The sequence below is a fragment of the Archocentrus centrarchus genome, chromosome 15 (genome assembly GCF_007364275.1).
Source record: "Archocentrus centrarchus isolate MPI-CPG fArcCen1 chromosome 15, fArcCen1, whole genome shotgun sequence".
Taxonomy (NCBI): Eukaryota; Metazoa; Chordata; class Actinopteri; order Cichliformes; family Cichlidae; genus Archocentrus; species Archocentrus centrarchus.
The window spans coordinates 18583470-18655558 of NC_044360.1; the positions used below are offsets into that span (position 1 = coordinate 18583470).

The window sequence follows — 72089 nt, forward strand, 5'->3', positions numbered from 1 at the left end:
AGAATATCTGCTATATGAGGCAATAATTTTTTTTTTTTTTTTTTTACCTGCACTGATTTGTGATATCAAATATGTTTGTTTTTTTTGCTTTTTTAAAAAAGTCCCACAGTTTTAAACTTTTGTCAAAATTTTGCGATTTTGTCTAAAACTTAAATATGAATAGTGTGTGGGTTTATAGAAATGAGGCCCTCATAAATGAAAAATCCTATCAAAAAGCCTTAAAGTCACAGTCAGTAAAAGCATCACTTTATTGGTATACTTTTCAGATATTTACAACATGCACACATAATGGTGTAAAAAAAAAAAAAAAAAAAAGAAAAAGAAAAAGCTCTGTGTACAACCTGACATTATCTCCCTCTTCTGTGTCACCAGGGTGTCGCCTCATCAATTATTGAACCAGTACTTCATGGTAATACATAATTTCTTATCAATTATTCATGATAATGTGTGTGTAGTTTACTTAATTGTGTTATTGACTATCAAAAGTAATTTCCTGAAAATCCTCAAGGACGCAAATTGAATCAGTCCAACTACTGGTTGTGTGCTCTGCGGTTAAGTATTCTCAGTCCGATCAGTCGATCCTATAGTCAAGAGTCATTCTAGTGAGGGGAGATATTTAAGAATAATGAATCAACAGATATATTCCGTGTGATAAACTATGATGTGAAGAGCCCTGAGGTGATGATAGATGATGCTTTTTAAAATGTAAATCCAACATTAACAAATAGCATATATTATATTTAATGGGGTTTATTTAAAAAAAAAAAAAAGGCTCACAGAGAGGAAGAGAGCGCGTAAGCGTTCCTAAAAGTAAATAAATAATAAGAGTCACGAATACTCTCCTCTCCCGGCTTTAAGGGAAGATGATAAATAATGTATCAGAACAGATGGCTGGAGCGAGAGGCAACAGGAGAGGTACATGAGCGAGTACATCTTTAATTGTTTTAAAGAACATGTCACAACAGGAGCGGTGTGTTCCCTGTCTCCTGCCACTACAGATGTGCTAACCGAGTGGAAGGGACAACTGCCGCTCTCTCACTGAGTCTGCTTCAGCCTGCCTGTGGGTCACACGTGAGCATACAGTAGTCTGGCACATGTACACATTTACAGTTAGAATGGCTGATTAATATTAAAGTGCACTTTCACTTTAAACTCAAAAGAACGAGAGGTGATTGTTTGACCTGAAACCATAAACATTATTTTGCCCCAAATCCTGCAAAAATCCTCGCTGTCCTGCCATCACTTGTACACTTACAGTTTACATGCATTAATGTTTACAATGTAACCACCAGCCCTCCTAATGAAAATGAGAGGGACAACATCGGGATTATTTAAATTCACATTATCAAATATGTCTTTGCTGCACACATATTGTATTTATGTTAGTCCATCAAAAGAGTCCAAGAGTGCATGAAGACAGATAATAGATCCAAAACCACAGTTGTGCTTTTATGAGGGGAACAAGGCCCCAGTTACTGAGCATTTCTCACAATCGTAACTTACTGTCAAATAAATATTTAAATGTTTGCATCCATACAGTGCGATATCAGAAAAGTCTGTCCCAGGCTGTTTCTGGAGTCAGTCGTTTGTGCTTAGTTTCTCATATGACCAGAGTAGAGTAGTTAGAGCAGGCACAGTCACACAGATTTAGAGCATCAGTACATCCAAGTTTGTGTCCAGCACCTCACTTTTTCTCCAGTGGTTCCTTGGGGCAGTGAGGGTGCTTGTCAGGACTGCTTCCCAGGACTGGGACCTTAGAGGCCAAGGTGGGACTGGAGCTATCTCCCCCTCTTCCGACGGTGCCCGACACCTCAATGGGAGGACCCACCGAGGGTCTTACCACCCCGGCTGCGCTCACGCCAACTCCAGACAGGACTCCAACGCTGGCACCGGGACCGGTTGCTGCACCAAGCAGGTTGGCAGACTGCAGTACAGCCTCGGAGTGCTCACGGGCCTTCATGCGCAGGGCGGCCACGCTGGCTGTGCGGTTGCCCTGACAACCATAGGGTGGTAGGAAGGACAAGCCCATGGGGTCCGAAACACAGCAGGAGCATAAGCCATTACCTGAAATATTAGAATTAGTGGGGTTTGTGATAAGATTACAAAAAATCTTCATCTTTATTACCATCTCTATTTGCCAGTTAATAAGGATTAGATTTACCTTTCAGAGTGGCGACCTGTGAGAGAGCCTGGGCGTAGGTGGCAGAATTAAGGAGGGTGCCTGGTAGGCAAGATGGAAAGAACGGACCACCAGGACCCACTGTCCTGTTGATACTGGAGAGAGAAGGAATACTTAACATAAATATCTAGGAATAACTTTAAACAGACAGTTTATTCTCTTAATATATATCTAGACATATCTACAGCTATTTCCTAAATGCACAAACGAACTAGAATTGTTTGTTAATGACATGGTGCTTTCCACAGATGTCATTGATGGCTATCAAAGTTTTGAAATTTTTTTTCAGTTATTTCTAGTTGACTCCACCAGCAAACTGGCCAACAATCCTTCCCAAATTTCCCCTTTAAAAGGACAATTTTTCACTACAATAATTGTGAAAACAGTCGTCTGTCTGTCTCTTCTCACCTTGGCTGCATCTCCAGTGGTTCTTTCTGTTTTCTGCCCTGATCCACTGGGGACTGAGAGTTGATGCTGCGAGATGGAGGAGTGCCCTCACTCATCTGCTCTTTCCCTCCTTCAGGGTCTGAGCTTCCTCGTTCTGTCTTCCTCCACTTTGCTCTGCGGTTCTGAAACCAAACCTGCATTTAAAATAAAAAAAGGCAAGAAAAGCAGACAAAAGTTGAATTAAATCATAAATTAAAACCGGAATACTGGAATCAATCTAATGACACACTGGCAGATTTAATCATTCCAGTTCAATTCCTTGGATTTAGGTTTATAATTTATCTTGCATATTCGTGGGAGAAATGGAAAGTACAGTAAACATTATTCTTTTTTTCTTATTAACATAAAAGTTAAATGTTCTTTCTTTCCTTTGTTCTGTGACCCCTCTTAACAAGAGGCAAGTGAATCTGTCACAGCAGTGCTCTGATTTCCCACAGTCCCTGACTTATCCCCAAAACCTTCACCATCCATACAGCTGAGAGCACATATAGCCAAGTTCTGGTATCTTAATCGAATGAAGGTCAGTGCCTATAACAACATTTAATTGAGCAATTTTTCATTATCATATTTTAATGACTTCCCACTGACAGTTGTGCTGCCCAAGAGAGAGGCGGCAATGATGAAGTCGTTTATTTCCCTATTTAGTGATTGTTTGACAACATCAGATTCGATTAGGACTTGGTTCTAGCAGGCATTAATCATGATGTGTGAATGGAGGTTAGAGTCGGTGTGCATGTGCTCTGCATCCCTCCTATTGTACCCGGGGTATAAATGATGTCAACAGCCAAACAAAACACATGCATTCATTCGGCATAAAGAAAGGACAACATTTTGGTGGCAGGACAACAATACAGCCGATGGACTTATCTCACCCCTGCACCTTCCAGCTAGAAGTCGCGCCCCCCCACACACACCCATCTCTGAATGGGCTATAATTGCTCCATTAATCTCAATTTGCGGCGTGCTCTTAATGCGGGGGAGGCCCATTGACACTTTACAAAAAGGGGGGGGCAACAACACTACAACAGAAAGGAAATTTATTTTCTAATAATAATGTAAGTTTAATATCCCTGCATACTGCGGTGGATTCATGTTCAGATTTAATAATAGGAATGTGGTAATCGGATTAGGAGGGGAATAATTTGTTTACAATCCCTAATTTACAGCGCTGGATTCCATTATCAACCCAGCCATTGGGTTTAAGCGATAGTAAGATGACCCTGGGGAACAAAAGGCAAACTATTATATTTCCCACAATTAGATCTGCGCGCACAACAAAACCCAAAAGCAAATCTGGAATGCAGGAAATTACATACAGGACACATAACTTAATTACATCTGGCCAAGTTTATAACCGCGCATATGTGCAGGGCAGGAGCGGAATATAAATTGCCACATTTAAGGTGCATGCTTGTGTATTTGTGCTTTTATGTGTGTGTGTGTGTGTGTGTGTGTGTGTGTGTGTGTGTGTGTGTGTGTGTGTGTGTGTGTGTGTGTGTGTGTGTGTGTGTGTGAGAGAGATAGATTCAGCGAGAGAGAGAAAGAGAGTTTTGGAGGCTACGGACTTTTGCCCTCTTTTCAAACACACATGATTTTTCTGGCTGCGTTACGAGAGCAAGATCTGCACGGATGATGTATTCCTACCTCAGAGACGCGGACAAATTAGGGAAGAACATTATCGCTGGTTAATTATGAATGACCGATTAATCAAGCTAATCTAATATTCACCATTATGTTGATGTTATTAAAGTGCATAGCCAGAATGACAGAGTGCCTTAATTTACCCTCTCTTGCATGGTCAAACGTGCCCAGGACACATCACACTACTGCAGCCTACCTGCACCCTGGCCTCGGTCAGGTTGATCTTCATCGCGAGCTCCTCCCGCGTGAACACGTCCGGGTAGTGGGTCTGGGCGAAAACAGCCTCCAAAGCTTCCAGCTGTATTGGCACAAAACAGCGGGTACACTTTTAATTAAGAAGATGATTTGCTATCAGTTGATTTGATTGTAAGCAGACTTCTTTCTTTCTTTCTTTCTTTCTTTCTTTCTTTCTTTCTTTCTTTCTTTCTTTCTTTCTTTCTTTCTTTCTTTCTTTCTTTCTTTCTTCAGGTGTTTGGAATACAAATGGATAATTTAAAAATGTAAATAATCACAAATAATAATCCACAGATCTTTCCTCGTCTCGTATTTTCATATGAAGTTATGGCGTTGTTGTCTTTATGGTTTGTAATAAATTATTGATAAAGGCCTTATTTTTTTAATTATTTTAAAAAATTTTTGTCTGCGGTAGTTATCAGGAAAGACCAACTCTCTGCCAAAATGCTTCATTTCGAAAACTTTCCCAATTTTGCCCTCATTTCCCACTTCTGATTATAGGTCGAGCGCCCAACACCTGCTTTGCTTTGAGAGAAGTTTTAGTCAGGCCCATTTCTTTTGCACCAATATATATATATAAATATATATATATATATATATATATATATATATATATATTTATTTATTTATTTGCCCTGGAAAATTATTACCTGTTGCAAAGTAAATGTTGTTCTGTTTCTGCGCTGTTTCCTTCGGAGAAATCCATCATCAAAATCAGTCGGAGCATGGTTGCCAAATCCGCCTGAATTCACTGGAAAAAAGAAAAGAAAAAATGAAAAAAGATTGGAAATAATTCAATTATTTTGGGAAAAGTGGGTGTAATATGGGGTGAATAACGCCATGCTGTATTTCGGTCAGTTCAGTAAATTATAAAAGAAAGTCTATTTGTGTGCTAAAAATGCTGAAAAAAATAGAACTAATGGACAAAACAGATGCATTTTGTGCTTCCATTAATTGCATGAAACATTGATGTTAGGTGTCTAAGGGGAACCATGACGGACTAAAAGCCATGACACCCAACATCTGTGCCCGGGACAAAACGCCCCTTCTGCCCCGGGGCCAAACCACCAGCTCTTCTCACCCAAAGAGAGCAGAGGGAAAATCAGCCTTAACCCTTTACATTCATCTTTGAATTTGTTGGGGGAAATATAGCCGCTGCTTTTGAGTTATACATAAAGCAACCAACACTTTCAAGTTAAAAATGTAAAAGATAAATCACTTAAACTTTTTTTTTTTTAGTTATTTAGTTTTTAGTTATCACAACATTAAAAAATTACTTGTGTTTTTTTAATTAACAATTGATGACAACAAAATGTGTTGTTAAAATATTATAATATAATAATTTAGTGAAAGTAAAGATCGGGCCTATTCTCAGGTCTCCAATAGCACACACACTACGCGCAGAAGCAGCCTGCGCTGGCTAAACATTACAAAACTTTACAGGGAACAACTCTGAGAGTAACGTTAGAAATCATTTGTAGCTGGAAAATAGTAAGAGAAAACTTACGCGTGTTGGAGCGACAGCATTCTCCGTCCAGCTGAGGCGGACAGTGAAAGTAGAACATCTTTGCACGTTTAAGAGCTCCGAAACGGAACCTGGAAGAGAGACAAAAGTTTCAGCTTAAAGCTTCAGATCTGGAGTGATGCAGATCTGCGATGGGAACAAAAATAACACTTTAAATCGTCAGCAGAAGATGTGGAACCGCGCGGGACTTAGAAAGACTCAAAGTTGATGTGAGAGAGCATCCTACCTGCGGTGAGGATGCTGATGAGAGTGAGTTAGCGCTCCGGAGAGAAGTGGCTGCTGCACTTCCACTGACTCTCTGACTCTCTGTCTGGGAGTGTCCAGATCGCTCCCCCCACCCCTCCACCACCACTACTCTCTCTCTCTCTCTCTATCGCTGTCTCTCTCTTCTGCATATACACACACACACTACTTACTTCTCTCCCTCTCTCTCTCTGTCCGTCTCTCTATTTCTCTCTGGGAGTGTCCAGATGTCTCTATAACTGTATAACTGTCAACGGAGTGTTAAGGCTTTCAGCTAGTGTCGTAGAATCTCACGCCTAATTGGTCCTAATCGGATTATCACGGCTTTGTCTTTCTCACCCCCCAACCCCTGGTGTGTGTGTGTGTGTGTGTGTGTGTGTGTGAGTGTGTGTAAGAGAAAGACAGAAAGAGGGAGAGAAGAGACATGCCCGGGGTGGCAAACGGCAGCTCTGCTCTGGTGCCAAAAAAATTCATCACAAGTGATTGTTATTCCAGAGTCAAGCATATTCCCTAACCATAAACATGCACACATACCCACTGCACTTTTTATTTGGTTCTTTCATATATTAAAAAAAGGAGGATGACTGCTTTTGGGTTTTAGATTGACTGTCGGGTGGTTTAATTGCTCGTCAGGGTGTGTTAGGGGGTCCACTTTACAAGGGGTTGCGCATGTAGAACACTCACAAGGCCAAATTTTTGATTTTGTTCACAGCAAGGGGTCCAGCGATTTATTTCGCTTCCTCAGATAAATGATCTGCTGCGGGACCCTTTCAATTAGTTTTAAAGCGCATCTGGGACGGCAGAGCGCAGACGCCATGCGTCTCTGAGGTGGAGGCAAAATGAGGCTTCGAGAAGCAGCTGAAATTTAGAAGAGGAGTGCGGGATTGGACTAAACCACATAAAGTGCAGAAAATCCCTTCTAATGGTGCGTAATTGGTTCTGTAATATCATTACAGGCGGATAATGGCCAGTTACAGGGCCCCGCGCTATTAAGGGTTTCCCTGGCGTGCAGCGTTTATGTTATTAAAGGGGGAATATAATGATATTTTAGTTATTAAATGCGCGTAATTAATTTATGCACCACTGAAAATAAAGTTGTTATTATGACCTCGGTGAGGTGCGTGGAGAAAATTGAAATCAAATAACGGCTGATAACTTTATCCCAATATTTGGTCTAGACAACTCTTGACAAGAGTGCAGGCCCAAAGTGTGTGTGTGTGTGTGTGTGTGTGTGAATGTGCGTGTGCTTCCTGTCAGCGCCTTTCCTCTCCATCCTCTGATGATTGCTTAAAAGACTAAATGAAATTACTCATCTCATTTCCGTCGGTAGAGACAATTTCACAAATAAACTTTAACTAGTTCGGGTTTTGCAGATTTTGCATACCACGTTTAGGCCTGCTTAATTTATAGTAATCGACTATTTCAGGACCCCGGTCAGCACCACGGTTAAATAAAACAGGTCAGCTTTCCATCAAATTTTGATTCATCGTGTTATTTTAAAATCCCCACATTTATCAGTATTCTTGGTCCAAAACTGTCCCACATCTTTATAATTTGCATTGATTTCCTTATACAAATAGTTAAAAATATATTAATATTAATAAGTCTTCATTTTCTTCTCTGTATTTTTAAAATAACACAACCAGAGAAGCAGCCAGCAGATTTATTACATACAGTACATGCAAGTCAGTGCATTGCATTTATTTATTTTTTTTTATAAAACACAGCTGCTCATCCATGAATAATAAAGAGGTAATATGAATGTGTTGATCCAATCCCCAAAATCTTCTACAGTGTACAAGAAAATTATAAAATCTACCAAAACCTTTAGTGAGGTCTTATGTATAAAATGGCACCCTAGTCCATTATTACATTTGCTAAAATCTGACACCACATAGGTTGTTGAAATACAAAGTTTGAAAAGAAACATATCTGAATATGGCATTACACGTTTCAAAATAATTGAATTCAAGTATCACCAGGTACAAGTGACAGTAAACGGAAATAGAACAAGCACCAAAATTCAGTCACAGAAATTACCTTCAACACTCGGTTAACTGATAATTATGACTTCATTAGCTAACCCAACAACTCCACTGTACTGCAAAATGTCTTTCCTATGATATGTTCCTCCCATAACATCTAAACTGAACATAAGATAACAAAAAGGAACAAAATGAAAGTTGACAACAACTGTAAGTTTGATCTCGACAGACTTGAAGCTCACAAGTATTTAAATATTCTCCACTCAGCGAAAGCATTCTTTGAGTCTCCAGATGCCCTCCTGACCAGAGGTCCTATGAAAGTCACAGATGCTTCTGAGTAGCTCTCTGAAGACAGGTGCCTGTTCCTGGGTCAGTCTTGGTTTGAAATACTCGAGCAGTTCCTGGGTGGTGGCCTGCCCATCCACACTGGCCTGGAATGCTACAAAGTTGCGCAGATCCACCAACAGCTCATCGTGCTCAGTGGATGGAGCAGCAGGAAGACTCGCTGGAACTCCTGAGCCACCCTCCTCCTCCTCCTCTTCGGTTTCTCCTCCCCTGGAGGGCATGCTGAGATGATTACGGGCCCTCATCCGGGCCAGGAGAGAGGAGGATGACAGCGGGGCAGAATTTGAGTCACTTTCTGCACCCTCCCCACTGAAATGAGCTCCTGAACCTGGTTTCTTTGACACAGACGTCTTTACAATAGCAGCATCCTAAACAAAAGAAATCAATGAACGCACCCAAAATGGCATCGCAAATGAAAAACAACAGAATATCTTTTAATGAGAACCTAGCTGTTACCTTGCATTTGACTGAAGTGGGGGCAGCCTGAACAGAAGGCGTAGCTAAGAGAGAATTCTTCTTTTGTCCAAAGCGTTTCCTGAGAGAGCAAACAAGAGAATAACTTAGATATATTTGTTTTAAATGACAATAGTGAGGCTCTAATAAAACCCTGTGTCAGTGTTTGATTACATACTTAGTGGGGGGAGGAGTAGTTCTGTTGAAGGGCTGTCTGCATTGCTGCCGGGAAATTTTAAGAGCTTTAAGGGCATCTTTAGCCACCCTGTTGGCTTCTGCTTCTACAAGAACATAGTCAGGATTGGAGGATTCCATGATGGTGTCATGCTGCATTACACTGTGAATACCTGAGAAACGCCGTGGAGGAAAAGTGACAGAACAGAAAAAGGAAGCTTACTGTTTTGCAAGTCTTATATACATTAAAAAGTCTGATATTGCAGATGGAGCTGGTGCACAAAAAAAACCTACCAGATTTCTTGAAGAGCTTTGCCAAGACATAATCGTCTGATTTTTTCTGGTCCTCTGCTGCATTGTTTTCACTCTCGGCTTTCTTATACGTGCTTTTCTTTACCAAATGAGAGATGCGGTGGCCTTCAAATCGAGCATCCCGGGAGTGTCTGCGTTTCTTATGTTTGCGTTTGTCCGAGTCAGCTGAGTCACAGTGCTTCCTCTTTTCCCTGTGTTTCTGTGGACTGGTCAGGGCAGAGTGTTTGTCTTTGTGCTGGTGAAAACTGGGTGAGTTTGAGGTATTCATTGCTGGTTTGGCTGCATCGCAGTCTCCTTTATTATTTTGTCCCACAGGCACTACATCTACACCGTCTTGGTTGGTGCTTTGGCTGTCTATCGGGATGATTTTTTTACCCTGAGAGTTTTTACTGCATGGAGAGGTGTGTCCATCCCTTAACGCAGGAGTGTGCGTGCTGTCTGTACCTGTATTGCTGAAGTTTGCTGAGGAGTGTTTATGTGCATGGCTGCTGTGATTTACTTTGTGTGATGGCTTTGGCCTTTCAGGCTTCTTGGGTGCTTTGACATCAGAGCCTGTACCTGTTTGAGGGTGAAAATGAACCTTGTCAAAATCCTTCAAACTTAATTTTGGAAGAGATTCTGGTAATCGAATGACTGACAACAAAAGGTTTCTCTGGGAAAAACAAAAAAGAAGAAGTAAATTCTACAGACCTGCAAAAATAGCACTGGTCTCTGTTCCCTGACCTCCATCTAGATCAGTTAGAGTAAAGAGCTCATAGATGTCATTTGACTTGAAGAACCGTCTTTGTTTGGGATCCTTCAGCACTCGATTGGTGAGGAACTGTTTGAAGATCTGCCTGAATTACAACAGATATAATACAGAATTACATACTCGAATGAAAGCTGCCATTTTAACTCAGCAGGCAGTCCTGATCTGCTGTCACCGCAGAGTAGTTTGGCTGATGGATGAGAGCATTAGTTAACCTCACCACTGTAGGTATCAAAACAGAATGCCTGCAGTTTTTCCAACTTGCTTTCTGAAAGCACTTTACAGACAAAAAACAAACAGAGCAACAGTTTAGAAGTCCTCAATTGGCCATTTAATAATGCAGGAATGCTTTTCAATTACCTAGAACCGGGACAGTGCAAGTAGTAATATAGCAGTGATGTAAGCAATTAGTCACGTCATTACCAATACTCATGAACGCGTGAAATCAACAGAAAGAAAACTAAAACAAAAGACTGGGTGAGAGAAAGGACAATAGCCAACAGAGGATTTAAAAATTTATTTATTTATTTTTGCAATTGAATATTATGCTTATAAAGTGCTTAGATAAGAAAGCTGCTGTCTGACCTGTGGTAGATTTTCTCTTCAATGGTCCCAGCAGTCAGCAGTCTGTAGATTGTTACTTGCTGCTTTTGACCGATCCTCCAAGCGCGTTCCCGAGCCTGCGAACAGCGTAACACATTCACAACAAAATGATTAAGAAATGAGGAAAAGCAATGTTACAGTGCAGCAGGTAAACTGGGGAGCAAAAAATTGGAAACGCATGAAAAGCTGGCATCCAACAGGAAAAAAGTAGGCAATTTAATGTGACAAATAACACCTCTAAGGAACATTAAGACTCACATGAGAAATAATAGACAATGCCAATGTTTTTAATTATTTTACGTGTGGCTGTCTTACCTGTGTGTCAGTACTGGGGTTCCAGTCTGGATCATAAATGATGACTCTATTGGCTCCAGTCAGATTGACTCCCAGACCTCCGACTTTAGTGGTCAACAAGAAGATAAAAATGGATTTGTCCTGTTTATAAAAAAAAAAAAAAAGAAAAAAGAGGAGAGAGGGAAAAGGAGAAAATACTGTTGATTAATGAACCAATGCGTAATTTTATACTCCCTTTGATAATCACTTTGGGGTATAATCCGATAAAAAATTTCAGTGGTAAACTGTTAAAATGAATGGAAGTCAGATAACAATCTCCTGCTCTCAAATTAAACCCTATTTAAAGAGAATAAAGCAGCTTTATCTAAACGCAGTGGATGTTGAACAGATTTAGCATTAGATATAAAACATTAAAATTTTAAAAGACTATTAGTTTTAAGGACTGCTTCAATGCTAAGTGATATTTCGACACAGAAAAATTGAGTATATCCACTTTCAACAACAGATTTTCTTCAATTAGTGTCTCCACCTCAGGGTGAGAAGGATTCCACTGAAGCATTTGGTCCCTCAGGACAGGATTTTCATTGGAAACACATACATTAGAGATGACTAAACCTTACCTCATTGTAGCGAGCGATGAGTGGCTGTCGGGAGGATATTGTCGTCGTGCCGTCCATTTTCAGGTACGAGTAGTTATTCTCCCTTACAAACACCTCCAAGATGTCCATCATCTGGATGGAGGGGGGTGATAAAGACAGCAGAAAGAGGAGGTAAAGACGGGGAAAGAAGGGCTGAGGTTTGGATTATCGCTAAAAGGATTAGAGCAGATTAATATTACATGGACAGAGATACCGACAGGGAGGGTCTCGGGTTCCCTCTGAGGTATAATCTCATTGGTATTGACTGCAACAGCTGGGGCCTCCATCACATATACACACTCTCGCACTTGCTCACTTTCTCCCTCTGTCTCTCACTCCCACAGACACACAAAATTTTACAGGCTTTACAGGCAGCTGCCAGCACGTACAAATATATGACATCACAATTTAAGATGTAAAGGAGGGAAGAAATGTTTTGCCTGGATCCTCTGCATTAATGCAAACCATTGTTACTCGTTCTTTAATACTGGCGGTGATTTCAGCAAAGTGATCCAAAATTCAGAGCCACGTGTTCCTAACCTGTCTAGACTGAGTGAAGAGCAGAACTCTGTGTCCCTGTTTGAACCAGAGACGTAGCAGTGACTCCACAACAATCAGCTTGCCCGAGCGTTTCCAGTAGCCAAAATGTTCCTCTTCAGTTAGCTGGTCCTCGGGGATTCCTCTCAGTATCCGTGGTCCGCCTGAGAAAAGGTCTGGGTGGTTACAGATCTTACGGAGCGCTATCAAACCTGAGAACACCTAAATGATACAAAAAGGGAAAGGAGATTACTACATGAGCACAACATTGTTGACAGAACTGACGTAGCGCTTGGATAGATTTTCTGAATTTTACAGTGTTGCACCTTTGAAAAAAAATAAAAAAACATTTACTTTAGTCTACAGGAATGAGTTACATAATTTATTTACAAACAGTAAAGCCAGTTTTCCTGATGAAGGCCCAGTGGTCACTGCATTAGTAATGGTGGTTAATGGACTGAGAGTGACCACTGAATACGTCTGTAAGAGCGCATGTGTGTGTATATGCACAATCTGTGGTCACTTCTGGCTCTTCAAACATGTCCATTTGGTCAGTGGTGATAAATGGTAGTCTCTCTCTCAAGGGTCTCACTAATGTGAGAAACAACTCTATATCTTTCTTAAAGCAAACCTCTTAAACAGTACTAAAATCAAGCTATTAGGGGTTTAACATAATTTACATGGCAAAATAATTCCAATTCCACAGATTCCACTTACAGGTGGTGATCTTTAATTGTATGAGAGTTCATAAAAATCCACACAATGAGTGAGGTAAATGGAAATTCATCTGTTAGGTGGTTAAATAATGAATGTCTTGTTCCAGGAAGTCTCCTACTTTAGCTTTTCTTATCCTCGTAAAGTGTGTGTCAACCAAACAATAAAGCAAAAAAGAAAAACTATGAAGGCTTACGTGCATGTCCCCATTTAGTATTTGGTAGACCTCTTTGGAATCTAAGAAGCTTTGATACACTTGACGCTGCTCTTCTGTCAATCTACAGAAGAGAACCTACACACAGACACAAACGCATAACAGAGGGCAGTGTAAGAGTTTATAATGAGCAGTGAACATCCACTTTAAAGCCCCTTGATGAAGTGAAATGTGTGAGAAGAGAAATTAGAAGAAAGCAATGGGTTTTTCTGAAGCCCCTGCTGTCCTGAGGGACTGACTTAATGAGCAGAAGTGGACTGAGAAGTCCACCAGCGTCAGCCGCAAGGACAGACCAGAGACCAGCCACCTTAATGAATACCTGCTTCTTTTACTTTACTGGGACTTTATTAGCTGGTTTCACCTGACAAGGGCCATGCACATTCATCAAATACTCCTTAGACATGGCACATAAGAATCACATCCAATCAGATAAACATCTCCCCTGATAAGAGATGCAGGCGTTAGAGGCTGTTCAATACTTAGAGCAGGGTCAAGTGTCTTAGAGTATGATGAATACCTGTTCATTTTTGTCAGGTAAGGAGAGGTTAGCCTTGACGTCTGCCTTCATTCTTCTGAGCAGGTAAGGATTTATGGTGTCCCTCAGCACACATGCGCATTTAAATGCCGTCTGGACCTAAAAATTCACAACAGTTAAACCTTTAAGGATAAACAAACTGATTTAAAACAAAAGCAACCTTCAGGCCAGCGTGTCAAACAAACACATACACACTCAACTCCTGTCGGTGCTCATGTTTCCTGAGGCACGGTTGTTGTTTAGCCACTCATCTGCTATCTCTCATCACCTCATGTTGCTGTCCCTCTAAGCGTTACAAGCCATTCAACATTGATCTGAGTGCTGCTGGTCTCGAGGGATACAGCCCTCTTTTATCAGTACTGCTGGCCAGCTCCAATGGAAACAGAGGGGGAGTATGAGACACACTTGGTCCACACTAGAAGCCCCACTGCAAATGGCCTGCTAAACCGAATGTAGGGTCAGTGCTAAAAGCCAGTTGGCCTTTTAAACATTAACTCACTTGGGATCTGGGAGGGGGATCAAAGACACCTTTGGCAAAGCTGGAGGGGACAATAACATGGTGGGATCTTGAGCTCAGTGGAGGTCAAAGTAGGGGGAAAACAAAAATACAGGAGGGCAGCAGATGATCCAGTGATCTCAGCACAAGCTGCTGAGTGGATTCACATGGGGCTGCAAATACATGCCTCAGTAATAGGCCCATATACACATGCTCATAAAGCCCCACCCCAAACAATTATGCTTTTTTTTTTCTTTTACATACATCTAGCTGTACATACATGCATCTTATGTATCATTTGAGGGCCTGTTTTGTTGCTCTGAGAATTTCAAGAAAAAGATAAGGCAGCAGAGCTTTGCCCTCTCTGACCATTTAATAACATTAATAATTAGTAAAGGTTTTTATTATCGACAGCGGAAGAAGCATCAATAGCCATCTTAAATAATTAAATCTATTCAGTCAGTGAGTTATTAACGATTGGACACTAATGACAAAGGGCTACAATTTAGCTCCCTGGCTTTCTACTTTAGCCTCTCCCTCTCGCACACACTGGGGAGGCACTGAAGTTTCCTTGCATGGACCTACATTATCCTGCACTGGCCTTAATGGCTTCTATCTAGCTTTCCAAAACTATGCATACATGAATGGATCTTAGTTTCAAATTAGTGTAGCCCTTTATTGCTCCACCCTTATGCTACATTTACAGAAATACTAGAGTTGCTGGATTAACTGGCTACTTTCTGGAATAACATTATCAGCCGCAGTTCAAGGAAGAAAAGGATCAAGAAATAGAACTGAAATAAATCCTGATTTCACAATTGTGTGTGTGTGTGTGTGTGTTCATGTACCTGTACAGGTGATGCATTACTGTATCCTCCCATGGTAATTGGTACGGAGAACTGCTCCATAAACACGGGTAATGTCCCCAGTTTGCCAGGAAACACGAAGTCAAACAGAGACCACAGCTCCTTCAAATTGTTCTGCATAGGTGAGCCTGACAGGATGAACCTGTGAGGAGTGCGAAACTGGAGGAGAGGGAAAGACAACTAATTACTACTCATGAACTTTGTATATATTCATGCACATGTATATGTGCTTACTATACCTGCTTGCAGGCAACAGTAACTCCAGCATTTGGATTCCTGATCTTATGGCCCTCGTCCAGTATAACGTAGTGCCAGTCGTAGAGCTGCAGGGTGTCCTGCATATTCCTAACAGCTGAATATGATGTGATTAGGATGCCATGACATGCTGCTATTTCTGGAATGAGTTTTTCCTGAAACACAAAACCCCCCCCCAAAAAACCACAATCTTATAAAATAAATAAATAAATCAGTGCCATTCCTAACCATGTCCGGCATTCTATACTTCAAAGAATGTGCTAAGTAGGGCAACATTATCAGTATGGCTTTAAAAAGAGAGGGGAAGAGTGAGGGTGTAAGGTCAGGTGATAATACTGTAAACAGACCTCTAGTGCCCCCCAGAGGAAAAAGTCCCTGTATAAAACTTTTAGCTAAATTATGAATAACAACACACACAGAAACACTTACCTTGTTGCTGGTAAACGACCCAGTTTCATGTAGGATTGCCACTCGGAAAGGAGGCCACCAGGTATGAAACTCCTTCACCCACTGGTGCATGACTGTAGCTGGGCACACAATGACTGTTGGACCCAGACCAGCATACCTACAACAAAACACAAGGGAGACCTGTTTAATCTCAAAGATGGGTAAACATTGAAACTCTTCATTAAACTTTGAATAACCTCAGCAGATTTCATTAGCAAATTACAGCTATAGTTTTTACACAGAACAATAGAAAATAAAAGCTTTTCCCCTCATAAGTAAAATATTGTACATGTGTTCAGATTGCAATGACAATATGTGATGCATTCAAGGATAAAGAAACAACAGTACAGAGCAGAACTATAAAGTCTTGTACTTGTACCAAATAAATCAAAGAAAGTGCTCAGGCATATCCTCAGCTACTCTGTGAAAAATTACAAGAACTTTGTCAAACACACACTCAGACACACACAAAAGATGCACTAATGGGCTGGTATGAACCTCTGCCTGGTGGAAGCTATTGATACTGGGCCATAATTGAGTTTGCAAGCAATCAATTTGTGGGCGTCTATAGTAGACAGAGTATTGACCATCAGGGAAGCTCCACCCAATAAATGCATGAGTGTTGTTCGAGGAAGTAAAACTCGATTATCAGCAGCACTCCTTCATGTTTTCAGTGGTTGATACATTGTCACACCCCCCACCTCATGAGCCTGAAATTCATTTTTAGGGCTCATGCAAACACTCACTCTAACACAATCTCACTTTCAAGCACATCCCCCTGTCTCACACACACAGTGTTAGTGATTTCTCTGATGTCCACAGTAAAAAAAAAAAGAAAAAAAAAGTGAAGAGTCTGATAATTGAAACATGTTTAATAATTCAGATGAACACTCTCAAGCAGAAATCCCCCTAATCAAATATTCATACCATACAGACACACAGTCTCTGGACACAGTTTGTTTGTGTGTGTGTGTGTGTGTGTGTGTGTGTGTGTGTGTGTGTGTGTGTGTGTGTGTGTGTGTGTGTGTGTGTGTGTGTGCGCACACCTGTAGTTGGACCCTCTAGTTCTCAGTTTGCTGTAGCTCAGCCCAGCCAGAAAGCTGATGACCTGGATGGTTTTACCCAATCCCATCTCATCCCCCAGGATGCCGCCCGCCTGCTGACAGTGGAGTTCCCACATCCACCGCACACCCGTCTGCTGGTACCTGAAAAGGTCATTGGCACATGGGTGTGACAGCAACCATGGACAATCCAAATAAACACACATAGGGTTGCCTAGCCGTCACATGGTGGCTACATTTGTCCACAGTGATCCTTGTCACTGACCATTCACATTGCTCAATTGTCATTAAATTACTTAATCCCATGAGCTGAAGGGACGATGAATGATGTGAAGATTAATGCCTGCACTTGAAAGCTCAGTCAAGTTTATCACAGTGAGTATTGTCATTAAATCCATGCTAAAAGTGCATAGTAGGTGTGACAAACACGCCAACCAACAAATGTATAAGGACATAACAAGGAGTTAAAATCATAGTGAGAGTCTGACTTAGCAAACTTATATTTAACAATCAAGTAAAACTCAAACTGATGCCTGTTTATTAGTCCTGGTTCTCACTTTCTCAACTGCTAAAAATAGTTCAAAAATAGCTCTGTCTACATGTGTGAATATTTGAGATAATTCTCAAAATCAACGTTTCAGACTGGACTTACTTGTAAAGTTTTTTCCAGAGGAAACCAGGAACTTTGAAGCCTTCGTCAAATTCAGCATCGCTGTCATCTGTTAGCTCCTCGCCCCTTTCTCTCTTCTCCTCCCTTTCTCGAAGACGGTGACGCTTCCATCTCCTGGTGAGAAAATTAATATACACTGATGAAGTGTTGGAATGCCTGTGTGGTGAAATTCAGTTTATTTATTTTAGTCAGAAGATCTATCAAAATGGTTAAGATCAGTACTGAGAACAAAGACCTGCTTCATCTTTTAAAGAGCGTAATTTACTACCTGAATAACAGTGATGAATTCAGTCTGTTTAAACTTTCATTGTTACAGATGCAAAATGAAAACAATTTAGTAATCCAAACTGAATCAGACATTTCAGGTGAATACAATGCAGCCCTAAACAGGATAAGCAGAGACTGTTTAGGTGTTCTATTTGCACCTCTTGCACTCCCTGTTTTATTTGAGGACTTGTCTACACAGGTGTATGGCTAGCAAATGTTTTGTGTTAAGGGTATTTCCCTTGAGCAGTGGAACATCTACAGCAAAAAGGGAAATGTAAAAGGAAAACAGTTTTAATAGTGCAGGAGAGAGGGCAGTTAGAGGCACAGTCGTCACGCAGCAAATGAAGATTGATACAGACAATTAGTAGTGCGAGTTCCCCAGAAAGGTGTGAGGTACAGAGGATAAGAATCCATCTTCATTTGGGCCTGGTCCTGTCACCCTGCCACAAAACTGGTCCTTAAGCTAGGCCTGGGAGACCACACTCTCTAATTAAGTCAAGACTAAGCATTGGTTCAGTTAATTACACTTTTCTGCCCCCACTCCATCTCCCACCCAACTACAAATACCGCCCACTCTAATAATATCATTCCACATATAAGCTAGTCTCACCATCCATGCCGGGTCTATGCTGTCGTATTGACATTCAGTCACTATAGTGTAGAAAAAGGACACATGCCAACACAATTTATTTGGCAGCTATAAATATGAAATCTCATTAGGGCTGCTCTTCCATTAATTTGAGCATTAGAGTGAGTGAGTGTATAAAACCATGTGCAGGAGGATAATTAGGCCAGTGTGAGAGCAGAGAGAGAAGAGGAGCAGGGAGTGAATTTGCTTAGTCAAGAAACAGCTGCCAATCTCATCTGGGATTAACTCTCTTTCTGCACTATGGAGCCAGCAGAAAAAGACAACTGCTTCCTCCTTAAGTAAAAGGAATAACAATAGCCCACTGCACTGCCATTACAAATGTGATGCAAAGTTAAAGGAACAATCTGGTGGTTTTTGAGCACGTCATTTGCAGGCGTGAATTTTTGCTTTAGAAGAAGAATAGCTGATAAAAACTTTACACACCTTTGCACCCAACAAAAGATCCAAATACGAGTTTAGAGCAACATTATTAGTGCATGATCATACCTTATTCTTTGCCTATAGTACTCCACATCGCCATCGTCTTTGCATTTTTTTAGTTTTCCCTTGTCAGAATCGTCTTCATCTGAACTGTCCGGGCAGTATTCTTCCTCACTGTCACTTTTCTTTCCTTTTTTCCTCCCTTTTCCTTCAGTTTTTCTCTTGTATGGTTTCAACTCATACTCTTCATCATCATCATCATCCCCAAAGCCCTCCACCATGGCTTCTCTCTCCTCTTGGTCAGGATCTATTCCTTCATCACTGGGGAGGTACTCTGACCCCTCGCTGTCTGTCTCCTCTCCTTCAGTGTGGTGTTTCCTCCTTGGCTTTTGGATCTGTGGCTCAGCCTTTGGCCGAGCCTTAGGATGGGCCTTTAAAGCAGTTATCTGAAGCTTTCGCATGCGTTTACTCAGTTTTTTATCCTTGGAAGAAGAAACAGTTCTTTTGGTCTTCTCCTTGGTCTCTCCATTAGAGCCAAACATAGAGCTTTTCCTCTTCTTAAGGAGAGGGGCTCTCTTCCTCTCAGTAGCCAACTTGGCTTGGTCTGCCAGGTACTGGTCAAATGCAGAGTTCTCAGCAAGCATCAGTTTTCGAGGCTCCTTCTTTACCTCCTTCTGCTGGATTCGGGTTCCAAAAGGAGTCATGTGACCTTTCCGGATAAGCTCTTCCCATTCGGTCTCCTGAGCTGGCATGAGCATGCTGCCCAACGTGGATGGCCCGGCTTCTAATGTAACACACACAAATGCAGAGTTAGAGAAAATGCTGAACAATTTTTGATAAGTACAGAATAGAGTTTTCTCAACTGCCAGGAACAAAACGCATGCCTGCAGGAAGGAAGATCAGTTTGTGTTTTATGAATAAGGAGATACTCAAACTACTGTGACTTCAAAGGTAGCAAATTTTAAATATGCTGCCCTAACAGCCATAACTGTAATGTCAAGGTGTTCATATTCAACGCTCACAAAGCACACAAACATAATAAATTGACTGGAATTCGATATTTATTTGACATAAAAGAACTGCAACTAACTGTTATTTTCATAGATTAATTTGCTGGTCAAGTAATCATTTAGTCTGTAAAATATTAGGGAAAAAAGGAAGAAATGCCTATTCCAACTTCCTAGGGTGCAAGATGATATATGTCGAGCTGCTTACAGTGCTTATCATGATTAGTCATGGAGTATACTGAGAGCATAATCTATATTACAGCTGAAGAAAACTGTTATGGGTTCTTTTTTTTTCCACAGTACATGGAAATATTTCTTAATAGCTGTTTAAAATTGGAATTTGTATTGCATACGTAATATTTTTACACTCGATAACTGTTTTTCAGTTCTGACACACAAAGGCCGGAGCAAACAGGCCTGACAGGCTTTGGCAAAACAGTGAACCATGCTGTGTAACAACAGGAGAGTTGTCTGTCACATTTATATTAAAGGTGTGTAAGAAATGAAATCCACTGAAGGCGTAACATGAATGGATATCCTGATGTTCCAAATAGCCATTAACGCAGGGTGATTTTTTTTCCAACCCACCTAATATGGACTTAATTTAGTGAATGCTACAAATTAGCCACCTTGGTCACCATAAAACTTCAGAGTTACTTCCACCCACTCATCAGTGGTTAATGTTTTCAGTCAGTACATTGAAAAGGGATCGAACATTAGAAAAAAAAAAAAAAAATAACATGTTACCTTCCTCTCCATCATCTTCTGCCAAAAACTCAACTTCCACCCTCTGAGTGTCCTCTCCTCCCAGAATGGCTTGAAGTCGCTTCTGTTTGGCTCTGACTTTCTTCAGCTGTTTCTCCTGTATTACAAGTTTTTACCATCATCGTCACAATCGCTATTATTATTATGTTATTATACCATTATCACATTAATCAAACATTTTAATTTGAAAGCTTGGCACATCCAGTACTTTACCTTATTTTCTTTCTGTCTTTTGACAGATTCAATCTTCCTACTGATGTCTTTACTGGAGGATGCATAAGGAGACAGCTGCTCAATAATCTTGTTGATATGTTTTAAAGATGCAGTAACAGACCTGAAACACAGATGATTAAAAGCAGAAGGCTTATTAGTCCCTTTAAGGTTTGTTGCTATAAGTATAATATTTTTTAAAAGGTTTTAGTTTACAGTATCACAAGACTATCACGTGAAAACTTCAACACAACATGGAAAACCATTTACAGTGTTTTTTTCCCCTGTACCTGACATCATCCAGCACAGACTGGTACTCCTTCTCTGCTTCAGCTTTAGCAGCGGCCAGACTGGCCTCCTGGATCGCTTCGTCCACTTGCTGCAGAACACCCTGTTCAAGGACGTCCTGGTCATACACAGCCACACCAAGTCCCTGGAGCTCATCAGCTCCCGAACTGGCAGATGCTGCTTGGATGCGCTGTCGGTCAATCTGCAGCATGGCTCCGGATCTTTTACCAGCTAAATGCACCACAGATAACACATGAAGTGGCTTTATCATGATACATTTACATTCTCCATCTCCTCTCTCAACATGCTACACAGCTCACCGCTGTTGCCCTCCCCAGGTCCAGTGTTGGCTGGATAGGCTGCAGCAGCCTCAGGGGCCTGACTGTTTTCAGGGAAAGTGCAGACTGCCGAGCCGCCTGAAGTGCCATCCTCCTCTGTCCCTCCCGGGGTGAGGGCCGCACTTGCCGGGCTAGAGAGAGAGGAGGGGACCTGGTCCTCTGTACCGTCTACAGGCATAATGATGCAGCTGCCAAAAGTGTCAAACAGATGTCAAGTCATTTACACCATTGTCTCCCCTAAGCTGTTAAAGAACTGTCTTAAATAAATAAAAATAAATAAACAAATAAAAATAAACAGTTATTGTGTGGCGGTTTGTTGCGGTAACTTTGAACGTTATTATGTAACGATCGGAATGAAAAACTAGCTTGTTTCCATAGGTTAACAATGATTAGAGGAAAGGGCTTTTCAACTGATGATCATGTGAATGTGGAGGCTCTTAATGAGAGGAAATTAGTGTAAATAATACCCGTTTAAACTAAAGAATGAACTACATTAGCAGTTAGCAGCTGAGTTGCAAGACATCCATGATAAAATTGAAAGAAACGTTAAATTCTCTCACAGCCCATTGTTTACGTGGCTAGGCTAACCTGCTAAGCTAACAGTGAACGGAACATCATCAGCTGTTCAGCTTCAGCAAACACAGGGACTTCAAGCTACCAACATGTGCGTTTCGACTACAGGCGCTGACACCGTTTCTCCCTCTGTCTGAATGAAATCTGGTCCATTAAACCGAGCTTCAAAGCGATAATGGCACAGTAATACTTACAAAACGTGGAGTTATACAACATCACTGGCTCGGTTTATGTCATACTGCTCCCCAGCTTCTTCCTGGTTTCCGGTGCCAGTGAGTGAATACACTGTGCGCTCTCAGTTCAATGATTAACTTGCTAGACAGCGTCCTCTGCTGGTTCACATCAGCAGGGACTCTCACCCTCTAGATGGCGCCACAAAACCACTTATTTTGACAACGTTTGGGGAACTCTGAACTGCACTGGTCTGCAACACATTTTGAAAAGCAAGCCTTTGCATTTGTAGAGAACCATTCAGACACTCTTACCCAGAAATGTACGCACCTTGTATTCCTTTGGAAAGCATCAGTCTCTGTTAATATACAGACAGGCAGGTGACAAATTAAAGGAAAAACGTGGACAGTGAGGAGATCTGGTGGGTCTGTTATGCTGTAGGGGGGCACTTTGCTGGCGCGTGTTTGTTTTGTCTCCTTAAAGGGAAGGATCACTGCAGATCAGCGCAAAGTTATGATCTTATCTTATGATAAAATATATCTGAACTAATGGGAGGGGATGACAATGTTCCCTTTTACAGCCACAAGGGATCACTGAGTGATGAATACACCATGAAACTATGTAAAATGAGGTGAATCATCCACTGTGGCCTTCTCGGTCAGCAGATCTTGGCCTAACTGAAAACTAATTGTTGATTCTGGACAAACATGTTAGACAATACTCTTTACCGCTATCATTAAAACACCAAATTAGGGCATATCCTTTGGAGAGTAGACTTCTCTGGAGTAGAATCAGTTTCAAAGAACACAAAAACTGGCCTGATTGCGCATTAGGCCCCAACGTGTTACTAAGACACTTTCCATTTAATTTGTCAAAAGTCTGCAATTGTTTTCCAAAGCCATGAAAAGCCTGCACTTCATGGATGAGCAGTTCCAAGTATTCACATCTGAGAGGAAGTTTATTTCCACCATCTTGCTAAAATAAATGAAGGCCTTAATTAAAATTTCCTCTTCATCTTGCACTGTGGTGCATGAGCAAAAGTCAGTAATCTTTCCAAACAGTGTTATCTGTGTAAGCAAACAGCAGCTATATGGGGATGAATATTGCTGTCACCCTTGGCTCGTGAATGTAGGAAGATGGAGACATTTGTCTATTTTATTTTCCTAACCAATAAATGTGGGTCACCTTCAGTGGAACCTCTCCAGAGATACTGGAGGGGATTTGAACCAAAAGGAAAGTATGTCACTGTAAAATCTTGTAGTTTAATTAGTGGAAGACCTGCAGGGTGCAGAGCTGTGATCAGGTAGGGCAAAGACACAATGTTTTCCCTGTTTTTTAAATCAGGGTAGTGTATATGAGGGGCCTGTATACAGAAGTCAGAAAAGGTTAAATAAACTATTGAGCTGCATATAAATGATCATAGGTGGTAAATAAACTGATGCATTCACACAGTGTTGTTCCTGTAAAACTGAGCTGCAGAGAGGAATGTAAACCTTCTATATTCCCCCGCCATCTCTTACATATTTCTCCAGTACTTGCCAACCTTTATCGAGAGAAGGAGGAGATAATATTAAGTATACAGCTGTGCTTTCTGCACATCATAATGTAGGGGAGGTTCAGCTGGTTAAAGTTAACTAAGCTCACAGTATTCAGTAGGTAGCAAAGCTGTTCATCTTAACTGTACGCATATGTGATAAATCTTTCTCCTCTGTATGCACAGGGCAGATTTGTAGATTTATGGGGCGTAGGAGGGTAGGGTGCAAATCTCTGAGGGTGCTGGGAGTGCTATTAACACTGCCGCTCTGTGCTACTTTGCATCCTGACAGTGGAATAACATGAAGAGCAAGATTTAAAGTCAGAGTGTTATAGGTTTTAATTTATATATGAAAAGCTTGGTGGTCCTGGCTTTTTATAGATTTTCAGTCAAAACACTGTAAATGGTGATACATACTCCAGTATGAAGTTGTGTTTCATCTGTTGTCTCCGACACACCATCCTCCTCGCTTCGATAACGGTGTTTTCACTTGTCTGGCCTTCATCGTCTGCCTCGGACCAGACGAATGTCTTGAGGATGAAATCACTTTACAAAGAATTTGGTGATACAGCAGGACAGCAGTTCCTTGCATCTGAAATCTTCTCTAAGTTTATGCAGTATGCTCCTCATGAATTCAGCAGTTCTCAGAGGTGTGCAGAAGATCCTTTTTTTCCCCCGTCATTCAATACATAGGTTACCAGCTGGAAGGATCCAAGTCCAAAACAAATTTCCCAATGGTTGCAAATATAATATCTTGATCTTGATCTATTTTGATATTGCAAGCTGTGTTGATGAACTGAATCCCTTTTTTAGTCTTGGATTTTAATTTTCAAGGCTTTCTAACTGAAATGCTTTTGTTTGTTTTTGTGGTGTGTGTTTCCCAGTAAGAAAAAGACCCCCTGAAATATAATGATTTCATGTGGTCAGAACCTAATGTACAATTTCATTCTTTTCACAGTGGTCATGCTGGTTGAGATATGTTTTTGTGGCTCTGAATATGAACAATTGGCTCAGGGGCATTTTGATTCACTCACACTTCATTCTTCAAGTGAATATACTGCAGGAGATCTGTTATTGTTACAGACCCTGGTTTCTTCTCAAGGAACACAAGGAGAACAAATGAATGTGTTCCATGGATGATTTAATGCAAATCTGATGTACAAAATATATGACAACTAAGTGTATTAGTAAACTATTTAACTGGGTAATTACATTTGATAATATTTTAATTCAAAACATTTGCCCTTTTCACCCCCTTGAGTATCTGTTCACATGTGTATTTTTTCGCCCTGTTTTGACATTTTATGCACCAAACCATTTATGGATTGATCACGAAAATAATTGGCAGAGTAAATGACAGAAAAAAACAATTAGCTGCAGCCCTATAATAAATGTTGTCTTATATTATTTATTAACATTATATACACTCCAATTTCCTTGTCTCACTTGAAACCTAATAAATTGGTGGGTATATAAACATACACATGTAGGCCACAGGGATAGAGTTACTCTATGTCACACTTCCATTTGTCACAGTGCACATATATAACACAAAGGCATGACTTTACATTGAGTTACATTCATTTCCTGGAGATTCATTATATCTATAACTAATATTTGACTAACCTTAACCTAAATTTGAACCTGCTGAAACCTTTAAGTATACACACCTTACAGTTTGATCATTTAGCTTCTTAGGTCTCATTTATTTTGTCCCTATAAGGAAGACATGTCCTCATAATATGACTTTGGTTCCTAAAAGAAAGTACCCAGAGCACATAAAAATATTAGTTATTATAGATACCTGCAAATAACTAAAAATTTGAAGCGCGTGTGAAATTAAACTTGAATTAACTAAAATAAAAATAAAAACAGAAAAAATGAAAACCAACTTAATCAATATGTTTTTAACAAAACACACTAAAATAAAACAGAACGAAAAAATAAATGACATCTTCATTTTCATTCTCTGTCAGTTTGGTCAAATTTGTTAACACATGCATGAGGAGGCACTGGTACATTTTTTTTTAATGCCTGGAATGTCTTCTTGACTGTGAGTCAACCACTTTCATTAAGTGTTTTATTTGTATTGTGAAATTCTTGCCCCTGGAAAATCCCCCTATAATTTCGATTTGAAATGAGATTAATACCAATACTGAAACAAATGAAAGCTGAATGAAAGCTGAACTGAAACTAACAAAATCACTCTGAACTAAAATGAAAAAAGACATTCACTGATGTAATGCTTTCACTTAATATAACCATGATCAACTCAGCTAAGTGAGTAGCCATAACCCTTTTTAAACCAACTTTAACCTTAACCCCTCAAGCAAGTTTCAAGCATTAGCTCTTTGAAAAGGTGCAGGAAAGTGAGGGCTGGTCCAAATGTGCTTACTTATCCTGAAGCCAGTGATATAAATGAACTGCAGCCCTGAACTCTTCTATTCAGCACCCCACAGTGGGGCATATGAGAACGCAAACATCTGACGAGGTTGGATTGGACATTAAGTGGTCTTTAACATGCCAGCTCCCTGGAGCAAAGTTTGTTTGATGTCTGGTTGTCACGATTTGCATCGATGTGAGAGCACTGCAGTGTGCTCAGCTAGCAAGTGGTCCTCATGTGTCCTGCCTCCTGCACACCCTACCCAGGTAGCACCTTCTCCAAAATCAGAACCCTTTTCTGAAATTGCCCTGAGTTAATGTGTGAAAATGGCTAAAGATAAGTGTTCAAGCACACACGCACATGCACACACACACACACACGCACACACACACACACACACACACACACGCACACACACACGCACGCACGCACACACGCACACAGACACAAAATTAAATCCTCTAATTTCAGCTGCTGGTGTGTGCAGCATTGCAGTTAAATTGGCCCCTTGTTTTATTTTTCTTAGTTGAGTGCCTGCTTCATTGCACAGCTGGGCAGACATAAGGTCTATGATGTTCTCTTAAGCCTCAAATTGGTTAATAAATCAACACGAGTAAAGCATCATCATGTCTATACTAATGTATATTCCAGCCACAGCGTACTTTACACGTGTGTCAGTGTTGGCAGTGATAATATCTCCCATGTGCTCTACTGTCCCAGCTAATACATGTCTGTTTGTGTGTCTGACAATAATTACTGGGGTGAGCTGGGTTCTCATCCGGGTGCATCAGACCACTGCCATGCTGCTGTAAATGTCTAATTCATCTGGATGTGATTCCGCTCAGCAGCAGGTGTGCATTTACACATAACCACATGACAGCTGTACACTACTGTGCTCTTGTAAATATCTTAACAAAAATTGGTTTCGGAGGTGAACTATTCAGAGATGTTGGGCCCAGGGTAAAGGGTATTAATCGTCACATAAAAGGTTTTAAAGTGATTCCCAGAGTGCACAGGAAACCACCTGCATGCAAGCTGGTTCCGGCCAGGGCTGAGGGCATTTTCACACTGTATGCCTACCTCTTCCAGGTCAGCTTCTGTCAACACATTGCTGTGAGTTCACACAGAAGTGTGTATTTAGTGGTTCTCAAACACAGCTGGAACAAACCACACCAGAAAGAATCAGGATGAGGCCTGTGTGGTTCAATGACACATCGCATGAAACCACCAGAACCGCAATGTGGGCACAACGTATGCGGACTTGCGTGTTTTTGTGTTTCACTGTGTGACAGCGGCATCGCTCTCCATTGATAACTACACTTTTCTCTTTGCTGTGGCTTTGAGGACTCCAACCAGTGATAGCTGCAGACCACAACAAAGAACTCAGGCCTGCTATGATGATACACAGTGGCAGCAGTGCCTCAGAAGACCATGACCTGAAACACAAGCCGAGGGAATACAGTAGAACAGATGTAAAAATATCTTGAGTAATTACGATGCAATCCTAAACTCAGGCATATTTGGCTTTTCCTGAAGTCTGATTTCCAGTGTTCAGTTCACAAGTTGCTAAAACATACATTCGCAACTGTCAAACTGATGATAGGTGCACTATGGACAGTGGCATCTGGTAAAAACAGCAGTCTGTCTGTCAACTCACGCGCACAGAGAGCACCTAGGAAGGCTGATAAATATGCATCCAGTTTAATGTAAGCTTACTACAGCAGGAAACCTCCAGATTTCGAAGATTTGTTAACCTCCCAAAGGTTTCAACTGAGTTATGATTCTCCCTCATGCTCAATAAGCTACCAACAGTAGTTAAAATGATCTTTGAATTCAAACCAAACTCAAACACTCTAATATGCCAATATTTTTGTCATCCCTTCTTCTTTCCACAAATCTTTCTGTCATTCAACTTTCCAGAGTATTTATTTACAAGCTTATAACACTTAAGTGGACTTTGTCAAACCCAACCACGTTCAGTGCAGTTCACTTCTACTAGCTTATTTTTGACTTTAATATCCTCTTATTGACAGGCACAGCAAAAATGCTTCTCAGCTGTCAAATACTACTCATTTTTCTTTGACTTGTTTGCCTTTGAGCTGTGATTTTCTGTGGCTCTCAACACTGTCAGATTCCTCACGTTTCTCTGTGCCGCTACACTGCGGTGAGAGATAGGTTTGATGCTGTTGTGCCCACATGGGATACATCTATAAAGAACATTTGAACAGCTCTATTGTTTGTTGTGTGCTTGTTCTCTCAGTCTAATAAGAAACATGTGTCCCGTCATCGGAAATGTGTGCTGAAAACACAGAACTTTGACTGGAGGACCTCTGCACAGAGACCTCACCCAGTGGGAAATCAGCTTCATGGGCATGACGGCAGATTGGCTGTAAACTCAAGTGATAGAGCACAGCAACATGGGTCAAAGTTGATGGTGTGCTCAACCAAGATATGCGAAGAATCATAAGGGGACAAGAAATAATATGGGGAGGTGAACTTTCTTTTTAAAAAGTGGTTTGTCAGATCTTATTTCGGGGAAAGAATGAAAACATTGGGATTTCCCAATGTTAAATCAAAGGGCAAAAAAGGGCAAGGTCAATCAAAGTAATAAGTGAGGCTACGTTTTGTGACAAAGGTCAGATCAAGCTTGAAGTTCAAAACTCTCTTCCTGCCACTGCAAAGTCTAATGTACTGGGAACAGGAAACAACTCAACATTTCTTCATAACTCTGGACTTCCATTATCTACTGTAAAACTTCAACTTCGGGAGTGTTTATGTGTTGAGTGGACTTGGATGAAAACATAATTCATTTTGAGATAAGTAATTTATTTATTATCTCAAAGGATTTTGCTACTTCAGTGCAGATATATATTGAGAAACTGACTACAAAAGCATCTGTCTTGCGTCATGGTTAATGAGTTCAAATAAAAATGGAGTTTTGCTGTTTGGTTGTGCAAACGGAGGCATGACCTTGGCAAGTGCTTCATGAGCCCAAAGGTCACAATATGCTTGCAACTTAAGAAAGAACATAAAATCCTTTGGGCAAGCAAAAGCAATTTATTATATGTCATTCATTTGGCAAATGCAATTTAGAGTTTGGTGCTGGTGAATAAATCACCATCTTTTTTTCCCTTACTTTAACGCAGTAAGAGAAAATATATAAACTGATCATCCTTTATTAGGTATTCAGGATATCAAATCCCATTATTGTTTTATTTCAGCTGAAGCTGTTATTTTAATTTTTCTCATATTGCCCCAATATATGATGGTCTGTGGTTGTAAGAATGCGCAACTAAAACTAAGCATTAAAAAGAGACAGAAACCTTTAGTTCTTATGGAGTTTAGCTTCAAGGGGGTCTTTTGTCCATACTCCCTGTGTCTGCCTGTCCCTGTCTGTGATGCCCAGCTGATTCACAACAGGAGTATGGACTGTTGTGCGAGGACGATATGCTGCTTGGGGCAGCCCTCAGTATGTCAGCATTTAGAGTGGTTGATTTATTCCAGGATAGGCCCATGTACTGTGCAGTTAAGGCTGCTCATAGCCGACAAAGCTAGGAACAGGCCCCAGTCTACCCTGGGAATCATAAATTACCCAAAAGCTTTGTTAGCAGCTTTGTCTTCTGCTCCTGCCCTTCTGCCACACTTACCCTTTATCCCCACTGATTTGGCCCCTGTCCTTACTCAACATGATTAGAAGCCTGGCCCATGCCGTCCAGCCAGGAGCAAACATGTAGCAGTGGCTCTACTTCAGCCAATAACAGAAAGACCTAACTGACTTTGTTGCTGTCCCCAGTGGAGTGAAAAGCAGAGAAAGTACACAATTCATTACACTGGTAGCATGCTGCTAGCACGTGTAGAGATCTACAGATTTGTTCTAAGTCTCTTTTATAATCTGACGTTAGAACGATCTGATGAGAAAAACTGATCAGTGAAAGTAAAAGCATGCATGAGATTAGCTAATCTCTTTGGTGGACCAAATCAAACATGCTGCCGTCTTCTGAGGCCAATTTTAATCGGGGTTGCAGAATTACTTCCAGCTGCACAAAGCTATCAAGTGTGGGAGGCAATGACCAATCTAGTAAAACAATCCAGTGCATTACAGTAATATATGAAGTGCTACACCAAATCCCTTTTACAGAACACCATATCAAAGGTCAGCAGTGACTTATTTTAGTTGATAGTAAGTACTCTCTGTCACTTTCTCATGAAGTACATTCTCTGCCAGTATGTTCTGGTTTCTACACTTTCAGCAGAGACTTGGCCTGAAATTCAGGCTCTGATTGCAAATGTATCATGTGTCCCATCATTGTATAAAGAGTACTTTACATTAGCTCGGTAAGCATAAAGTCTTTTCTGTGCTGAGTGGCAGTGGCCATGATGTGACCCTTTATTGTAGAGTCTGAGGCAACTCCATATCTCTTGCCAAAAGTATACAAGACTGAAGAACAGGAGATTTATGTATGTACACTAAAGACACTTGCAAATAAATGAGGAGCATTGCTGGGAAAGTGAAAGGCTGACTCATGAATAGATAAAATGCAGAGAGCCAAGAGTCTTGAGAGCCAAGAGTCTATTAGCTGCTATATAACCCAAATCTGATATCAGCTCTGGGCCAAGGATCAGCAGAGGAGACATGTCAGTGAGTAAAAATAAAACCTTTGTGTGTGCGTTACAGGTCAGCAGGGAAACATTAAGTGAATGCTTTCATTCGAAGTCTTATTGTGTCTTTGTGCATCCTCTGTCCTCCACCACATCCTCTGTCCCGACAGTTCACAGTCACCTAATAAAAGGTGTGCAGCCATGGAAAATACAGTTAGTTCTCTGCTGCTGCCAACCATGTACACTTCCTCTCCTAACCCACAACTGCCCTTCCTTCCCGGCTCCCTTCACTCAGCTCCCTTATCAGTGATTGTTAATTGACAAAGTGGGCAGCACACCCACCTCAAAATACAGTAATGATAACAAAAAAGTATACATTTATACTGTCAATTATAAAGTTTTATGTAACAGAACACAATTTAAAAATCATCTGTAGGTCATTAATAGGTCTTAAAATTATTTAAATACATGACATATTATACTGTTACTATTAATTTTACACAAATAAAGCCAAAAAATACAGAAACGGTCTGTGAAAAACTAAGTACACCTTTATGCCTTCCATAGGAATTAAGAGGTTAAGTAGCAACTGGGTGCTGCAAATCAACAAACCCGAGAGCTACATCTCAGACTCTATAGGTCTCAGCATGTTGAAGTTCATGACAGTACAAATGGAAAAAAACTGAACAAATATGGCTTATTTAGAAGAGTTTAAAAAAAGAGAAACACGCACATCCAAAAAATTAACCTGGGTGCTGGATCCAAACAAAACTCAATGAAAAAGGAGGAGGTCCGCACACAACAAGCTCCTTGTGAAATTTTAATCCATCAGTATTTTAAAAGAAGTAACGTTTCGGGCTGAAAGTCTGAAGAAGGGCATTTCAGCCCGAAAGCACACCAGCAAATCTACAACGGAATGGCTGACAAAGAAAATAATAAATTTGTCCAGATCTGAATGAAACGCTGTGCTAAGACAACGTTGTAAATTCCTTCACAACAACGTGAGAGACTAATAACATACAAAAAACAACTGCTTCAACTTACTCCAAGTTATTTCTGCTAAAAGTCATTCTTTAGCTATTAAATCATGGGGTGTACTTAGTTTTTCCACATAATGCTTCTGCAGTTTGGCTTAGTTTTTATTAATGGCATGGTGTAACATGTTAATGACATGGTGTCAAGTTTTGTTCTTCATCTGAGGTTAGAACCTGATAAAGACCAGATGATTTTTTTTTTTTTTAATATGCTGTGACCTTAGAATATAAAATGGGCTTATTTTCATTTTACCATGACTGTAAATGCTTGCAGTGGAGGAGAACAGTAGGAATCACTTTCACTGGGTACATTTCTCTTCTCTTCTCATTTTATAAGCTAAAGCATAGATGTTTGTTTCTAATTCTGGCTGTCTTCAGCCTCCAGCTAGCAATAGGTTAACCACAATAAACTGTCAACAAGAAGTTAATGAATTGGCCGAGCTAACAATCGCTACAGGCTCCAGTTTGGGGAGCAACACTGCTGAAAGGGACTGACCTGATTTGACACTGAAAGATTGATTCATTACAGACAATTCAGACTGAAGATGCAGTGTTACGGCCTACCTAACACCTCTGGTAAGCAGTCAGGTTTTGGCAGACAGAAAGGTGTGTTAGTGTCAAGTATTCATTCACACGTTGTGACATATGCGCTGATATTTGTAGATTAATTGCGTTACTGATGAGAGTAAATCTCTCTGGAGACATGGATATGGATCAGGAGATCAGAGGCTATTAGCTTGGTGTAGCATAACATAAAGACTTTAGAAGCAAGTGCTTCATCCAAATCTACACACAGTGAAATGTAAAACTGACAGCTTGTTCAATAGGAGTGCATCTTGCTTTCTTGGTGAACAGCCAGGTCCACCTAGGTTTAACTAACATCGAGGTGCTTAAGAATTAACTTTGTCATGTAACTCGCTGTAATAGGGCAAATAAGCAAGCTTTAATAGGTTGCACATTACTGTTGACAACAACCTCATTGTTCCATGAAACATGTTTCCTGTTTCACAGTAAAAATGTCCTAGGTCCCTTGTTGTGTATAAATTTATTATTTGCCCTTTGTTGAAATTAATGATGCTTTTTAGCTGTTTCTTGTTGTTGCCATCATTTTTTTTATCTCCGTTTTGCAAGGACCAGACATTCTCATGTCAGACCTCGTGACTCCACTACCCATTCATATTCGCCTGTAATCTATGTTTGGGAGCAAATGCTTAAGGTCGTGCCATTTTTATTGTCAGTATTCAGCACGAGCTTTTGTGTTTCCTGCATCGGAGCATATTTTATTTTCCAGAACAAGTTTTCCCTCGCCCTGTAGCATCCTGAGGAGCCATGAATCGGGTTAATGGGGGGTCGCCGCGTTGCCACATGCTTGTGGTGACCCGGAGTGTGTTCAGAGTGGACGTGCAGGGAAACTCCTGGCTGAAGACATTGATGCATCGTTTTATGCCAAAACAGGAAAAATGGGACCAACAGAAGAATCCAACACATATTTACTCTGGGTAAACAAAGTAATTCTTGGAAGAAGCTGGCCACATTTCTGCTGCATGTAAACATGATTTTAGTAGGCCATATTAGCTGGCTATATTTATATTCAGTTTATAGTTTTCAGACATTTTCATGTCCACATTTTTTGGAGCTTTTTATTCAGTTTGGGGCTGATATTTAAATATTTTGTTCTTATCTATCTTTTCTTATCCATATCTGGATTTATAGCTGCTGCTGCAGTTAGTGTGCTGTGTCACTGAGAAGAGGAAATGTTCTAGGCAATTTCATTCAGCAAGGTCGGCATGTTTCATCACAGAGAGCTGGTCTAGCGTCACCTGAATGCTCTCTTAGCATCACAGCACTGTCAGGTGGTTGGAAATGAGCACAGATGTGCAACTTCCACAGATAAACAAGCTCATCCAGTTTGAAGAGAGAGTGAAGCCAAGAACAAAAACAGAGCATTATAGAATAATTATAGATTATAAAATAAGACTTTTTCAATGTAAATAGGCATGTATCCATATTTTGTAACATTTTAAAGCAAAATCCATCTATATTCACTTTTTCTGTTCAATATACTGTATATTAGTCATGATTATTATTGTTTGTTCATGACAGTGTCTACAGAAAAAAATGACAGTTGTTTCAAATATACAGCTTTTTAAAAAAAAAAAAACATGCACGCCTTGGATCTAAGGACATAAAATTAAGAGAGGTTAGACTTGTTACTCTCCACGTCATTGCCAACAAAATTAGGGCAAAAAGCTGTGTAGAAGAAAGCTCTGTAGAAAAAAAGATATAATTTTCCTTTTCTTTTTTCTTTTGAGCCAATGATGTGTCTGCAGTCTGCACTGAGGAAATCTTTCATCTTCAAGATTATTTTCCACGTCATTATTTGTAGAGGGTACGTGCCAGTTTATGCCATTTTCTCTTTTTTCAAACTGAGAAGCTAATCAAATGCACCTTTACTTTAACAAACCACACACACAAAAAGAAGAGGAAGTATTTCACAAAGTGGGTTCTCTCAAAAGAAAGAAAACTTTGTTTTATATTTATTATTACAACTCAATCCTTTTTGCGTACAGTGGCGTAGCTGCATCAACACAACTGTGTGAGGTCTCATCTGCCCATCAGCTCTGATGTTATCTTTTCGTGCTTCACAGTTACCAGTAAAAAGCGGCTGATTTAACATTCCTAGCAACTGTTGTTTGGCTCCAAAATATTTTAAGTAAAACTTACAACTTCTTGATGCCCAGAGAAATTAAACACAGATGGGTTTTTTTGTGTGTGTGTCCTGTTTTGTTTTGTTTTATTAACTTAGTTTGATTTTGCGTGTGTGATCTAATATATCCGTTGAAGTAGTTTTCTATGAATGCTGGCACATGTATGTTCTCATTGCTTCAGAGAACTGGCACACAGTCTAAATATGACGTCTTCCCTTTCTCAGTAAGCTTTCGTTAATTTCCTCCCACTCTCAAGGGAAACACCGCTTTTCTGACTGCTTGATGCCCATTGAGAAACCACTCACAAAGTTTTTCTGAGAAGAGAGTCATTCATGCTGATTCAGTGACAAGTTAAATATATTGGACATGTGCCCCTTGGGCTGAGCTCCAATTACGTAAGGCTGGGATAAACTGTACAATTAACTTTTTTTTCTTGAGCCCTGTGCCTTTTCTGTTTCCAGTAAAAACGTGTAAGATGAAAAACTTTTCAAAAATATAGTTTAAAATTTAGAAAATTTTTTTCACATTATGTTGAAAGTGGCACCCCTCTTAAGCCTGAAAAATATGAGGCAACCTGCTTGGCTGGCATAATTTGTACAAAAACTGGAGAGTAAAAATGAAACTCTGTTTTCCAGAGGTTTTATTATTATGACATTCAACTACATTTCTTCTCCCACCCCAGAAATAGCAAGGTTTATTTTGTTAGCACTAGACAAAGCCTTGCTAGTGGCTTCCCACTGTTTACAGTCTTTGTGCGCTGCAAATCTAACTGGCCCTGCCCTTCAGCCTGTATTTAACAAACAGATGGATTTAATCTTCTGATCTAATTTTTTGCTGGTGGGCATTATTGAACATTTTGAATGATCCTGACCATTAAATTGTTTAAATATATAGTTTCAAATGTGATTTCTGCACAACATTGTGTCATTTATCACACCAATGACACAAAAAAAAATCAGCAATTTTTTCAGTCATCTGAAACATGTAGAGTTGATATATCATCACGAACATCACTGTTTTATTTACACTGTGCCTGTTAAATGCAGAAAAGTAATGTATAATGTATGAAACTAAATCAGTGACAGTTATATCACATTAACACCACACTCTCATGCACATTTCATTTTTAATGGGCATAAAACCCCAAACTATTTACATTATCTGTGATAAGAAGGCTTTTTCACACTTGCAAGAAGGAACAACCTCCTCTGGCTCTCCTCCCTTGTAGGTAAATTCTGATTTCTCGTGGCTTGTTGTTGACTCAGCTGGGGTCAGTCAAGTGCTGCTGGTAGACAGAACCTCTCATTTGTCCTGCTGTTATCCACCAACAGCTCCCGAAACCTCTTAAGCCTGTCTTTATTATCCTTAGCACTTAGTGAAGGGCCACACTCAACCTTCCTGTGCAGATCTCTCTTTCCCTCCACTGCCCTCTCCCTCCTGCTGTCTCCTCTTCTCAGCTTCCCATCGTCCCTTCCCCTATTTATACATTTATATGTACCTTTTTGTTAAAATTCATGAGTGCTTTCCATGTTTTCAGAGCCCCTCTGAGAGGTTAGAGGTCAGTGGAGTTTTATGGTCCCACATTGCCAATTCTCCCAGAAGGGTTTGGGGCTCCTGAGACTAAACATCCCAACATCCTCTCTAATGCATTCAGTTTGTATCAGCCTCAAGATCCAAGTGGTGTGTTTGTATTCCTTTGTAAGGAGCCTCCTCGGGCAAAATGTTTCAACTGTTGCAGTGTGAGATCATGTTGCAGCGCTTTTCTTTTGTGTGGATTTTTTAACACCCAATGTGTTTGATTCTCCAATTTATCAAGTACAAAAAAACATCTACTGAAAAAAAAAAAATTTAATTAATAAAACAGCCCACTGAGGGAACAGGACTCAAATGTTGCTCCAAATGCAGTCTGCACACACTATAGCTGCATCTCCTGCAATGAAATTTATTTTTAGCGTATCCCAGTTTCAGTTTCTCTAAAATTATTGAAGAAGTTGGTCACTCTGCCTGCATGAGCTGTCAACACATCAAATGCAATTTAGTCTAAGTAGAGGACTCGGTGCTGAATGATCTAAGAAGGGTGATGTCTCACTGCAAAATCAGCATCGTGTGTAAGTCCTGTCTTATTATCATTTAGTGGTACCAATCAAATTTATTAAGAAAAGAAAATTACCTTCACATTCGTCAAGCTTGGATCCCCACAATGCCCAGAGTGACTCTTAATGGTTGCTAGTGCTCACCGGACATGGGAGTTTGCATGTGTTGTACTGACATCAGCCTGTGGCACTAACCACCATCTGTAGGTGATGTTTTATTGGATTATCATTGGTGGCAGAGTGCTGCTGGTGATTCCCTATGTCAGATAACAGCCTCTGTCAATGAGAAAGACAAATAAACATCCACGCCAGCACCCCCATGGTTACATCTGAAAACAGATCCTCTCTGCCTCCTGGGGCTAAAATAACAAACTCAATATCTGCTTTAACAGATACCATGCCTCCCCAGAGAGTTCATACTTCTGGAGCTACATTTGAGTCCTGATCCCCACAGTCATGACTGCAAATGATATGGACTACATGAAGAGTCAGCACAATACAACACATATGGACATGTGGCTTTGTAACATGCCTTTAATAGATGACAGCATGCTCCACTTTGAAGTGATGCAGGTCATTTCCAGAGCAGCAACATGTATGCTTTAGCAATCTGTCAGTGTTAATTTTGGCACATGATTTTGATTTAGTTTGTATCTCAGCGTCAGGGTTTAGCTGGGGACAAGTCACTGACCTGTCATATAAAATTAATGCAGATTTTTTTTTTTTTAGCAAATATCTGTGGCTGCCATCTTTATGTTACACACAACAGCTTGCTAAAATGAACTTTAACATTTTGTTAGTGCCACTTAATAATGTGTTAAAATTGGCCTACCTTTTCTGTAATAAACACTAGTGTGCCGGGCTGCATGTGCCCACAATTTGTTGCTCCGTCTTCGCCAGTGATCAGTGTGAGTAGGTTAATTTAGAAAATAAATAAAGTACTTTGTAATCTTTGCTACCAGAGTACAAGAAACATGTTGTTTCTGAAACGCAAGATTAATATGATGGGTGTTTTTTTTTTTGTTTGTTTTTTTTGCTTTTTGGTGGTGGAGAACCAATCAGAAGGTCAGGTTCAAGTAGGTAGAATTAGATTTTGCATTAATTATTTTGTCTTTTTCAGTTGTATTATTATATTTTTTGTTGTTTTAATTTCATTAAATATCATTTCATTCAATACATATCAGACTAAAAAAATACCACAGTAAGGAACACACAAAAGTAATCATAAGGCTCAACTTATGGAAAGTTGATCCTTATTGAAAGTTGATAGTGGAAATAATAGTTTTGATTTTAGTAATTGGCCCAGCTGAATTGTTTTATGAATTTTATGAGTATTGTTTTATGAATCTATTTCTATTTTTAGTGTCCCTTTTTAGCTCTGGAAAAATAGCCTCTCATTTAAATAATTGTCAGGTCTTCTTGTTTTCATGGCAAACATGAAGAATCTTGAGCTATTTAGCTCAAAATGTCAAATTTGATTGGATTTGATTTGTTGACCCTTGAAAAACTGTTGTAATGTGTATTGTCTGTTACTTAGGTACCAAATTAATCTCAGGGTCCATTTTTCTTTAGAACTTTCAACCACATTGTGTAGTCTTAGTCTCTGTGAAAGGAGCCTCACGAGTAACAGTTGCTGATTTTCTAAAGATCCAGATCACCACCAAAACCAATCGATTGTTTCTTGAATACATTTTCAGTGAATAAAACAACAGGTTCTGTAAACAGAACAATTCAGTTACTGTATAATTATGTAAATTATTTGGTAGGTTATTGAGATGTTCTGCTGATTTGTGCAAGAAGACAAAAAAAAGTGAAATGAAAACATTTTCCAGTACATGAGAAACAAAAAGGTTCCCATGCTTTGGAGGTCAGCCTGTGCAGTGCGTTTCTTCAAAGGTTGACCTCTACTTTTTTTTTATGCTGGGTGAGTTACCTCTTTCAGTGAAGATAAAATGCTTCCCTTCTCTTTAGTTTGGCCTAATCCAGACTGCCTGTGGTGGCAGGTTGGTGCCTCATTGTGAAGCATCACTGCAAGAATAAAATGGTGTACTCCATCCAGCTATGGGGGTCTGTAGAGAGAATAAGCTCACCGTTGTGCATGTGGGTGAATAGATCATAAAAACAAATGGGGGAAAATTTTTAAAAGTCTGCCAAAGTTTATATTTCCCTTATGATTTGATTGAGAAACTGGATTTGTTGCTGATGTTGTTGAAGGCAGAGGTCAAACTGTAAATGTTTTGTAGTCTAGTCATTTTTATACAGAAACACAGATTTACTGGAATTTAGCTTGAGGATCATCACCCATTAAAAAAAAAGGAAAGAAAAAAAAAAGCCAGAACAGCGATTAAAGCATGTGGGTTTCTGTAAACATTTACTCAAACTGTACGGTAGTGCTCTATGATGAAAGTATTTTGAGTCACATTTAAAGTCCTCATTTCCTTTGCTTATGCACACATGTTGATTTTGTTTGATGGAATCCTAATATTTAAACCTGAAAAATGAGATGGCTGTGTATTTTCAGCTGTGAGTCTGTGGTGAGCAATGTCACTCTAGTCCACGTCTTTGGTCTTTGACTAAAATATGTCAATACTGGATTGTTTGCCAAGAAATTTGATTCTGTTGATGATATCAATCATAGATAATGGCTTTGGTGATCCTCTGACTTTTTCTCTACTTCACAAATTAAAGTTTAAATTAAAATGACTTCACAATTATTGTCGTTAAACCTATCTGGCACATGCATTCACGTGCACATCAGAAAGAGCTAGGGCTTTGGTGAGCCCCGAAGCTTTCAAAACATCCGTTTGTCACACTTTAGCAAATGTTAGTGTGTAGTAAAAGAAAATGATGAGTCTGGAAGACATGAATGTGACGCGACCTGCTGACATTCATTCTCCCAGAACTTGCACACTGCCTGCAGACAACTGGTCTCCTTTTTTTGTTCAAGCCATAACATGCTAATTGTCGTTCGTTTTTATCACTCAATCGGGGACATGTACTTTTAAAATGCAGCGGGGAATTCTTATGACTCCTTTCGAGCTATGTGGGAATGCCATGCTTTATTGGACACAAAGTACTGGGAAACTGTCTGAGCTGGACTGAGAAATGCATTGGCTTTTGCACGAGTGTTATGATTCTTTTGAGAACCGAAAAGCTTTACTGGCAAAAAAGTATCCCGACAAAGCCTGTAGGGGAGGAAACAGACAGTTATGTTCATAATAATAGCAGTGTGTTCAAAAAGGTGAGTAAACCTCAAAAGTCTTCAAATAAATCGTATTTTAATGAACACAAATGCATTGGGGACACTGCACATTCTATTCCAAAGCAAGAAAATTGGATAAAGTAACTGAATTTGATAATATTTTACAGAAAGTCAAGGAATATAATGTTCAAAAAAATAGCAGTGTTGACATCGGTCTTTACAAACTCAAAAATGTATAAACTAAGAAATGCTTGAAGATTCAACTTTCCTGAGAATCATAAACTAATATTTAGTTGCATAACCACGGTTTCTGATAACTGCTTCACATCTGTGGTACATGGAGTCCACCAACTTCTGGCACCGGTCAACAGGTATCGCAGCCCAGGACAATTGTACTACGTTCCACAATTCTTCTGCATTTCTTGGTTTTGCCTCATGAACAGCTTTTTTTATGTCAGCCCTCAAGTTTTCTATGGGATTAAGATCCGGGGATTGTGCTGCCCACTCCATTACTTGAACTCTGTTTGTCTGGAACCATGATTTTGCTCGCTTGCTGTTGTGTTTGGGGTCATTGTCTTGTTGAAACACCCATTTCAAGGGCATTTCCTCTTCAGCATACGGCAACATGACTTCTTCCAGTATTCTGATGTACTCAAACTGATCCCATAGTACCTATACCTTTACTATACCTTCTAGAAACTTACTTGCAGTGTAGAAGTTGAAATTCTAACAAAAACAGTGATTTGTCTTGCTAGTGATGTGGGACTGCTATTATTTTGAACACAACTGTAACTCTGTGTCCCTCGTGAAAAATCTGGATTTAGGTAAACTGCTGTAGGTTTTCTTTGTTGTCTGTCTCTGCTTGTGCAGCACAATTTGGATTCAATTTCACTTTCATAAATGCTCCATATAAGGACAGCATATATAAACAGAGAGCCCAAGTAATGAGTTTGTAAGAAATAGCATTGAGAGCAATTTTCAAGTCCATCCCAGGGGCAGGAGGGGCTGGGTAACATGGATGTAACCTTAAGCATTTTCTGGACTGCAGAGTAATTACTGAATAGGACTGCAATAACAGCTTCACTCTCTGGAGTGAAATTAATAGACCCGAGAAGGTGCGAGATGATCTTTCACCCCAGAGGAAATCACATGAAAAGCAGCCACTCACGTCTCACACACACACACACACACACACACGCACTCACACAAACAAACACACATTTAATTCCACAGTATTTTTTCATAAACTGAGTAACACAATTCCAGATTATTTCTCTTCATCTTTTCCCCGCTATCTGCCATTCTACTCTCTTTTTTTCTCTGGGTTCTGTTTCTTTTCTGTTTTTTGTTTCAATCTTATCTTTTACTCGTTGTTGCTGGACCTCCTTCTCATGTCAGCCTGCCCTACATCTTTAAATTATTAGCCTGATACTGATACTGATACTGATGCTGCAATGTCGTAATCATGTCTACTAGGTACTTTCATTCAAGAATTTGCTCTCCCTTTGTATCCAATAAAGTCTGTTAGAAATGAGGTATATGGGGCAACCATGTAAACAATGAGTTACCCTGTTCAGTGCTGTCATCAAACTCAGATATATCCACAAAGGTTGACAAGGATGGAAGGAGGACAAAGATATGCTAATAATCCCTACAGTTAAAAAAAAACACACACACACATTAAAGTCCTTTTTGTCATTTGTGATTCTTCTCTTGTGAGTTTTATTTTGACATATATCAACCACAGCTTTCACATTTGTGTCACTTTTATTGTATATGAAATTTCATTCTCGACATGTTGACAACAGTCATTTTCTTATTAACTCTTGATGGTTGGTTGCAAGTAATAAAAACCTGGCAGGGGGTCGGCAGCCAAAATAAGCTCTGCGTTGAGCTAAATATCAAAAGCAGGAATGGGTACTGCAGCAGTGCTTTTCAAAGGGCCGAATTAAACTCCCACAGCTAAGGAAGAACAGATAAATTTGTCCACAACTGTGAAAATTACAGCCTCCTTTTGAAAGTGAGAGGGACACTGTTAGCGTGCCTGTGGGCGTGCATTTATGTCAGGAAAGGTGGCGTCAATGCTGACATGATTGTTTCTGTAAGTGACCTTGAAAAGCTGGCAGTGAGTTTGTGGAAGACGGATATGGCTGGCACTTGGTGGTACTTTGACAGAGAAACAAACCACTTAGTGAAAGTATTTCTTTACCCTGACACATAAAAGGCAGAGGCTGCATTGTTTATTGAAAACATTAGATTTTAACATAATTTGTTAAAGGAATACCTCAAATGACAGCAGCGTGTTCTGTCTCAGTGTCAGGAAATGTTGCTGAAGAGGCTACCTCCCAAGACCGGCTTTCATTTCACCATCCCATTCTTGCTACTGAGTTTCCGAAGCAGGCCAACACTGCAAGCTCTCATCACTTGAAAACATTCACTTGACACTGTGGCTTCTCCAGCTGTGCTTTGTAAAGAGGAGTACGTGAAAGAGAAGACAACAAGTCTCACTTTAAATGCATGTGACAGTTTGAGAGGGAACGGCTCGCAGTCCAACCTCTTCTTGCAGGTGGAGAGGCGTATTCAGTTACCCTAGCAAAGTGGCAGATTCACATGTTGGCTGCTTTGCCAGCTTTGTTTCCACTTTGAGGAAAGCAAAAAGCAAAAAGCTCCTTGTCAGAGTTTAAATTGTCTGTGTGGGAGGAGGACATTTCAACATAACAGTTACAGTAAGGTAACACAATCTACAAGGGTCATGTGATGCCAGCATTAAAATAGCTTGTATAGCTTCAGTGGAATCTGCACTTTTTCCATGATTTTATCCAGTCCAAGTGGGTTCATATCATTCCTTTCTTTGTCCATGATTTGGGTTTCCTTAATATTTAAACTGAGCCAAACTTTTTGGTTTTTTGAGAAAGGTTTTTCTTTTCCCCCCACTTCAGTTCTATTTATATCTGTTTTATTAACATGTTGCAATTTGTCACAAGTGAACCCAAATGGCTGAACATTTTTTTAAGCATATCCATGCATGAGAACATTTGTTCTCTGGAGCACTGAAATTAATCCAAAACATCTGAGAGTAAGAAAGTAACTTCATGGCTAATAATTGTAGCTTTTGCAAATGTAATGTAGATCTTCTGATTATTGGAATTCATATGGGGTTGGTTACATAAATTTCTTGGTTAGCCTCTTAATCGATTATTAATCTTAAGGAGCAGATGTTGTTTATTGGGGCTGAAGTTTATCTTTGATCACTTCTCTTTTTTTAAATTACTGCATGTATGGTTTTGTTTGGCTTCTGCCTCAGTGTACACAGACTTTATAAATAAACATTTTTTTTTTCTAGCGCAGCATTATATAGTACATTTTACAGTCAGTTCTGCAGAAACCATGCAAAAGTGCATCCTGATTTGTGAGCTTTCATAAAGAGGCCAAAGGAGGGGAAACACTCCTCTGCAGTCTCTTTAAGCCATGCCAGATCACTCTCTGTGATGTCGTAATTCTAAAATTCACCGATTGTCTTTTCAACACAGCTTTTATGATCTCTACAGCCTGGGCTGCTGAGAACACTAGGTGAAGTGCAAGTGCTGCAATTATTTATTTTGGTGATTGGAATAAACCATTATATTTTATTCCTTAAATAACAGCTAGAAGCTGAACTCTCACCCTCTTTACTGGGGCCTGCAATAAACAGCCAGCTTACAAGATCTCCTTTATGTATCATACAATTTATACCAGATTGATAGAGAATTCCTTTCAGTCTGGCTATTAGAAAGGCTTTGTTCTGTATTCTTTGATGTGTTTTATGCAAAGTGCAACAGGCAGCTGGTTTGTCTGTGAGGTTGTGTTCTTCTATAACAATAGATGTGATTCCAGGAAAACGTCACTGAGTCAGCCAGATGGATAGAAAAAAATGCATCAGGCAAACTATAAGGTGGATTGTCTTTACTATTCCTTTGTGCCCATGGCAGAAGCTTTACAACTTTACTTCACTTCCTTGGTGTGCTTCCAGTGGTTTCCTGTGTATTCGGACCTCAAAGGCAGGTTGTGAAAGATGAGAGCAAAGCTGGAGCTGGATGTCAGCATGATATGAGATCACTTGTATTGATCCAGTTACTGCTCTGATTATTGCTCTGGTCCAGTTGTACTGTGAAGACTGAATTAAAGCAAACTAACATCTGAACAATCAAATATCCTTAAATGTTATTTTTATCACATCTGGAAAATGATAATCATTAATCTTTCGAAGTTTAGATTTACAGAAACAAAAAAGAGACTATCTGGTGTGGTGAGCAGAGGCTATGGACTCTCAAGGGAATTTGGAAACTTGCAGCGACAAAAAGACAAAGATGCATTACACACAGATATAGTTAACTGACAAATAAATGGGTAGGAAATGTAATAGAGGGTTTACCTACACAGCCAGAACCTAGACTGTCCACTAGGGGTGAATGAGTGAGTGGCTTTAGAGCTCACTGAATACAGTGGTACTGTAATCAGATGGCAGCTTGCAACAAGTCGGTCTGGGAAATTCCTTCCCTCCTAGATATTCCACGATCAGCTGTAAGTGGTATTATTGCAAAGTGTAGCAGACCACGTAAAGTTATAGAGCAGCATTGCCATTTTCTGAGGCACATATTGAGTAAGTCGCAATCCCTCTGCTGCATTGAGGGACTGCAAAGTTCCAAACATCCTTGGACATTAACATTGACACAAACACTATGTGCTGGTAGGTTCATGGCATGAGTTTCCATGGCCTGGAGATGTAATGTATAGGTGGTCCAGTACTTCTGTCCATTCAGTGTATAATGCTTACTGTGTTTCTTATATTCTGAAAAAAATTTTAATTAAAATTTTCCTTCCATGCCACCTACTTATAAATTTAACACAGTTTAAAGGTCCATCCATCACTGAGTCGTGTCTTTTGGCAAATATGTTGAGTTATATTCAGAAGATATGCTTTTAACTTCACATAAACTCTTTTAAACAGTCCCTGTCAAATTTAAGATTAGGCCAAAGAAACACAAATAGCTAGACCTAATGAAATAAAGACCATCCCAAATATTTGGGGAGTATCAGTTACATCAAAATGCCATTCAGATGTATCGTGGGTAAAACTGATGTTTCTTCATTTTGTTTCTGGAAAACTGAATTGTTTGTGGATGAACACTGTTGGTGGATAGCATTAGAGATCAGACCTCCCTGTATGTTGCATATGGACAGCATGCTGATCCACTGAGTCACACTGCAGGCCAACAGAAGCATCTCTATATAGAAGCACTCTAGATGTGGCAAGTACAGTCTATCAGCTACATCTACAGATAATAGTGTAATTGTTCCTTTTTTTATGGTGTGTCACATCCTTTATGGACTCCCCCACCCGTCTATATCACATGCTGCCGAAAGCTACATATGGGACGACATTCAGCACACCATTCATCGAGGCATCATGGAGAGATCAACCAATTAGGATGTGGGTGATAATCCTGAAAGGAATGGAGATGAAGGGACACAGAGTGAGATATGTGGGTGAGGTTTAAAGTTGGTAGTGTTTCAGCTTCTCTGGGCCCCACAGACAGAGGCCTCCTACTGTCCCCTGAGTGTGTGACTCCTTTGTGTCTCATCCATACCTAACATCAAGAGATTGCTGTGTTTCTTCTGGGCTTAAAAACATACTCACACTGAAGGAATTTGGTTCCATAGCTGGTGTTATTGTGTGGCGGGAAGGCCCCACATCCATGAGAACAGCTGTGTGGAGATGGATGGAGTTTGGACCCACAACCTTGGAAATATTAGCACATGAAAGGTAGAGAGACTTCAGGAGGGCTATTTTAACCGCTCACAGGGGCCCCTCTATTTGCCTCCCCTTCGTTCACAAACAGACGCACATATAACACTGTTGTTACACGCCGCATGTTGGTCACTTATATCCGCTGCAGAGCCCAACTCCTCTAAGACATTTAGCTGAGTAATTTTGTCATAATTATGATTAATGCTCTGGCGGGTCACTGGCAGTGTGAAGGCAATTAACAGCACTCGGTGCCCCCCTTCACGCAATCAACAAGTCATTTACAAATCATTACTTGATTTGTGGAAATGTGCAACGGGTCATCTGATACATGAACAGCTATAGCTCTGCTTATGTCTCCCTTGGGGAGCATTGAGCTTGGTGCAAACAGTGCCTCAGGACAGCGACCTGGTCCGGGGCAGGTTATAAGTAACAACAGAAAGGAGGAAGCAGGAGGGACATTTTGGTTGAGACAGAACAGAAACTGTGGATACACAGTTAGCAGACGAGCCTCTCATAGGGTATTCTAACTGTGAGCATTAAAGTGCTTCCAAAAACTTTCTGTGGAGCTGTCATGGCCCAGGGGTTTTATGGTTATTCTAGTATTTGTGGTCTTGATTTGTGTTTGTTGAATTTTTGGACCCCTGTTTTGATTTCTTTATTATTCTGACAGAGTGTGAATTTAACTTTTTGTACTATGATTGAGTCTTTTGCTGTTTTTATTTTACAGTTATTGCAGTGATAAGTTGTTCCTGTGTTTCAGTTCACGTCTTGATGCTTATTCTCGGAATAGTTTGATCCTCTGCCTGTTCTTGTGTGGGTCGTGTCCCTGATTAAGAGTTTGTTTGTTTTGTTACTTCCTGTTTTACTTTGAAGGCTGGATTTCTGTTGTGTCTCATTCTAGTTTTACCCCCCCCCCCCCCCCCCCCCCCCCTTTGTAACTGTTATCCTCACCCTCTCTTCACCTGTCTTCATTGTGTTCAGCTGTGCCTTATTCCTCACCTGTCTCCTCTTGGCTAATCAGCCGTCTGTGTGTAACAGTCTTGTCTTTCCTCTGTCAAAGCATCTGTTTTAGTTTCCCTGGTTTATGCTGTTTTTCTTGTTTCTTGGCACTTGTTTTGAGGGTTTCAGCTTGAGTTACTTTTTTGAAATTGCTTTATTCTTTCATGAGCCCTCAAAAGCGTGCTTTATAGGTCATTCAGCCTTCAGCTGCCTGCATTTAGCTCCTAACCTTTATGCTCCACACATTCTCACAGACAGAATACAGTTGGTATGTTGTATTTGCATACCTGTATGTGGTATGCTGCAGTTCAGGAAGATAGGCAACATCTGGATGTCTACTCTGATTACAAAATGGAAAGATTCAGTACTCAAGGGCATCCACTCAAAGATAAGCATTAGAGACAGTTCTTCATACAAGATATGTAAATGAATGCAGCGTGATACGTCTGTTCAGGGCGGAAGCTCACTTTGTTGAGATTGCCTCTGAAGAGTTTCTGTGATATTCTACCAACAGTGTCTTTGTAGTGTATAATCATTCGATCAGACACTCTCAAGTGCAATATATGATTAAGAAAGTATGGGAATGGTATCAGTTGGGAGTGTTCAGGCTCCAAATTCAGCTTTTCCACAGCTTTATTAATGCAATGAGGTTCGTTGGTTAAATGCGACCTTGCCAACTTTATCACACCCAAGAGTGGATAATCACTATGTTCTGTTTTATTTGGCTCTTTGGTATGCTTCTTGCCATAATAAAGAAGCAATTGCATGAACATGTAATCTCTAACCTTATATCACTTCATGACTTTCTTCTCTATTTTCACGTAGTTTGCCAACGATTTTAAAGAGACAACCTATCAACTGCAAAAAAAACAAAGATCAATCCCACATGACAGCCGAGCGTCTGCTCTGCAGTAGCTGACCCTGTGCTCTGAGCTAATTAAGGAGGGGCCAAAACAGAAAAAGTCAAGTTTGCCTTTGGGAGAACAAAAGTGTGTCCTCTCTTATGAATATGATACCAAGAACAACAGGCAAAGAGAAAATAGCCATGAGTTCAGCAGTCAGTACTTTTTTATAAATAGGTTTTTCTTCCAGTTAATTTTGGGAAGGAGGCTGCTATCCTTCAAAAGACTTGCAAATCAGAGAGTTTTTCCATGTACTGTAGCATGAGCAGATGTAAACACTTTCAGTGGAAAACAAAGTATGTGAGAGCACCAGATCTGTGTGCACTCGCATCCTTGCCCTGCCAATTCAAACAGTTCGCAAGTCTGATTTTGCTCCAGGAGATTATTGTTGTGCGGCATTGCTTTTCTCTTTCTTTGTCAAACCGCAGTGATGAGGGAGTGTCTGCGTTTCTGACCACCTAAAATGCTCCACGGGGCAATTTCCATGATCCCTTGACATTTTGAGTGGTGACAAACTACAAAAGGATTTTAAACCTTTGTGCGTGACTGCCAGCGTGGCCGGAGGAACGGCGCTAAAATAAAGCCGATGCCTTCAAGTAGAGCGAGGAAGTGACACATACACACACATGCAAATATTAATAATTAACCTAGGTCAACTTTACCACCTTGCAGTGTTTATTAAAACCTAGTTTGACCCATGAGAGCAATGTTCAGTGGGAACCTTCTTGAAGTGGCTTCCTGTGACCCCCTTTGCCCTCTCATGCACACATTTACACACATGTACAGCAATATTTCATATTTTCATGCTCAGCTTTTCATGATGAATAACCACTAAGTGGAGTTTCATTGGCTACACATGGGAACCTTTACAGCTGAGGATGGAGGGAACATACGCTGCAAGTTAAATGAATGCACACATTCAGCTCGTCCCTCGTTTCTGTGTCATTCCTTCCATTTCATATAACAAATCTTCATTCATGTGTCAAGGTGTCAGTTTTTTGTCTGACACTGTGGTTGAACTCAAAACCCCAATGGAGTTTTGAAGGCCACGCTGAATATGAATTTCACATGTCTTCTTTTGTCTTGTACATTCTTCAACCTTTCAGTAAATCAGAGCAACCCCAGCTGGACAACTCATACCAAGGTGCTGAGTAGCCTTCTGATTTATTTTAAAATTTAGTTTCACAATTTTGTAAAACTCAGTCTTGCGACACTGACTTAACTTCTTCTGGTAAAATACTTTTTTCTTTCTTTTTCCTTTTTTTTTTTTTTTTTAAATTATGTGAACAGTTGCTATATCAGGATTTTTTATGTGCAAGGTTGCAGTGAGTCACAGTTGATTATATCAGTTGATTATTTCTCTCAGATTCATTGTTGAATATGTGAAACACTCTGGCACTGCAGGTCTCTGTGTGTGTTTATTTAGGCTGGGTGCCCAGCTGGCCTCAAGTACTAACATGGCACTAAAGAAGATCATTGATGTAATTCTTACAATTATTCAGATAATCGTGCTGTTCTGTTCCGCTGCAGTAAACTTCATGTGCAGATGCGTTGGTGCCATAACACATCTCAGTTATTTCCCAAAGCCTTTTGCTTAATGACGATTTGTTACAGTAACCTCTTCAGATGTTTGCATTAACCATTTAGTTTTTTTGACACAGCACGTTTTTTATGAATCACCTGGCTTTACAAGATTTGTGGGATATCCCCACACAATTTCTTGCATTTTTTTTCTGCCTATATTTTCCACGTGTAAGTAAACAACACATGCATAAAATAAAAAGTTAAACCATTCCCTTTTGAAAATACTCCCTAGTGCCATGGTTCCAGTCACAACACCTGCATACTTAAACTGGTGGGCGTTGGCAGCAGTCCTGAGGACACAATTAGTTATTAACTATTACAAACAACTGCTTTTCATTAAAGACAATCTCACAATTGCACAGATTCCTGTGCGGCCTACATAGATCAGTTAGTGATAATGTAGGCAGACAAGACAAACAGGTAGTAAAATAATAATGACAAAAGGCTAATAGTGTATGAGCTATTCGTCTTAAATTGTTTAACAGACAGAATCTTAGTAAATATGTTTAAATGATCCACTTTGTATTACAGGGTCTTACACAAAGACTCTAAAGCACGTAAATCTCCCCCATATGACTAAAAAATTAAACACCATATAAGCTGTCTTAACTTCACAGTACTGTGAAGGAAAATACTTGTTTCCACCTGCAGATCCTTGCGGTGAAACCAGTTAATATAGGGATTATATCTGATTTATTTCCGGTCCAAATTGTAACTGGAAATAAAACTACTGCTGACTCATTTTTTCTCACATTTAAACTAGATTTCAAAGCAAATCAGTAAGCATAGTGAAATGGGCTTTCACTACCTGCTTCTTGCATCCCTTTATCTACCCCTGATGTTTCAGTCAGCACACCACTCACATCAGATATACTACTGTGCTCAGTCTAAAATAAGGCCCCGTGCGGGAAGTTAAAAGTTCATCCCTTTTAGCACTAATGTTTTCATAATGGTCGCTTGTTGAGTTAATAGTTAAATAGCTGGCAGGATCGTTGTCCTTGCCTTTTATTTACCCTCGTGAGTAAAGCCAAACACATGTTCTCACATCAAAGCTTTACATTTACCCTCTGACCTGTTAGCACTGTAAGCCTGTAGCAGCTGTGTGTTGGCCCTGGCAAAGCTTGCTTTACATTCAGTATAATGATTAAAAGAGTCACTCACATGAAAAGCATGTATGTGTGCACCAGTGGGAATAAGGCTCGTACCGCGTACAGGAATCAAACACCCATAGTATTTTAAAGATTTCCTTTTTACTGACCAGATGCATACACATTTGACAATAAAAACACTGGATGGCTCAGTTGTAAGAGTACAGTTCCTTCATTTAAATGTTTGGATTTAATATATATAAATGCACAATGAGTACAAAAATAAAACATTTGTAAGACATAAATTTTACATAGGAAAGGGATATTTAAGAGAATAGATGGGGGGAAAAAACAAACCACTTAATTTCAGCTATAGATTCAATGATCACAAAAGAGTAGAAATGGGATGATAAACCTTAAAAAAAAAATCAAAAGACAGAATTTAGTATTTAAAGTTAGTACATTTTGTTCTTAAATCATGAATACATCAGGTATAAAGTGCATTTCTATCTGCATGACAGTTGTAGGTAGTCACATCTATGTACACACATTAATTGTCAGTGATGGTAGTATTTGCTCTACTGCAGCTCTCGGTGTTACAAATTGTTTTCATTACTATTTTAATGACCTTTTTGTGCGCCCATCTTTAGAAGTAGCATTCACATTCGGAGGTTATTTTGATCAGTGTCACAATTTCTTCTTACAATTTCCCGTTAACTGACACAATTTTATGATTCTGGTAAATTTCGTCTAACTGGCTGCTCATTAAAAACTGTTTGGAAACCAGATGTTTTTGCAAAGAATTAAAAAAAAAATAAGACAGGGTAGCACAATCCCAGACATAGAACAGTTGTAGGAAATTTTTCAGCTCTTTCTGCATTAATTTCCATCACAAAAACATTGTAATTGCTATTTTTATTAGGCTCTTGCTTGCATCTTATATTCAGTCTGGGGGATGGGCTGGCATTCACTTACATTCCTTGGTGCCAATTAACTTAAACCGATCATTTATTTAACCGAGAGCCTATACATTTTGCATCAGTTTGTGTGATCTGAGCTTTGGCACAATCAAGATAAACAGATCCACAGACCACAAAAATGGTGTTCCTTACAAATGGGATGCTGAATAAAGTTTGTTTTGGAGAAACCTTCTAACACATCATCCCTCTTTAAGCCCCTTCACCCTGGGGTCTTCACTATTTCCAAAATATCAAAGAGGCCAAAGGAACGTCAAAATCTCCAAAAATAGCTCTTTACTTTTAAAGTCCATTAGCAAAATAGTATATACACTAAGGTTAGGAAAGCATACACTCACAGATATAATAGCACTTTGCACTAATATTTGTTATATCTATAAGTGGTCAGATGAAGTGGGGAAGGCAAAGGATGCGGCAGTACTAGTAGGCTGGTGTTCACGATGAAGACTTTTAAGCTGATCCAAGCGAAAGTGTGTCAGCTGGAGTAAGTGCTGTACAACTTAACACATGATCTGGTATCATGTTACATATCTGTGATGACGGTCCAAATCCTAAGCGGCAGCTCAGGAGGACTTCCGCAGTTCTTTTAGTTGCCTGGCTTGGTTTTCTTCATCCTGGAATGGGAAAGCATATTTGCCATGAGAACAAACTAAACATGAAGACAACAATGTCAGACTCATACGGCTTATTGGTGCCGACTACTCGCATGGTCACTTTTAATGACAAAATATGTCAAAACATGACAGGAAAAACAAATGCATGTTAACTTGTGAGTAGTAAACACCAAGTTGAAAATTAATGAGCATTTACTCCAGTGGCAAAACTCACGGCTGATTTCACAGTCAGTTCCAGGTTATCGAGTAAAAACAGCTGCTTCAAGTTTACGATGCTGAAATGTTTTTTGACTTGTAATCGTGAGCTAACCGCCTCAGCAAAATAAATGCAATTTGATTTTTGCGTTCTCTTTTAGCTGGCCAGTCAATTAATGGGCCATTCTGAAAATGTTATGTCTAAAGATGTAATTTTGCAGAGCACTGATTTACTTCAGTTACAGAGTGAAACAGAGAGGATAAACAGCACATTATCAGTATAAACACTTGGAACTCAACTGGGTTCTTTAATTATATATACCAGATACAAAAAGGCAGTCATCATTTTGTTTACATAAGTAATGCATGACTTATAATTGTGTGCATTTCTGCACATTATAAGCAGGTTTATCCCTCCTCCTCTCTGACTGTACGTGTAAGTGGAAACACATTAGGTCTGACTGATTGTAAACAAGCAACATGTACTCTACATGCACTATTTTGTTATGCAGAAGGCTGTTCACGCCTCATCAACCCGAGGGCTCCACAGTCATCCTTGAGACAGGCCGTCTGACTGCTAGACTGTGGGTGGATCTGCCAGTGTGTATTGAGCGTGTATGTCACAAGCTGGATTAAATACCGAAGTGCGTTTAGTTTTCTTTACATGAAAGGACGGGAATCCACATTTGACGTTCCAAAAACTCTTTTATCCACCTCCATCACACAGTGCAAGGTTTGTTTCGCTCTTTAAATAACAGAGATGGCAACTTGATCCCTTCTATAAACTTCATTGCACCAACATTTTTCAGAAAGCCACTGCCAGTATGCGCCGTCTCCTTCCTCAAGGAGACGGCGCATACTGGCAGTGACTTTTAATGTCAGCAGTCTCAGAATAAATTTAACATGAACGTATAAAGTTGTATAAAGTGACCATAAATCATATTACATTTTTACTTAAAATAATGTTATCTTAACTCTCAAACTACATTAAACTACATTTGCAAGACTGGGTTACAGTGTGAAGAGTGATGACCAGGAACAAACCTGTAACAGCACTTAAGAGCAGATTAAATGCACCCACACTTTGTATGTGAAAGCGGAATCCCTCTCTCCTCCCACTTGGTCATGTACCAGCATGTTTTGACTTTGGGTTCCAGTATAAGTTGGGCAATTTAGAACTGTTACTCCCACAATGGTCTGTTGGTAAATATCCAAATGCGCATTTGTTCCTTTGTGTTTGTGGGTTCTTTGCTTTAAATTGTGTAAGTGATCATATCCCACTTGAGACAACTTGTTTGTTGAAGCCAGACGGGATTGTGTATTGCAGTAAAAACATGACCTTTAACTAAAATCTGCTGGATTTGCTGATACTTACTTGTTAAAAGCGTTCTTCAGGTACTGCTTCAGCCACTGGATCTCTGGGTTCAAACACACCTCTTTGTTTGTCTTCAGCTTGGCACTGATTAGGGAAAGGATAAGATGAGAATGAAAGCGTGAATTATGCAAAATCATTAAAAGTGGGTATTTTAACACACTATTATCAAACTGACTGAATTGACACTGTCTTATTAGATTGATGCTTGCAGTGAACCTCTTCGCAGTGGTGCCTTAATTTGTAGTGACACTGCTACAGAAATTAATAGCCATTAATATTTATAAGATGCCCCTTAAGTTAAGTTCAAATTAGAATATGTTGCAATGTGTAGGCAACTTTCTAAAGCCACCATAGCTCTGTGGTTATTTAAAGAATGGGCCACAACCATATCATATGTCTAGATGTGGGAGGCCATACCTCATTTGGCAACAGGTCTTGTTTTAAGTAACTTCAAATGTATTTTTCTGTCTGTTTATGTAAACTTTTAAGATGTAGCAATTTTATTCATTTTTTTTCCATTCTGCTGAAATTCTAATGTAACCGACCCCTTTTTTCTTTTTTGCCTGTGTTGCTGCACATTTACGTCCGTAAATTCGCTCTGCACAAGCTGTAACTACGAATGAGATCCGAACTAAAGGTTGCATGCACACTGTGAAGAGAAAGCCCTGCGTGACAAGCAAATGAGAAGCAAACCCAGTATACAAACCCCACAATCATTTCTTCCCTGTTCAAACCAAAACTGCATCCAATTTCCACCACCTTTTCACATTCACTCATACTCAAACGGACCACTTCCTGCGGATGCGTCAGTGGGCCAGTTGTAAAAATGGCCTGTTTTCTGTGAATGAGTGAGTGAAAGACAGAGGGGCGTGCATGTACACATTCACGCATGATTCTTTTCTCTGGCCTGTCACCGCTCAGAGATTGATGGTGAGAAGTGTCCAACAAGGAGGAAACCTGTCTATCGTTTATATGGTCAAGGCAGAAAGAAAACGCTGCCTGTGAAGCAAATTCAAAAACAATACTCACATCACTTGGAAGGGGCAGTTGGGTGTGTGGATCAGCCTGAGTTCTCGAATGTAGCTTCGTGGCAAGTTGTTGACTGTTAAACGACAGAAGCATCTCTCCACCAGACTAATGGGCTTTCCTGAGAAAGCAAAGAGAAGGTCAGCAGAGCAAGTACACAAAGCAATAACACAGATTAGATTAAGCCAATGATCCTTCTTGGGGAAATGGCATACATATAATACAGTTTATCCCAAATGACACCATCAAATGATATTCAAATGACAGAGCAAGCACCAACAGAAAAAAAAATTGCACCCCCTGCACTGAACTATATACAGTCTTTTGGATCTAAAGCCTTTTTTTTTTTTTCATCACTTCATTATACTTGCTTATGTCTGCTTGGCCAAGAATCCTACAGTCAATACTACCAAATATGACTAACAAATGACACTGACAGATGAAAATTTCCTATTTAAACTTTTCAGAATCCTGTTTTTGCTCATCCCACATAGCAAACACGGAGACAGAGGACATTATTAGCAGGACTTTTACACCCACAAACATTAAGCTCTCCCAGTCAAACATCACTGTGTACTGTGTGGTCCCAAACATGATGGATGTGCGTAGTTTCCATTGCAGCCCCAGCTTTCAGGTTTCTACACTGAGATTGTCAAGGTTGATTAATGCGGAAAACTAAATGGAATCATGTTTTGTTTTTTTCTTTCTTTCTTTGAATTTACGTTGTTGGAAATAGATACAATTTAGAACCACACTGGTCGAAGTGATTTTAGAACAAATACAGATTATTCACTGTTTACATGTCAGCAAACAGTTTTAAAGCGAAAAAAGCAGACGGTGGGTCACAGATGGTGAGACGTGCCCCGATGGATTAAACTATGCAAATTATTTTTACACCTGATTAGCATGATAAAGAGCGCAACACCTTCACGTTAGGTGATTGATGTCGCCACGTACACCAGCTGAGGTTTGGCTTCTAGAGACTTCATTTGTGGCTAATTAAAAGAAAACAAAAGGAAGGACAAACACACGCTGATCAGTGATCCAGCAGCGAAATTCCTGTACGGCGAGAGCCACATGTGCTTTTACGCACGGCGCAAAATGCATTCTACCTTCTTCGGAAAAAAAAAATGCATGAAAGATTTGTGGAGTTCAAATAATATTTAAATAATTAAAATTAAAAATGTATCAGGTCTTATTTACGCTTTTTTTTTCATTTGCACTCTGAGTGCACGCAACTGGAATTTTTAATCTGATTTCATTCCCAAATATTTGCGCTGATTTTTTCGGCAAAAAAATTGTGTACATACACATCCCTTTATGATAACAATCAATAATATGAACAAATTATTACCCCCCAAAAATGAGTTTAATAATTGAAGAACTCTCTCGGGATTATTTTATAAAAATACTAAAGACATCCAGGGTCGCAGCTGGGCTGGAGCGTATCCCAGCTGTGTGGATAAGCGGAAGAAAATGGATGGATGGATGGAACGAAGATATGACAAAGCAACAGGTGAGCAGTGGAAAAGCAAATACGTTACTGATCCTCTCGTGCAATTTCTTGTCTTTTATTTTTTAGCAATTGTAGTCACAGTTAATTGCGGAATGAGCCTTGATAAGCATCGCAGCTGCAGAAAAGTCTAAACAAAATCTGAACTAACATTCCACAGCAAACCAGAAAACGATTTCATACCTTGTATTGGAGATGCATATATCATCACCATCAGTGCAGTCACAACCGCCAGGAGCTTCACATCCATTTTGCATTAATGTCACTGTGATCCGATCCTGCTCAGAGTAGAGTCCAGAGGAGTTCTGACACACGGGGCACTGGAGGAGTGTTAAATTAGGCACCTCCGCGTAAAGCTGCACTTATAAAAACCTACATTTCCGGTCACATACCCGGAAACAGCTGCTGTACGTAAGTGATATTTATGAAGTAATAAGGTATCAAATTGCAACAAGACAATTATATTCAGAAAAAAAATACGTCATAGATAACCTCTTAGTGTCCACAGATCTATGTTAGTGTTAATAGCTTTTTTTCATGCTTTTATTTTGTATGAGCTTTTCCACTATTTCCTGTATAAAAACGCAAAATGCCGCCTCATTACGCATGATAGACCCCCAGGCGCGCGCAAGCGAGCACATGCCTCTTATGTGTGAAACATTTGTGTGCTATAATCAAAGTGTTTAAAGTAAAACGTTTCTTGCTTTCATTTTTTTTTCTTGGAAGAAGATTTAACAATGAGCTTATTGGCATCTATTTAGTTACTTCCTTACTGGAAAGATCCAAAATTTGCCCTCAAGCAGTGGGTAGGATTTCTTCTGGCTGGTGGTCCTTGTGACTGTTGCAGAGGCTTAAAAGAAACAGAAACATTTTTGTGTTTTTTTCCGTTTTTTTTTTTTTTCATGCTTCATGGTTTTCATGTCACGGCTGGTCATCGCAGGGACTTTACTGGCCTCATTTAATTAAAAGTTAAAAGTGGAGAGGATTAGCGTGAGTATACAGTGCTCCGTTACTGATCCAATATGATAAAAAATGTGGTGCAGAAACAGCACACATCATTTTAGGCCCTTTTGGGAGTGTGTGCGTGTAAACGACTGTATCTAATAAATGTATGCCTATTCATGTGTTCATCAAATGCTACCTTATACTAATGCATTAACAGTCTAATTGCCGTTTTAGGCTGTTTAAGTTAAATACACACAAGTGAACTCAATGCAATTCCACTAAGTAAATAGAAACCCTTTACTGAAGACAGCAAAACCTTATATTTACACAGACTGAGGTGGCGTTTTGCTACATTTTTTTCTGAATCTCAGAGCAACATGAATAATGTGACTAAGTGGTTGGTTTTGTATTTTCTATTCTTTCTTTTTTCAGTTATTGCAGACATATCCTCTCATCACACCAACTGTGGGAACGCAAACCACCTGTTGACAGCACACTTTATCATGAAAATGAGCGAGGAATAGAAAACGGTTGTTCGAAGAGAATAACATTGTTTTGCGCTTGTTTTAAGTGTCTAGCTGGCATTATAAGTAAAAGGACAATTCCTCTGTTGTGGAAGTTGTGTGGAGTTCTGTTTTATGAGTGAAGGATTTGTTATAACAGAGTCCTGACATAACCAATACTTACCCTTTTTATAACCTGTTTGCCCATAATTTTGTATCTGTCTGAGACATTTTGTTCGATTTGTTGCAGGCTGTCTGTGTTTTGGATCTCAGACAGTGATAGATGAAGCCATGGATACCAGACACACGGGAGGAGACGCCAGGAGGGTAAAATTAGCTGAAAGGACATATTGACTTCTCTCACAGGCCACAAAGGCTGACTCCAAGTGTGTGGGTTATAAAGACAGAGCAGGCAAAATAGTAAAAAGCGTAGCGTGGATGCCCAGATATTTGAGTGAGGGTCTTCTCAGCTCGGAGTGAAGGGTTTCAGATCAAAGTGCTCACCTCATCAACCTGCTTGTTCTCACACAGGATGCCTGACATGTCATTACAATCTACAGGTTACACTCCTCTCCACTTTCCTGTGAGCCTGCACAAACTGCAAACGTGTGCAGCGGGCTTGTGCAAGCACATGTACAAATGGAAGTCATTTGTCTTAAACACACGTACACACATGCTCTCGCATCTATGGGATCTGTGCACATAGTTCAGGCTGTCAGCGGGGGGTGCAACCTGCGACATGTCATGAGAGAGAAGTCAAGGCACATCCAAGTATTTCGACATTTCTTAACAGTAAGCATGATTTACTTTCTTGGCCTGAGGTGAATGGACTTTAATAGTGTGGTTACATAAGCAGATTTTTTTTGGCAGAACATCTGCCCAATTGTTTCGATCTTTCTTACACTCACAAGTTCTCAGGCTGTGTTGTCCCAAAATTGTTTTTTCTCTCCCTCAGCAGATGGGATTGTTTATAGAAACATTTATTAGAGTACCTTTTCTAAAAATGAAACTGAAAGAAAGCCCCACATTTGGGGGGATTCTGGTGTCATGGAGACACTTGACTGAATATGTTTATTTGCAAGATGTCTTTCTGATGATAGTGGCTGGTACACATTGCGTACACATTGGTTGCCTGTTATGGGTTATTCACACCTGTCCAGCATCCAGTAACTTTGAGTTGCAGCACAGTCTTCTGTAGCCTGTCGGTCTGATTTGGGAAGTCTCACTCCAGGGGTCCATCTCCCGCTCTCTTCATGTCACAGCTTACTGTACTGTCAAAGAATAAGATAAGATAGAAAATTGATGGTTTTTCTCTGAAGTTCTGAAGACATAGCAGGTGTTCTGCAGATTTTATGAACCTTTGAGAATATTCTGTAGACTCTTTCTGATGTTTTTGATTTAATTGTGTTATCCCTGCACATGCATACAAACTATTTAGTGCTCACTTACTGTGCTCCCGATCATGCCACATCTAAATTTCAAATCAGCACACATGACATCATGTCATCATTTTGCAAAGGAAATGCTTAAACATTTATTTAAAAAAATTGATCTGTATGCTGCAGATAAGTCTGTCACATGCCACTAGATTGTTAAACATTCCTCTACTATTATTCACCTTTAAAAAGAGACCATGTGGCCCAGGGGGAGTTGAAGTATGGATGGCTGAACGTATTATGGTGGGGTTGCCAGTTTCCATAGATCAGACTGGTTTGAAAACGTACAGGCAGCTAGACTCAGTAGGGAATCTGCCAGTGCCCCATTGAGGCTCTGTGAGGCTGAGGGCCTGCTGGCTCGGCCTTTTGTCTGGTTTTCTCCACGTCCTCCAGAGAGTCACGAGCCCGGTGCCTTCACACTGCCATATGGACCACCTCAATGGCCTGTCAACAAAGTCTTTAGCAATAGATGTTGAATCCGTGAGGAAACAATGCTCTGGACAATGGCTTTATTATTATCACTGGTAAGTTTTTGAGATCCTCTAAATGAAGTAGCACAAAAAGAAGTTTTCTGCCTCATTTTGTCTAAAGTACTATAAGATCCACTCAAATACGTAAAATGGCACAATTTCACTGTTCTAAGCATAGCCCTCATATTTGTTCCCTCCTTTCTTCACCGTCTACAGAGTTTCCTCCCTGCCTCAGCTAATTAAATCTCTGTTTCCTTGCCTCAAATAAGAAACGATCAGTGTCAATATTTATCTTGTATATTGTCATCTAAAACGCTTTGGGAACCGCACAAAATTCTTTGTGCGTCACAGTGCTGTTATTAACAAAACTAAACTAAGTTTTTTTTTTTTTTTTTTTTTTTTTTACAGCAAACTAAACATGATTCAAGATACTGTTTCTTGTGGTACAAAAAGATATTGTTACTGCCGGCAAGACACCAGACATGACTTTCCTATTATTAAGAAACAATAGAACGGGTTTTGCATTGTTGAGATCTGGTGGATGTATTTTTCACTTAGAAAAACAAAAGATATGCTCATTTTACATTAAAGACGTGGAGTAAATGTCAGTTGTGCTAGTTTTAATGGTTTCAGCTGTGAATTTATATCAGGACAGGGCACACGAGCCACAGCTGGTGTGGAGCAGCTATAGGTGGAGTTTGACACCTGGTGGTGTCCGGCCGCGAGAACAAAAATCCCTCAGCTGCTTTGTGTGATATTCCCCAGGAGTAGCTGAGAAACAGCTCAGGGACACATTAATGTTCAGGATAACGCTGCTGATTCTGCCTTTTTTGAAGTCAAGAGTGATGATATATTGTTTCATGTGGTTACGGTTTTGTAAATTGAAGAAATGTGGCTTAATTCTTCTCTTCAAGCAGGTTTTTTTGGGGTGGGTCATAGAGATCTGTGACTCACTCTCACAAAATGCAGTAAAGATAAGTCACAGTCAAGCGTGGAGCGCAGGCTCGGAGAAAATGCGTTAGCTTTTGTCTGACCTGTGAAAGAGATCTGTGTGTGTTTTGTTCTTTTCAGTGGAGTTTCTCAACTCTGCATATGTTGGAGTCATTGAACTTTAAACTTGTATATAGACTCATTTGTCCAGTTAACTGTTAGTGTGTTGCAACTGTACATAGACACACATGAAACACCAGGACAGATGCACATAACCAAATTCACTTTTTCTCACAATCGAAAGCTCCTGCAGTTTATTTTGTCACCGAAAATGAAAACCACAATACAAACAATATGGCCCATGCTTTAGCCCCAGCCGCATGTTTAATCCTTGACAAAGACACTGACACATGATCCCTTTCTACATTTAGCTCCCTTGTCGTTGTTGTTTTTTTCTCTCGCTCTCATTTCTTTTAGCCTCTTTGGCTCCTACATTAGTCAATGTATCCTCACGGAGTTGATGTTTTTGGCTTGTCCTTAAACTTGATCCATTTCTGCGATAAAAGGGCTAAAAGACACATGGAGTCAGTTAATATTTCATTATTCATTCATTCCTGCATGTCATACAGCACAAGTGTTACCAACTACACTAATTCTGTCTGTCATCAAGCAGCCATAAGGCTGTGTACTCTAAGGTTTCTGAGAGATGCTAAAAGAGGTGAGTAAGTGTCACAAACAGTGAAAAGCCAGTCTGACTTAATCTGTCGTAGTTTGTGGTGAAACACAAAGGTGGCTGCTTAAATTAAAAAAAAAAAAAATCAAAATACTAATGACAAATCATGTACTGTGATACACTGTCTTGAAGTACTTCAAGATGCAGTTGTATTTGAGTTTTTGTACCTTATATTTCATCACCCCAGTTGTGCATGTGAAGCTATAAGTTTGCACACTGCTGCTTTTCCTTTTATTACTGTTTATTCTGCAAAAAGATAAACATGTTGGTCCCAACACTAACTATGCAACAGTGCAACAATAGTAATACACAAACTGAAAACCCATTCAGCTCCCTAAATTTAGTAGACTTCTTATTTAACTCTGACATTATGATCTAAAGCTATCCACTTCCCCTGGGCTCCCAGAGAGGTGCATTTACAATTTGGAATTCATATCAGAAAGTCATCAGGGGCCAATGAGAGGACTGAGAAACATGATATTGGCTGAACAAAGAAAACACAATTTTGTCTACTTGCCAACCAAACCTGCAGATTGTCCAGGCTGAAAATAATTACCTGTAGAACAACCTGCAGCCTCCAGTCTCCTGTGCACGAATTTAATTTGCTAAGTGCACTGGACATATCACATTTCCTGCACTACAATTATCGAGGAATCATGGCCTAGTTTAAAGAAAGTGCTTTCCCGTAGTTTAGCCACATCTTTCCCCCCCTGTCCTTTCGCCACTTTTTCTGGCACAACCCCCAAGGTGCTTCTATTGTCAGTCCTCTGCTGAGCCATAACACCACAGCTGCTGTCTCTTTACTGCCTTTCCATGCACAGGTCACTACATAAAACACTTAAGGAGCATTTAAAGAGAGAGTTAAGGCTGCAGCTGTCAGTCAAAATAACAGAATAGCTTAACATAACTGTCACTTTTATGCTTTCCCTTTGTAACCTAGCAGGCTATAATAGTAAACAGCCATGTAGCTCTGTATTCATGGGCTCAGGTCTGTAGCTGCAATCAAAAACCTATTAATCAGACTGAGGAAATGGCACCAGCAGAGAAGCGAAGACAGAGTATCTTGTCCTATTTCACATGGACAAATACGAGATATTGTTACATGTTATTCATCCTGCGTGGCGGCTTTGAAGTAATCCCCCAGCAGGGAAATGGAGGGTGATTTTTCATGAAGGCATAAATGAACATGAAGGGGATTATGTGTCCACTTGCATGTGCCTGGATACACAGTCACATGCATATAAATACAAAGACACAAAAACAAACATGAATGTATATAAAGATATTAAAAATAGATTTCAGATGTAGACAGAGCTGCAGAGTCCTAAACGTTCTTTGATAATTGTGATTATGTGTACGATGTGTTTGACATGCTGGTTGGTGGGCCCGGAGGTATTTGCCTCTGCTTCTCTGGTATTCTTAATAGGTCGTGTGATACCACACGCCTCCTGTGGGCTCACTAACAGCAACGTGCACACGTCACCAATGTGCTCTGAGTAGGTGAGAGATGAATACTGAATGCAAATGATAAGACGGGCAGAAAAGGGAGAAAGCAAGAAGCACAGTCAACAACGGGTAAAGAGAGAGGGGAGCAGAGAAGGAGAACAGATGATGCAGAAGAAAGACCAAAGTAACAAGAGGTGCAGGAGAAAAACGAGCAGCCAGCTGAATCCTCGTTTCCAGAGCTGGCTTTGATTAGTGAATGTTACCACGCTCTGTTCCTCATTAACTCACCACAGCGTGGAGGTGCAGCAGAGGAAGAGCGGGCTCTTTCGTGGAGGTTAGGCAATGCAGAGTCTAAATCCAGACTCAAGATGTCTCTCCACAAAACTAAGGTTACCATAATTCAAAAAAAACTTCTGATCTGATGGGAATTTCCACACTGGGATTCACACCCTTTACTTTTATAAAATTCGTTTGTGTTAGAATAAAGTGATCTTCTCTTGGGGGCAAGAAAAACCTTGCCTGCTGTGAAATGTGTTGTTATCTTAATCAGTGAGGCAAAGCTAAAGGAATGAAATTTTTATTTTTAAGCATCTCGTCTTATCAATAGGTGCTGAACTTTGCTGCACAGAAATTAATTCATGCAATTTAACGCTGAACTTTATCATTTCTGTCTGCAGCTCACCCCTTGGCCATGGCTATCTACGAGTGCTTGTGGAAGTAGTTTATACAAAATTATACAATAGACCTACGTTTATTAGGCCCGTATAGTTCTGATGTAATGTTTCGAATTACAGTCTAACGAGCATCTAATGATGGAAAATTTTGATCCAGTGTTCTGGCTGCTTTCCTAGCCTAATATTAGGCCCATATTACCTCACTGGGGTCACATTGTGACAGGTCTTAACCTTTATGGGAGTACAGCATCAAGGAGGTGTCGCCAACACACTCCACAGGACTCTGAAGAACATCCAGCCTTCGACTGTGCTTCGACTTCAGTTTTCTTTTAATGAGCTACAAATGTGTAAAAAAAAAAATGTGAACAATATGCAGGTCTATTGTCATCTGAGTGATTTGTCTCACTATTATTAAGGCTAAGTCAATGTAATTTGGTATAATACTGTCTAAGTATATTAATATTTGGGATCTAATTGTATTATACATGACTTGTAATTAGGCCCGTATTTAGTGCAAGGTGTATAATTAGGGTATTACTGTGTTTGTTTACAGTCTAGTAATTTCTAGTTTTGTTCCGCTTGATACAAAGTATGTTTTTTTTCATATTTTATTAATGTACCTTCAAATAAAGACAAATTTCACTCAGTTTAAAGCCAAACTTTGAAAGGAACAGCAAATGTCCTGGCTGATGTTTCTTTTTCTTATACCTGCCATGCAATTATAGTGCAGTTGCCTACTATGAAAGCCTACTGGGCAGAAGACTACAAATGGAAATAAATATTTAGGTACCAAAAATCTTGTTGATTCACTACAGATTCTGCATATTTATGAAGATTACTTAGGAACACGAGAAACTTCAGATGTTCCACAACTAAGTTAACATAAAGTGCTGTTCTTGTAAATGCCAGATTGTGTTGTAATTTATATATATATATATATATATATATATATATATATATATATATATATATATATATATATATATATATATATATATATATATATAAATAACCTCAGAGATGTCCCCTACATTATCTTTCGGACAGTCTGAGCGTATTTCCATCCATCCATCCATCCATCCATCCATTTTCTTCTGCTTATCTGGGGCTGAGTTGAAGGGGCAGGAGTCTGAGCAGAGAAGCCCAGACCTCCCTCCCTCTAGTCATCTCCTCCAGCTTATCCAAGTTAAGAGATATAATCTCTCCAGCATGTCCTGGTTTTACCCCTGGGCCTTCCCCTGATAGGAGGTGCCCAGAAGGCATCCTTGTCAGATGCCCAAACCACCTCAGCTGGTACCTTTAAAACATAAATCTTCTAAATGTGCCAAAAAACAAAAAAAAAAAATAGTGTTGGATAAGAAGGGCTGTCTTCTATAGCTGCCAAAGCAGCACACACATAATCTGATTATGGGTGGTCTTTTAAGTAGGCCCATCAGCCACTACAAGTACTCTTTCAGCTTTCTCAACATGTGGTCTGAGCACTTCTGCAAGCCTGTTGTTTTTTTTATATATATATTTTAAAAGTTGTAAACTACTCGCAAGTCTTGCACATGCACTAAGGAATCAATCAATCAATCGGGCAGGTGTTTTTTTAACACTCTGTATAATAGAAGCCATCAAACTTTCAATGGGAGTTAATTTGTTTCTGTTGCAGCAGGAATAACTACAGGATTACATACTCTGAAGATCCCTCACCACTCTTGAATGAAAACAGAAAGTGCTATAGAGTGTCAGTGAAATAAGATGCCAGCACCATACAAAAGGAAAAACAACAGATGAAAAATATAGTCAAATTTAAGCTTGTGACTTGCCAAACCCGCAGCGGGACATCTCAAAAAACTCTGTCGTCTCTGCTGTTCCTTTCTGGACTATTTTTCACAGTGGGAGGATAAAGGACCAGTATTGCACGGTTTATAGGTTTAGCAGCTTGTTCACAAATATTCCTCTTCTCCCCTTTTTCCTCTCTTTTCCTCATCCATCTTCTGTAAATTGTTCTCCAGTGACAATGACTTCACACTCCGGTAAAAGCCTTTTGACCGCACAAAACCAAGCAATGGTTCTTCTTATTGCATAAAAAGTCCATCTGTGAAAAGGTATTTGAGGACTAAAAGGACTGAAGAAAATCTTTTATTCTAATTTACCATAATTATCAGAGATTGGAATTAGAATCGGCTTTCAGTGGAGATAGGCTTCCCTGCTGTTTTCTTCTCTCAGTGAAGTTACTTCTATTAGCATGTTTTCCTGGTTCTGCTGTATTATAACTACGTAAACATAGAATGATTCAGTCATATAGCATTTGCCAAAGTTATTGTTAGCTGTTAGAGGTACATTTTGTGCAGATGGACAAAAGAGAACAGAGCTGTTCCCACACAGATTTTAAGTATCTATTGTAGAGTATCTGTTTATGTCACATCATCAATCTGTTTGTTTACAAAAGCTATGAGAAAAGCCTTGTGTGGACACAGAAAAATGTTTTGTAATTACAAGTTGTTTTTTTTTTATTTAATATAAACTGATTTATATTGGTGTGTGATAAAGCACAAAGGTTCCCAGTGGCTTTGTATCTGTACTCTAACAAGTCTCTGTTAACCCCAGACTCCCCAGACAAAAGCAGCTTTGTGTCTGAGCGCTGTATGTGCAATGAAAAGGTTTTCGGGAGGTGAATGTGAAATAAGGTTCTCTCTTTTCTTCTTTTTCAGCTTGGTCTTTCACGTCCTCGCTTTACAAATGTATGGGTGCCATTACCAGGGAATCAAGGCCATTCAGGAGGTGCATAGTGGTCAAAAAGCAGCGAAAATCCACCGTTCAGATGTTGGCTGGCCGTTGAAATGCGAGCTGGCTTTGACTAAAACTGTATGTCTTTCTTTCTGTGTGCTGGTGTGGCAGCTATTCAGCAACTGTGGCTTTTACTCGAATCCTGTTAAAGAGGACACAGCGAATAAAAAGTGCAGAGGCTAATCAGTGTAAAAAAAAAACATCTGCTTTCCCTCCATCTCACACTACTTTAGAGACCTTGTGTTCTTTGTTTTTTGGTCATAACACGCAGTAATGATCATACAGGCAAGACCCTATTTTTCCTTTATTATGTGGCAATGATAGAGAGCAACATGGTTTACACTCAGGTACAAAAGCTGAGACTTGTAGCTCTGACTCTGGTTGCAAATCTTAACTGCACTTTAATAGTGTGGGTCATCAAACATGTGGGGGTTTACTACAAGGCACCCTGCTGTGAACATACATGCATTAAAATATCTGCCTTCCAGACCTCCCTAGCAATCACAGCAGGTCTCAATATTTAAATAATAATTAGGAATGAGCATTTGGTTTGTTTCAGTGGACGAGCTATACTTGCATCATTAACATGTGGCAATTTAAGAAGTTGCAGGTTAGAATTTAGTACCTAGATACAACCCTCTGTGTTAATCTGTCTCCTCTGTCCTTTCAACCCGCCTCTTTTCCCCTCCTCATGGTAAGTCACTCTTATCAGAGGCTGGTTAGCAGGTCTGTGTTGTGCTGTGATTTTGATAAGAGATGTCTTCTTCCCAGGCCTGAAATAGGCCACCACAAAGTGAGCCTTTATTGACTGCCTGCTGTCTGTTGGCCCGGCCAGAGCTGGGGTCCCATGGGGGGGCTTCTGGTTAGTAAGGGGCTATCTCAAACCTTATAAAAATCTGATAACCTGAGAGGAAATTAAGGAGAGAGGAAGAGGGGGTAGAAACAGCTTTCATTCTGTCACATTTAACACATGTAGTAGCTGTAAAAAGATTAAACAGAGATAAAAGAAGCTTTTGCACTGTGGGGCACTCTTTGACTCTATATGTGACCAAATGAAATACAGAGTTGTGTGGGTGAATGGTTTGTTGGCTGTATTATGTCTGCTGTGTTTCTTGGCAGGAGAGTAGATGATAAACTAGATGCTGTAAGTTTGAAATGATTGAGTGTGTTAATCAAACTTGAAGTTACAATGTGAACGTGTATTTGGGTAATCTCCTTATATGCTCCAATATATGCTCATTATTGCAAAGAGACAGATCAGAAGACTGATACCGTCTCCTGTCCGCCAAGTATGATGCTGCAGTCAGCAGCAAGTTGGCTTAACTAAAGGACTGGAAGCAGCAGAAAACAGCAGTCGTAGTTCTGTCCAAATGTAACAAAGTCCACCTTTCAACACCTCAATAGCTGCCTAACTTCATAATAACTTATGCTTGTTTAATATTCTTTTCTTCCTCTTTCTTCTTTTGACTGCTGCTTTATGGGTCGACACAGCAGATCATCTGCCTCCATCTCAGTCTATCCTGAGCCTCCTCTTCTGTCACACCAACCCTTTGCATATCCTCCTTCAGTACATCCATGAATCTTCTCTGTGGTCTTCCTCTTTTCCTGCTGCCTGGCAGCTCCGCATTCAACACCCTTTGTCCAATATATCCACTACCCCTCCCCTGTGCATGTCCAAACAGCCTCAGCCTCACTTCTCTAACTTTGGCTCTAAACTGCTCAACCTGAGCCGTCCCTCAGCTCCAATTCTTGTGTTTTTGTTAGTGTCATCATCTCCAAACCACACACCACAGCAGGTCTCACTGCCATCTTGTAAATCTTCCCTTTCACTCTTGCTGCTAACCTTCTGTCACAGATCCACCCTGACGCTCATCTCCACCCGCTCCACCCTGTCTGCACTCTCTACTTCACCTCTCTTGTGCGCAGTCTGTTGCTTTATGGTTGACCCCAGATTTTTAGACTCATCTACCTTTACTGCTGCTACTCCTTGCACTTCTCATTCGCACATGTGTATTTTGTCTTGCTTCTACTGACTTTCTGTTTTTTTTTTCTAAAACATACCTCCAGCTCCCCAGACTCTCTTTCACCTGCTCCCTACTCTCACTACAGATCACAATGTCATCTGTTTAATACATATAAAAACAGACTGTAGTTAGCAGGGCCTATGGATCAGCAAATTCCTAGATGTTTCTAGTTATTACAATAAGTGATGCTACAAAATCGTTGGTTGTAACTTTATATTTAACAAATATTAATTTGAGATTTGGCAAACAGAGTATTTAGCAAAATGTGGAGCTTTTACTTTATATCTTTTGATAGTATCTTCACAAAAGCTGTTATTGTCCATCGCCAAGAACACAGGACATGCAATGGAGAATGCAGTCATCATTCATTTAAAATCTGACCATAATTTCCAGATCTCTCTTTCATCGGAATAAGCATAAAAATTAGTTTGAGAAAGGCATGACAGCTACTTCTGGAAAAGATTAGGAAGCTTCCCTTATTCTGGTTCAGTGTCTGTAGTTGTGGGTTTACTTGGTGGTTTCTAATGTCCTGAAATATTAGGTGTCCCCTCTATGTATTTCATTTCTAAGGTTTAAGCTCTATCTCGATTGGCATGCCTGTCGAGCGTCTGCCACAGGGCTTCAGTATGATATGTTAGTTATCCTCCCTGCGGGTCAATAGCTCATATTTGCGCAGCTGGCCCAGGCTGCTTGGAAAGATGTTGAAGACAACTAAACAATGTTAATTTGAAATCTATTAACATTCTACTTTAGTTCACACTGAGGAAGATAGTTTCAACGCCTAACATGCACAGAGAGCAGCATTTGTTTCCCATTGAGGTGACCTTCCTTACATTTTCCTCCGTGAAATCACAATCTCCATGCTGGACCTGAACACACATTTTTAGGATGAGAAAATAGTGATCAAACTTCAGTTTGTTCTTTCACGTGCTAATATTTGGCCACATGTCAAACTGTGAGTGGTTGAGTGTCAGAGACAGGACTGTTTTTTGTGGGTGTGGGTGTGTATGTGTCATGTTATTGTGGAAGAGGTAATTATTTTTCCCTTTAATTGAATCTGTCTGGGGCTTAATGGAGTGATCCTGTTGTATTAGGCTGGTTTCCTGTCCCACCTTGTTCACCCAAATACATGCACTCCACTCAATTAGTTATGACTTATACTGCAAAGAGAGTGCTTTAAGACAAACGCCATTGAAATGTAGCCTTCACACACCTAAAGTTTGGGGCTGAAATCAGACTCTGGATTCATGAACCTAACTCACTGCTTAGTGAGTTAGGTTCATTAGGTTAGCTTAAAAGGGCTCTCCAGGAGGTCAAAACTTTGGTTCCTATAGATAAGATCTCTGGGGTTTCCTCAGGTAACTATGTTCTTCTAGTGGTAGTTTACACTAAACACTTGTGTCACCTAGACATATGTGTATGTATATGTGTGTGTGTCAATGGCAGATGTTTGCTGTGAATTTATCTGTCTGGCTTTCGTTTAGGCTGTGGTCATGGATTCCTCAGGGAAGCATCCCAAACACAGGCTCAATTTGTGAAACAAATCTTCTGTTTTTCACCTAAAACAGAATTGTTTGTTTCTCTTTGCATGTGGCCTTTGCCAAGCGTGGGCGATGATCTACATCAAGAGTTCCGACTTAAAAAGGCAAAAAGGGTGGAAATAGTTGCTCATCGTATGAATAAACTAGAAGTCCTTTTAAAAAGGAAGGGGGGGTCCCCTCTCTATCTGATTGCTTGTTTCCCACTTATCTGTGAAAAGTTGCTTTCTAGAAAAACATTTGCAATTTATACTATGACGTATATTGAAAAGAAAATAAACTCTTTTGCCAAATGCTAACTACCATTACTATGGTCAACATGAAATGGGAGGGCTCATACACTCATTAACAAAGTCTGCCACAGTTTATGAGGTAAAACAGTGAGCTTGTTCAATCATTTTTAATCAAGCTTGCTTTGTTTGTGTTACGATGCTGATAAACTGGTTTTTCTATTGAACAGAAAAGCCAAGACAAATTGACTGCATAAAAACTAAAGTTTATTGTAATCATTTCTCACTGTGTTTTTATTCTGCATGTGACGACTCAGTTAGCACATGTGTTTTTATAAGACAATCTGCGACCTCTGCGTTAGTAAGCACACTTCTGGCATATGTTGGAGTGTGTGTGTGAAAAAAGGAGGGGCGCTATGTAAGCATGCATGCGGTAATTGTTAAAAAATGATGTGTTTTACTAAATAAAATGAGTGAAACCTGTCATTTATTTTACTCTCTCTTTTCCACCTGTGCTTAAGTGAACTTTTAAATGTGTAATGTTTGCTCTGCCATTTTAACTATATCAGGTGTGGCACATTATATTTTATTCAGTCAACATGCCAACTGTTGAGAGCAAACCTTCAGCTGTAACTCCACATCATGTTTGAATCACTCATTCATCTTTGTTCCCCCCCCCCACCCAGAGGCCACAGTGTTAAAGGTCAGGACTGCAGGAATATATCGTTATTCGACCTTCATCAAATAAAGTGACCATGAAATTTGGACAAGGTGCAACATCAAGATAACTTGGCAGCTACAATTTTTTCCCAAACTGCATTATGCGGAAATTGTATTTAACCATTTGTTTTCATCTGGGTCATGGTGTGATGGAACGGCTGTATGGCAGACAGAGTTGGACCCAAATGTAGGATTCAGAGGACACGAGTAAACTTAAACTCAGCTTTTATTTACAGGGAAAACATACTAGGTGTAAACAGGGCTAGACTGGACCCAGAGATACACTAACTCGGGAAAACTAGGAAGAAGCTAGGAACCAGCATGGAAAAACACAGAGCTGTATCCTTTCCAGTTCAAAGACAATGACACAACCAAGAACTGGGAAGGACACAGACAATATACACAGACAATATATATACACACACGAGTCAATCAGGGAGAGTGGAGACAGCAGGAGAGAACAGGTGAACTGAATCTAATTAATGAGAGAAGGGAAACAAAACTGAATACAAAGCACATGATGTAAGTGCAAAGTAAAACAGGAAGTGAGTAAACATGGAGACAGAAAACGTTGAAATAGCTTAAGAAGATTTAATCAGTTTGTGGACGGGATGATTGTCATCCTGCTAGAGGATGTTTCTATTATGATAGAAATGTTTCATCATAGATAAAGGTGATTATTTAGAACAACTCAATTTCCAGTAAACCTTTTTCTGAGGGACAAGTGCACCTAAAACATGCCAGAAAAATCCCCCCCAAAGTGAAACAAAGCCACAGGATCATTTTTCTGCAGAGGTTGTGTCTAAGTGTTGGTTAGGCTCTTAAATTTGCCAGCCCTCTGTACTCTGAGCTTTAGATTTGTTTATTGCCCTTAGCTTTTAACATTCAGGCTGTCAGGCTAAATTTGCTAAATCACATATCTTCCTATAGCCCGTTGAAGAGCAGGTAATTAAGAGGAAAGACTAAAAGGTGTTTGTGTCTGCTGGAAAACTCACTTTTGAATTCTAGAAATGAGAATTTTTTTTTTTTAATTTCACGCAGATGAAATTCAGAGGTGGTAAAATTGTTTTACCAGTTTTGACACCTCAATATAAGGTATATCAATAAAGATGTGGTTTGATGACCATTAGAATAGTATCTGGGTTTTTTGGGGGGTTTTTTTCTCTCAAAGCTAGCTCCAGTAAGCTGTACAGGCAGAGATCAACCTCACTAACTTCTGATGCAAACCCAGTCGTTTCCCCTCGTAGGCGTCCAAGGGGAAAGAGTTAATGTAATGCCATCCACCCCCAGTAATTTACACCTTCCACACTGGGATACAGTCATTACTACTGATGTTATTACAGCAACAGAAACGTGTTTCTTCATATTTATTTACATTTAGGGCATGCCAAACTCTTGTGTTCAGTTGCTGTGTCTGGTTAAGAATAAACACAGACATCATGCATGGCTTATTACTTTGCAGAGTTTTTCCATTTAGAAAAATAGGCCCTGGCTGAAAGGGGACCCTGGGGATCTCTCACCTCATGATCACCACTTCCAGTAACTCTTGAAATAAGAGCTTCACTTTTTCACACTTTGCAAGCACTCGTCATGAAATACCGCTGACCTCACACTTAACCTTAAACCGATCCTTTCAGGTTCTCCCTTATCTTCACACTTACACTCCCACCACCATGTCTATGCTTTTACATCCAATGTAGAGTATGCAACATTTTACTGATCTATATGTTTAAGACATTGGCCCATT

The 72089-nt window shown here is 39.9% G+C and overlaps 3 protein-coding genes across 3 annotated transcripts; all 3 read right to left on the reverse strand.

The window, feature by feature from the left end:
• Positions 1-894: 894 nt before the first annotated feature.
• On the reverse strand, positions 895-6386 carry drgx (dorsal root ganglia homeobox). Its single transcript, XM_030747638.1, has 7 exons — positions 6253-6386; positions 6009-6097; positions 5152-5252; positions 4464-4565; positions 2588-2760; positions 2162-2274; positions 895-2064 (listed from the first exon to the last, which is right to left on the reverse strand). The coding sequence occupies exons 2-7, from the start codon at positions 6064-6066 to the stop codon at positions 1685-1687; spliced, it is 927 nt and encodes a 308-aa protein (XP_030603498.1). The 5' UTR covers positions 6067-6097; positions 6253-6386; the 3' UTR covers positions 895-1684.
• A 1531-nt stretch (positions 6387-7917) lies between these two features.
• ercc6 (excision repair cross-complementation group 6) lies at positions 7918-22469 on the reverse strand. The gene is made up of 22 exons (XM_030747588.1): positions 22328-22469; positions 21543-21748; positions 21225-21453; positions 20938-21058; positions 20707-20821; positions 19019-19736; positions 17599-17730; positions 16932-17090; positions 15868-16003; positions 15423-15593; positions 15166-15342; positions 13804-13920; positions 13269-13364; positions 12362-12580; positions 11804-11914; positions 11205-11324; positions 10872-10966; positions 10229-10374; positions 9521-10096; positions 9231-9399; positions 9056-9134; positions 7918-8967 (listed from the first exon to the last, which is right to left on the reverse strand). The coding sequence occupies exons 2-22, from the start codon at positions 21736-21738 to the stop codon at positions 8518-8520; spliced, it is 4332 nt and encodes a 1443-aa protein (XP_030603448.1). The 5' UTR covers positions 21739-21748; positions 22328-22469; the 3' UTR covers positions 7918-8517.
• Positions 22470-50421: 27952 nt separating this feature from the next.
• cxcl12a (chemokine (C-X-C motif) ligand 12a (stromal cell-derived factor 1)) lies at positions 50422-56240 on the reverse strand. The gene is made up of 4 exons (XM_030747663.1): positions 56102-56240; positions 54409-54526; positions 53380-53463; positions 50422-51809 (listed from the first exon to the last, which is right to left on the reverse strand). Exons 1-4 carry the CDS (start codon positions 56166-56168, stop codon positions 51782-51784), a joined length of 297 nt encoding a protein of 98 aa, XP_030603523.1. The 5' UTR covers positions 56169-56240; the 3' UTR covers positions 50422-51781.
• Positions 56241-72089: the final 15849 nt, after the last annotated feature.

What these genes read in the sequence shown, in the direction of transcription:
- drgx (XM_030747638.1), bottom strand. Translation starts at nt 6,066, where the DNA reads ATGTTCTACTTTCACTGTCCGCCTCAGCTGGACGGAGAATGCTGTCGC. An exon ending in ATGCTGTCGCTCCAACACGC is followed by an intron (nt 5,253 to 6,008) that starts GTAAGTTTTCTC and finishes TCTTTTTTCCAG; the next exon opens with TGAATTCAGGCGGATTTGGC. An exon ending in CAACATTTACTTTGCAACAG is followed by an intron (nt 4,566 to 5,151) that starts GTAATAATTTTC and finishes GTGCCAATACAG; the next exon opens with CTGGAAGCTTTGGAGGCTGT.
- ercc6 (XM_030747588.1), bottom strand. Translation starts at nt 21,738, where the DNA reads ATGCCTGTAGACGGTACAGAGGACCAGGTCCCCTCCTCTCTCTCTAGC. An exon ending in TTACTGTTGCCTGCAAGCAG is followed by an intron (nt 15,343 to 15,422) that starts GTATAGTAAGCA and finishes CCTCTCCTCCAG; the next exon opens with TTTCGCACTCCTCACAGGTT. An exon ending in ACCCCAGTACTGACACACAG is followed by an intron (nt 10,967 to 11,204) that starts GTAAGACAGCCA and finishes CGCTGTTCGCAG; the next exon opens with GCTCGGGAACGCGCTTGGAG.
- cxcl12a (XM_030747663.1), bottom strand. Translation starts at nt 56,168, where the DNA reads ATGGATGTGAAGCTCCTGGCGGTTGTGACTGCACTGATGGTGATGATA. An exon ending in AACTGCCCCTTCCAAGTGAT is followed by an intron (nt 53,464 to 54,408) that starts GTGAGTATTGTT and finishes TTCCCTAATCAG; the next exon opens with TGCCAAGCTGAAGACAAACA. An exon ending in CTGAAGAACGCTTTTAACAA is followed by an intron (nt 51,810 to 53,379) that starts GTAAGTATCAGC and finishes TTCCCATTCCAG; the next exon opens with GATGAAGAAAACCAAGCCAG.